The 67,421-nt window shown below is 42.8% G+C and overlaps 2 protein-coding genes across 2 annotated transcripts; both read left to right on the top strand.

The window, feature by feature from the left end:
* Positions 1-570: 570 nt before the first annotated feature.
* On the top strand, positions 571-30,302 carry CYTIP (cytohesin 1 interacting protein). Its single transcript, XM_069732966.1, has 8 exons — positions 571-800; positions 6,382-6,437; positions 8,563-8,617; positions 10,487-10,583; positions 18,904-18,997; positions 21,910-21,976; positions 24,263-24,329; positions 29,320-30,302. The coding sequence occupies exons 1-8, from the start codon at positions 627-629 to the stop codon at positions 29,796-29,798; spliced, it is 1,089 nt and encodes a 362-aa protein (XP_069589067.1). The 5' UTR covers positions 571-626; the 3' UTR covers positions 29,799-30,302.
* Positions 30,303-39,371: 9,069 nt separating this feature from the next.
* On the top strand, positions 39,372-63,967 carry ERMN (ermin). Its single transcript, XM_069732965.1, has 3 exons — positions 39,372-39,838; positions 61,534-61,641; positions 62,909-63,967. Exons 1-3 carry the CDS (start codon positions 39,634-39,636, stop codon positions 63,307-63,309), a joined length of 714 nt encoding a protein of 237 aa, XP_069589066.1. The 5' UTR covers positions 39,372-39,633; the 3' UTR covers positions 63,310-63,967.
* Positions 63,968-67,421: the final 3,454 nt, after the last annotated feature.

The raw sequence follows: 67,421 nt of genomic DNA, 5'->3' as shown, positions 1-67,421 counted from the left end.
AGGAAGCAAAGAACACTGAAATTTGGTTAAAAACCAATGAGGATTGCAAACCCAAGGACTAATGGAAAAGACATAGGTTCAAGATGAGGGTTGAATTTGAAAAGCCAAAAAATTCTGTCACATATCCCTCTCCAAAAATATCATTCTGGGACTCTTAGACTGAAACGGACTCTTGACTTGGGTCATTGTACCTCCTTTTAACTTGAATTCTTTAGCTTAGAAACTAACTTTAACGAAAACTTGGGCATGGCTATGCCCACCAATCGAGGGATCCTTAGGAGCCAATTAAGCCCATCAGAATGTGTTTTAAGAGTGGGAAGAAATCAGATTTTTTTCATTTTCTGTTTTCATAATGTTTCGTAATGAGTTTTAAGAAACTGTTTTGAGGTCTTCCTGTGCACACATTTTTGTCAATGTTCTTCAGTTGTCAGGTGTAAGAAAAATTTGTTAAGCAAGAGTTAATGTAGACACAAATGCTCCTCTCGTATCAAAAAAGATTTACGAGTTTTACATAGGAAAACCACAAGCACAATATTTCCGTTCTCATTCGCAACAGGCAATGTATTTTCTCTTTTCTAAGCAGACATGAAATTTCTGTGAAGGGAATCGGCTGATAGACCATCATCATGTCTGCGATGAGGCCCCGGACACGGGACAAGTGTGGATCTCAGCTGGAAAATCTTGTTCTTAGCGGTTTCGGAGCTTCTTCCAAAACATTATGGAATAACAGCTTGGATGGTCGTAGAGGAAGTCATTGTTTGGTAGGGGCCTTAGCAACATTACCAAGGAGCCACAAGCAGGTAAGTGTCACTTCTAAATAATTCTTTTTGAACATGAACTTCAAATAAATTGGGGAAACTATAGAACTGTGAACATAAATGAGAATAGCTTATAGTGCAAAAAAAAAAAGATCCAAGTTTTCAGATAATATAGAATCATTGAATGTTAGAGTTGGAAGGGACTTCAAGGGTCAGCGTGTCCAACCCCCTGCTCAATGCAGGATTCACTAAACCATCTCAGACAGATGTCTGTCCAGTCTCTGTTTGAAGACTTCCATTGAAGGAAGACTCACTAATATAGAACATGTTGGAAAAATTGAAAAGACATTAGATTGGAGACAACCAATATGACAGCAATAAGATACAAAAGCCCACCACTGTCACAAGTAAGAACAACATATTTTTTGAAAACCTTATTTTTGGGGGCTTAGTGGTTATAGCGAAAAATGGGGAAAAAATAATTTTTGGTGGTTTGCAATTACAGATTATAATTTAGCTAGCAATTTTTGGTGCAACTTCTCCATCCTCTTTAGGTTAAAGGCTGGCTTATGAATTGTCACTTTTAAGGTACCGTCACACTAGACGATATCGCTAGCGATCCGTGACGTTGCAGCGTCCTCGCTAGCGATATCGTCCAGTGTGACAGGCAGCAGCGATCAGGCCCCTGCTGTGCTGTCGCTGGTCGGGGAAGAAAGTCCAGAACTTTATTTGGTCGCTGGACTCCCCATAGACATCGCTGAATCGGCGTGTGTGACACCGATTCAGCGATGTCTTCACTGGTAACCAGGGTAAACATCGGGTAACTAAGCGCAGGGCCGCGCTTAGTAACCCGATGTTTACCCTGGTTACCATCCTAAAAGTAAAAAAAACAAACAGTACATTCTTACCTACAGCCGTCTGTCCTCCAGCGCTGTGCTCTGCACTCCTCCTGTACTGGCTGTGAGCGTCGGTCAGCCGGAAAGCAGAGCGGTGACGTCACCGCTCTGCTTTCCGGCCGCTGTGCTCACACAGACAGTACAGGAGGAGAGCAGAGCACAGCGCTGGACGACAGACGGCTGTAGGTAAGTATGTAGTGTTTTTTTTTTTTTTACTTTTAGGATGGTAACCAGGGTAAACATCGGGTTACTAAGCGCGGCCCTGCGCTTAGTTACCCGATGTTTACCCTGGTTACCGGCATCGTTGGTCGCTGGAGAGCGGTCTGTGTGACAGCTCTCCAGCGACCAAACAGCGACGCTGCAGCGATCCGGATCGTTGTCGGTATCGCTGCAGCGTCGCTAAGTGTGACGGTACCTTTAGGTTAGTCTTCCACCCCTTTGGGTTTAGCTCTGTGAAATGCTTTTGGGAGTTTAGATTGTGTGAATGTATTCTCAAAAGAAATAAGGAATAAAGCTGCTGCCAGGCATTCCCTTGAGAACAAGGGAGTGGGCATATTGAAATTCAACATTAATTAGTTGGCCAGAACCACGGAAGTTAATGGGTTTTGCTGACCATAGTTTAATGTTTATGGCTCCATAAATCTGTCTTTTTTTGGCCATCACGTAAGGTAGACTATCTTTTGTAGCGTAATACTTTCCACAGCTCTTGCAGTAAAGAATCCTTGCCTTTTTACCTTCCTCTGGATCAACATGTTAGGTTATAGGTTGAACTTGATGGACTTGAAGTGAACCTGATAGGTCCCCCGTGCCCCCAGAACCACCAGCAGTTACGACTACCTATCGTAATACCCTGCTTACCAGCCCCTCTATTATATTGGACACATAAACAGATCTTTAGAAAAAGTAGCTCTAAAATCCGTTTATGAACCCTTTGACTACTCGATGGGGTGTTAGTTTCCCCAGACTGGTTGACCCACTTAGCATGGTATTATGCATCTGTGGGTGTGACAACATGATTTACTAGTGCTGGCATCATCGCCAGTGCTATACAAATCTGGCGCATGTGCGTGACTTTGTTCCCTCACATCATTGAGCCTCTGAAGCCTGGTGTACACGTCCCGACTTCAGGACTGGAGGTGCAGAAGACTTCCGATCATGCGCAAGTGCAGCTTTCTGAAGCCCTGAAGCCGGGATACATACATCCGACTTCAGAAATTTGCATAGCGCTGGCAATGACGCCAGCTCTTGTAAGTCATGTTGTGAGGCCCACAGGGGCATGATAATATGCTAAATGGACCGACTAGTCTGGGGAAAGTAACGCCCCCTTGACTAGTCAAAGGGTTTATTTGCATGTCATAAACGGACTTTAGAAATACTTTTTCTACAGATCTGTTTAACACCAATGCTGGCGTCCCTGCGTGGTTTCTCTCCCCCCTTCAGGCAGGGACGCTGACATACTCACTACTTCGGCTGCACGGCGGTGTCCCCGTGTTCTGCTGTAGCTTCCTGGCTCCCTGGGCCTGCGCACACTGTGTCATGGTGGTGCATTTAATGCGTGTGCCCACTCCCCAAATCTTAAAGGGGCAGCGAGCATGCTTTGTAAATACCCCCAGCCAATAGCTGGTAGAAATCAGGTATATAACGCACGCTCCTCTGTTGGGAGGTGCCTGGTTAGTTTGTATTGTACAACTATTCAGTTGACAGGTCCCCTGTGTTTTCTGAATTAGTACTTGTTTCTATATTCCTTGTAATCTGAACTTGAAGCCGCTTCGGCGGTAACTGAACCCGAAGCAGCTCTGGCGGTATCTGAGCCTGAATCCAATCTGAACATACCTGAACCTGAAGCCATCTAACTGTACCTGAATCTGAAGCCGCTCTGAAGTACCTGAGCCTGAAGCCGCTCTGAAGTACCTGAGCCTGAAGCCGCTCTGAAGTACCTGAACCTGAAGCCACTCTGAAGTACCTGAGCCTGAAGCCGCTCTGAAGTACCTGAACCTGAAGCCGCTCTGAAGTACCTGAGCCTGAAGCCGCTCTGAAGTACCTGAACCTGAAGCCACTCTGAAGTACCTGAGCCTGAAGCCGCTCTGAAGTACCTGAGCCTGAAGCCGCTCTGAAGTACCTGAGCCTGAAGCCGCTCTGAAGTACCTGAACCAGAAGCCGCTCTGAAGTACCTGAGCCTGAAGCCGCTCTGAAGTACCTGAACCTGAAGCCGCTCTGAAGTACCTGAGCCTGAAGCCGCTCTGAAGTACCTGAACCTGAAGCCGCTCTGAAGTATCTGAACCTGAAGCCGCTCTGAAGTACCTGAACCTGAAGCCGCTCTGAAGTACCTGAACCTGAAGCCGCTCTGAAGTACCTGAACCTGAAGCTGCTCTGAAGTATCTGAACCTGAAGCCGCTCTGAAGTACCTGAACCTGAAGCCACTCTGAAGTACCTGAACCTGAAGCCGCTCTGAAGTACCTGAGCCTGAAGCCGCTCTGAAGTACCTGAACCTGAAGCCGCTCTGAAGTATCTGAACCTGAAGCCGCTCTGAAGTACCTGAACCTGAAGCCACTCTGAAGTACCTGAACCTGAAGCCGCTCTGAAGTACCTGAACCTGAAGCTGCTCTGAAGTATCTGAACCTGAAGCCGCTCTGAAGTACCTGAACCTGAAGCCACTCTGAAGTACCTGAACCTGAAGCCGCTCTGAAGTACCTGAGCCTGAAGCCGCTCTGAAGTACCTGAACCTGAAGCCGCTCTGAAGTATCTGAACCTGAAGCCGCTCTGAAGTACCTGAACCTGAAGCCACTCTGAAGTACCTGAACCTGAAGCCGCTCTGAAGTACCTGAACCTGAAGCTGCTCTGAAGTATCTGAACCTGAAGCCGCTCTGAAGTACCTGAACCTGAAGCCACTCTGAAGTACCTGAACCTGAAGCCGCTCTGAAGTACCTGAGCCTGAAGCCGCTCTGAAGTACCTGAGCCTGAAGCCGCTCTGAAGTACCTGAACCTGAAGCCGCTCTGAAGTACCTGAACCTGAAGCTGCTCTGAAGTATCTGAACCTGAAGCCGCTCTGAAGTACCTGAACCTGAAGCCGCTCTGAAGTATCTGAACCTGAAGCCGCTCTGAAGTACCTGAGCCTGAAGCCGCTCTGAAGTACCTGAGCCTGAAGCCGCTCTGAAGTACCTGAACCTGAAGCCGCTCTGAAGTACCTGAGCCTGAAGGTGCTCTGAAGTATCTGAACCTGAAGCTGCTCTGAAGTATCTAAACCTGAAGCCACTCTAAAGTACCTGAGCCTGAAGCTGCTCTGAAGTACCTGAGCCTTAAGCCGCTCTGAAGTATCTGAACCTGAAGCCATTCTGAAGTACCTGAACCTGATCCCACTCTGAAGTACTTGACCCTGAAGCCGCTCCAGTGGTACCTGAACCAACTCAGGCTAGGTCAGACCATGATGCCACCTTGGTGGTACCAAATCCTGAAGCCGCACCGGCGGTACCTAAACTTGAAGCCATTCCAGTGGTACCTGAATCTGTAGCCAGTTCTGTCCGTCCTGTCTAAACCCGTTCCTATACCTATCCTTCCAGTACTTACTTCCTGTCCTGGTCGCACTATCCGAACCACTTCCAGTGGACATTCTGTCCTGTATCCAGTGGCCGCACTATCCGAACCAGTCCCAGTGGCCACTCTGTCCTGTATCCAGGGGCCATATTATCTGAACTAGAGTCCCTGACCCTTGGAGTTAGCTGCTACTATACAGGACACTGCCCTAGAGTAGTACCTGGTGGCTACCTGCAGCACAAGCCTGACCTCACCATCAGAGGCTCCAGTGAATACCAGGTTGCCACTCAAAGATGCCCCTCCAGGGTAAGCCTGGCCCGTGGCACAGTGGGTCCACGATCCACATATGTGACATCTATTTGTGTTCAAATGTAATAAAGGGGCTGTTCGGCAGGGAATTTAGATAGGTAGACATAACTGCTGGTTGTTCTGGGTGCAAAGGGGACCTGTCAGGTCCGCTTTAAGTCTACCTTCAATCTTAAAACTATGAAACTAAGATATGACTTACACGACTAAAAAATCTTAACAACAATCTGAACAAACATCATGCTTCTAGCAGGGTGAGAAAAATTGTGCAGGATTCTTCACTGTAAGAGCTGTAAAGATGTGTATCTGTCACCCCAGGAGCTAGTTTTAGTAGGAACAGTTGATAATTCTCTGATTTTTTGTAGAATTAGATTTTTATGGAATGTAGAAGGCTCCATACGTTAAGATGTGTGTCTAAAGGTACCTTCACACTCAGCAACTTTGCAACGAGAACGACAACGATCCGTGACGTTGCAGCGTCCTGGATAGCGATCTTGTTGTGTTTGAAACGCAGCAGCGATCTGGATCCTGCTGTGCCATCGCTGGTTGGAGCTAGAAGTCCAGAACTTTATTTCGTCGTCAGGTCGGCGTGTACCGTCATGTTTGACATCAAAAGCAACGATGCCAGCAATGTTTTACATGGAGCTAACAACCAGCGAGAACGATAAGTGAGTCGCCGTTACGTCACTGGATCGCTCCTGCATCGTTCTGGAGCTGCTGTGTTTGACGTCTCTACAGCGACCTAAACAGCGACGCTGCAGCGATCGGCTCGTTGTCTATATCGCTGCAGCGTCGCTGAGTGTGACGGTACCTTAAAGTGCTCTTCTTGAGAACCCCAGAAATGTCAACATTAACAGATGTGTAAATGACAGAATTTCCATTCTTTACAGCTTATCAAGTCAAGATCAAATTCACTGATTGACTCAACGGGATCAGAACCAAACAGGTTTGAGTATAGAACATGCTCTTGAAAATAGGCTGTTACTACAAGTTGATAATGAATTCTTGGTTGCTCTGGTGAAGGGGTCTCTGATAGCGAAACGTCGACATTAAAGTCATGTTTATAAGATGAATTCTCAGCTCTTTTTTTACAGATATTTTTGATTATTGAGAAAGATGATTTAAAAAATATCTACTATTTATATTCTTTCACATTTTTAGTTGATTATTGGTAAATTATCTCACTATCAGGCTTTAAAAAAAGCTGCCAGGGAATTAGAGACAGTTTCATTTAAGAACAGATGGAAGTCCCCATGTTTCTAATCTCTAGCCTAAAATCAATGAACCTTTGACTAGAGCATAGTAAGAATAAAACTCATTCATGTCATTGCGGTAGCTAAACCTGTGAAGAAATATTCTACAATACTTCACATTATTTACAATTTCTGAAATTAGACCATGCTCCCACATGGGTGTCAATGGTTCAGGCTGGTGGTCGTTGTGGAGGATGGTTCATAGAAAGGGGTTTTAGCTAGCCTAAGCTATGAACATTGTGACTTATTTATCAGTACTGTATATATTGAAGGAATATTCCCATCTCTAAAATCCTGTCCCAATCCATAGTATGTGTAATAATAATAATATTAGCAAATACCTCCAATTATAGATGTAGTATAGTTCTCTTGGTTAGCTATGTCACTTAACTTATGCGTGGGGCATAGGTATCCATGGTTACGACCACTCATATAATGACAGTTAGTTGCTAGTGGTCGTAACCATGGATACCTAAACTACTGCAATGCCCTGTACATGAGGTAAGTGACATAGCTAATCAGGAGAACTATACTACATTTCTAATTGGAGGTATTTCCTAATATTATTATTACTACACCAACTACAGGCCTTTCAAGCTAGTAATACCCCTTTCAGCATAGCAAAGGTGAAAAACTGCGCCAGAATTCTGATGTTTATAGCTTGAAAAATCTGTTTTTAGCACTTTACTACCTTATAGTATTACAAAGAGATTGTATTTTCATCTTTACATACTAATATTTAAGAATCAGAGTGTTAGGGGTCGAGTTCATGCCTCTGGACAGGGGAATCTCGAGCCATCTCCGCCGCGGTCTCCCATTCTTCTCCTGCCGCAGTGGCGCCTGCTCAGCGGAGGCGTCGGTTCCAGCATCATGCTCAGTCTGACACTGTGCGAAGGGTTACTGCTGTCCTTCCAGCTTCTGCCATTGTAGCCAGTACTGGTCAGCAGCGAGCAGACGTCTTTGGGACTAAGTCCTACTTTTCCCCTTCTGAGCATGCCCAGGGTAAGATCTCTCATTGGAGATCAAGGGTCACATGCTCAGGTATTGCAGCTATTCCCTTTGGTACTCTAGGAAGGTCCTGAAGCTGCTCAAGTTATGTGGCAGTTTCCCATTGGTCCTTTTTTGGAAGGTCCTGTAGTTGCTGCAGCTATATAAGGTGCGCATGTCCGCACGGCCGTGCGCTAGTATCTTTCTGAGTTATATGCTTTGCGCCAGTGTGGTCATGTGAGATTGTATTTAGGGACCCAGCTGAAATAAGCCTCTAGAATACCGGCACCTCCGATGAGGAGATTGTGTGGTTGAGTGTATTCAGGGACCTGGCTGAAATAAGCCCTTAGAATACCGGCACCTCTGATGAGGAGATTGTGTGCATGCATGACCACTGACTGCTCTCTGTTGGGCAGTAAGCCTGTACTCCTGTGAAGCCTAACAGGGCGCAGTGCTTTCCTCTCACGGCTACTCTGTGAAGTAACAGAGCTAGTCTATACCGCCAAATACGGCCACCATTTACTAGCAGCAGGTTCTCCTGCACGGTGGACCCCAGGCTGCGAAGGCTTCAATAATAATAAACATCTATATTTACTCGGTGCGTTCCGCTAGCCCTAACACAGAGTATGCCAACATAATGGTTAAATATCTAATATCTATGTCAGCATGGATCTGTCAGCAAGATATTCTTCTTTATGGGGAATATTCTGCTGATGGATCCATTTTAATATATTTTTGGCAAAACGTAATTTCTCGGATGGATATTCTAACACATCAAATCTGGAGAGGGAATGTAATAACTGAATATTTATCATATGTTTTGTTTTTCAGGACAGTAGTGGTTATTACAAAACAGGATAATGAACAATTTGGCTTTGAAATTCAGGTAAATGCAAATATTTTACATAATCTATGCAAATAAGAGCAGAACATACGGATAGGAGCGGTTGAATGTTGTACATATACATTTTACATCCATATTATTGGTACGTGTTAAAGGGGTTATCCAGCCAGGACTGAATAATGATGGCTGAATAATTCAGCCATCATCTGCTGGGAAAGAAGGGGGCTTGGTTTGAGAGCCCGCATCAAAGTCAAGGACGCGACATATGACGTAGCTGTACATCATATGTCGTGAAGGGGTTAAACTTTTATACCCTACTAATCGATGTGAATACTTTTCTGCCCAATGATGACAGAAGTATTCTGGGAGTGATACCTTTATTGGCTAACCAGAAAATAATATGTTTTGCAAGCTTTCAGAGCATAGAGGCTCCTTCTTCAGGCAAGACTGTAATCTTGCCTGAAGAAGGAGCCTCTGTGCTCTGAAAGCTTGCAAACATATTATTTTCTGGTTAGCCAATAAAGGTATTCACATCGATTTTTCTGGCTAATACGGTACCACAATACAATTTGTTATTGTACATCATACCCTACTAATATAATTTTACTATTATTTTAGTCTCGGTGTCGCTTTCTTCCTATGTGTCGTTAAGTGAGTAGTAATGGCTTTGGATGTTAGGCAGTGTTCATTTGCTAAGCCAAACCCCTTCTCTCACAGCTGGTGCAGAGACAGAGCAATGCGATGAATTAGCGATTGAAATGAGACCCTCAGCCAGCACCCTTCACACACATGACTAATCAGGTGCCGACACGGAGGGGAAGTAGGGGGGATGGAGAGAACGAAGATCACTTTCTGTGTCAGAATAATGTCTGAAGTGCAGCAGAACCGGCAGTGAAATTGGGTCACCAATGCTAAAATAATAATGAAAGTATATTAGTAGGTTAAAAAATGAGCATATAGAACAATATTTTTTTTTTTGTTCTAGTTGTACAACTCTTTTAAGTAATAACACAAAAGTGCATCAGGATTAATATATGAGTAAAGGGGCTGAATCATAATAAAAATGCGCTCTATTAATGAGTTATATAAATTAGCATTTTACTTTTAATGATTTAAAGTAACATCAATTTTTTTTATTTTTCCTTAAAAAAATCAATCATACGCATGAAAATAAGCAACTTTGTAATATATCTTATCAGAAAAATCTACTTTTTCCTCCTGAACTGATCAATAATTCTCAAAATTTTCAATTCCTCAGTAAAATCTGTATTCAGTGAAGACAAATTGTTGCATTACTGAGAGGTGGGAGATGACAGTCACCTCTGATAACATTCTATGAAGGCTCGGACTGCACCTCCTGATCACCTCCTCCCATCTACAAAGGAGATGACAGCTGATAAGAATCTATCTCAGCAATGGAACAATATCTGTCTTCACTGAATACTGACTTTACCCGGGATCTGAGAATTTTGAGAATAAATGATCAGATCAGGAGGAGAAAGAGGTAAATTTATCTGATAAGTTGTATTACAAAGTTTCTTTTTGAGATCTAAGGGGAGAGTGACATACCGACTCTGGCATGCCAAGGTAAGGAGGCTTATTCGCCATGCAATGCTCATCTTTGAAATTTAATATGCTGTGTACTCTCCTATTATTAGGGTCACTATATGAGAGTATTCGTTAGGTTCCGAAGCTCCCTCTAGTGGTGACTGCAGGACACTAGAATTTTCACATTAAAATCTTATGTACTGTATGTGGAGGGGATTTGGGAGTTTTGTATCAGAAAATGGAGCTGATCTTTTAGTTTTCTGAATAAAGTATAAAATAATCTTACACGGTGACTAAATTAAACATTCAGCCTCAATGCTTTATCCAGACATTCTCTATGTTTATTCATGCCTTGAATTACAGACATACAAGCTGCAGCATCTGCGTGGGATAGACATGAGGACATACGTGTACAAAGTGCATGAGGACAGCCCATCGAGCCATGCTGGACTGAGAGCCGGTCAGTGTCCACATCTTTGTCCCTTAGTAATCCTATAAAGGGGACCGTATTCTGGAACAAAATATGGAGGAAGGACCAGAGATGGATTTGTGGTTCTCAAGTAACACTCCTAGCATGTATTACCAGCTTCCAGTAGGTGCATGCTAGGAGTTGTACTTCTCAAGTATGGCGCTGTAGACAGGTAAACAAGCAAGTTCCATGGCCCGTTCATGCATTTACCTGGCAGCGGTGCCATAAGTCAGAATCACACCCATTTTGTTTCTTGTCCTAGGGCCAACAATATTATAGCCCCTGAAAACTCTTAGGTGTTCAGTGCCATTTTTTTTTTTTTTAAAAAAGAGCACGCAAATGTAAAAAAAAAACAAAAGGAGTAAAACTCATGCATGACCCGTAGTTCCCACGCTGATGGTTCCCTGTTCCTCCGGTTTATGTTCACTCAGCTCTAGTAATGTTGTTTTGCAATGACGTGATCGCTGCAGCCACAGCAATGACCTCAGTGGTGTGAACATGGTGACTGGCTGCAGCGTTCATGTGTCAGCATGCCTTACTCCTTTTGTTATTTCATTCCATTAATTGTAAACAATGTAACAGGACTAGAAAACCTCTATACTGTATTTGGTAAATGTGGGAACATATAAGAAAAAAAAGAGTATTACACCTGAGCCAAGCGATTGATTCCCCCAGAAGAAGGCACGCCCACCAAAACGTGCGTCGCGGAAGTGGCACCATCGCTTAGCACAGGTAATATACTCTTGGCTCTTACAGCATGCTTCTTATTGACTGAACCATGATCGATTTGCTGCCTATTCTCTGTCTCCAATATGAATTTCATTCCACACAGGACATTTTAGCATATATGTATGGTCAGTAATGGTTTGCAGCACATCTACATTATTTGTCAACAACTTAACTGTATTAATTCATGTTGTATTTATTGTGTATCTTTCCAATCTGTGGTGCCACATGTCATTGGCTACTCACCACATAGCATCTGCCAATTTTTTTTTTTTAACATTTTGTAAAAATTGTTGTTTTTACTTAGTTCTGAATGTACTTTTTATCTTATATGTTCCCATGTTCTTAATTGCACTTTACTTTTTACAGTATTGGTCCTATATATGGGTAGCTAATAATGTCTATTTGATAGTCTTACTTCATATTTATTAACTTAGTACCCTAACCAGTGACTATATTTTGATTTATCCATCTATGTAATTGGTAAACGTATATCTATGTCCAAAGTTTCGGTTGCATGTCTCCTGCTACACTTGAAGTTTTCAAGCAATATTAAAAAATAGAGAAAATATCATTATAAATAATTTCCAAAATTCCTTTAATTAGAAAATCATGTTCATTTTGCAAGCAGCCTCTTCTTACATCAGCGCCCCTGGTATCTCCAGTATTAGATCAGATAGACAGGGTGGACAGCAGTGTGAGCAGCCTCTTCTTACCTCACCACTCTTGTTATCTCCAGTATTAGATCAGATAGACAGGGTGGACAGCAGTGTGAGCTGCCTCTTCTTACCTCAGCACTACTGGTATCTTCATTATTAGATCAGATTGACAGGGTGGATAGCAGTGTGAGCAGCCTCTTCTTACCTCAACACCCCTGGTATCTCCAGTATTAGATCAGATAGATAGGGTGGACAGCAGTGTGAGCAGCCTCTTCTCTCCTCATCACCCCTGGTATCTCCAGTATTAGATCAGATAGACAGGGTGGACAGCAGTGTGAGCAGCCTCTTCTTACCTCAGCACCACTGGTATCTCCAGTATTAGATCATATAGACAGGGTGGACAGCAGTGTGAGCAGCCTCTTCCTACCTCAGCACCACTGGTATCTCCAGTATTAGATCAGATAGACAGGGTGGACAGCAGTGTGAGCAGCCTCTTCTTACCTCAGCACCACTGGTATCTCCAGTATTAGATCAGATGGACAGGGTGGACAGCAGTGTGAGCAGCCTCTTCTTACCTCAGTACCATTGGTATCTCCAGTATTAGATCAGATAGACAGGGTGGACAGCAGTGTGAGCAGCCTCTTCTTACCTCAGCACCACTGGTATCTCCAGTATTAGATCAGATAGACAGGATGGACAGCAGTGAGAGCAGCCTCTTCTTACCTCAGCACCACTGGTTTCTCCAGTATTAGGTCAAATGGACAGGGTGGACAGCAGTGTGAGCAGCCTCTTCTTACCTCAACACCCCTGGTATCTCCAGTATTAGATCAGATAAACAAGGTGGACAGCAGTGTGAGCAGCCTCTTCTTACCTCAGCACCTTGGTATCTCCTGTATTAGATCAGATAGGATGGACAGCAGTGTGAGCAGCCTCTTCTTACCTCAGCACCATTGGTATCTCCAGTATTAGATCAGATAGACAGGGTGGACAGCAGTGTGAGCAGCCTCTTCTTACCTCAGCACCACTGGTATCTCCAGTATTAGATCAAATAGACAGGGTGGACAGCAGTGTGAGCAGCCTCTTCTTACCTCAGCACCACTGGTATCTCCAGTATTAGATCAGATAAACAAGGTGGACAGCAGTGTGAGCAGCCTCTTCTTACCTCAGCACCTTGGTATCTCCTGTATTATATCAGATAGGATGGACAGCAGTGTGAGCAGCCTCTTCTTACCTCAACACCCCTGGTATCTCCAGTATTAGATCAGATAAACAAGGTGGACAGCAGTGTGAGCAGCCTCTTCTTACCTCAGCACCACTGGTATCTCCAGTATTAGATCAGATAGACAGGGTGGACAGCAGTGTGAGCAGCCTCTTCTTACCATAGCACCATTGGTATCTCCAGTATTAGATCAAATAGACAGGGTGGACAGCAGTGTGAGCAGCCTCTTCTTATCTCAGCACCACTGGTATCTCCAGTATTAGATCAGATGGACAGGGTGGACAGCAGTGTGAGCAGCCTCTTCTTACCTCAGCACCATTGGTATCTCCAGTATTAGATCAGATAGACAGGGTGGACAGCAGTGTGAGCAGCCTCTTCTTACCTCAGCACCACTGGTATCTCCAGTATTAGATCAGATAGACAGGATGGACAGCAGTGTGAGCAGCCTCTTCTTACCTCAGCACCACTGGTATCTCCAGTATTAGAAAAAAAGTCACAGCAAAAAGCAGAGATGTTTTACCTGCTGAAGCCTCCAACTGAATGCACCAGCAGGGCGCAGCGGACCTGATGAATGATGGCAAACACGCAGGTGCAAAAAATACCGATGAAACAACCACTTTCAATCCAGTGTTGGCTGTTTGGCATTAGTGCACAAAAAGATAAGAGATACTAGTCTGTATATGGCATAATTCACACACGCAATGCAAGGCATCTGGTTTGCAACCTATTAGTAACGCACATACAGGCGGGCTGCCCAGTGCTACAAAATGCATGCTGTGTGAACAGAGGCCAATAGTTTACAGAGCCATCATGGTCCGACTGCGCCCTGCAAGATAAAGTGCAAAAAGAAAACCACATATCGATGTATGTAAGGTATTAGTTTATATTGGGGCCTCAATACGTAAGCTGGCAACCCACGTCACGGGTCCTTACAATTTGCCAGTCCTAACGCTAAACATTGAATAAAAGCTCACCGACACAAAAAGAGGACTTACAAATCCTCCAAAAAATTCAAAAAAGTCACAGCAAAAAGCAGAGATGTTTTACCTGCTGAAGCCTCCAACTGAATGCACCAGCAGGGCGCAGCGGACCTGATGAATGATGGCAAACACGCAGGTGCAAAAAATACCGATGAAACAACCACTTTCAATCCAGTGTTGGCTGTTTGGCATTAGTGCACAAAAAGATAAGAGATACTAGTCTGTATATGGCATAATTCACACACGCAATGCAAGGCATCTGGTTTGCAACCTATTAGTAACGCACATACAGGCGGGCTGCCCAGTGCTACAAAATGCATGCTGTGTGAACAGAGGCCAATAGTTTACAGAGCCATCATGGTCCGACTGCGCCCTGCAAGATAAAGTGCAAAAAGAAAACCACATATCGATGTATGTAAGGTATTAGTTTATATTGGGGCCTCAATACGTAAGCTGGCAACCCACGTCACGGGTCCTTACAATTTGCCAGTCCTAACGCTAAACATTGAATAAAAGCTCACCGACACAAAAAGAGGACTTACAAATCCTCCAAAAAATTCAAAAAAGTCACAGCAAAAAGCAGAGATGTTTTACCTGCTGAAGCCTCCAACTGAATGCACCAGCAGGGCGCAGCGGACCTGATGAATGATGGCAAACACGCAGGTGCAAAAAATACCGATGAAACAACCACTTTCAATCCAGTGTTGGCTGTTTGGCATTAGTGCACAAAAAGATAAGAGATACTAGTCTGTATATGGCATAATTCACACACGCAATGCAAGGCATCTGGTTTGCAACCTATTAGTAACGCACATACAGGCGGGCTGCCCAGTGCTACAAAATGCATGCTGTGTGAACAGAGGCCAATAGTTTACAGAGCCATCATGGTCCGACTGCGCCCTGCAAGATAAAGTGCAAAAAGAAAACCACATATCGATGTATGTAAGGTATTAGTTTATATTGGGGCCTCAATACGTAAGCTGGCAACCCACGTCACGGGTCCTTACAATTTGCCAGTCCTAACGCTAAACATTGAATAAAAGCTCACCGACACAAAAAGAGGACTTACAAATCCTCCAAAAAATTCAAAAAAGTCACAGCAAAAAGCAGAGATGTTTTACCTGCTGAAGCCTCCAACTGAATGCACCAGCAGAGCGCAGCGGACCTGATGAATGATGGCAAACACGCAGGTGCAAAAAATACCGATGAAACAACCACTTTCAATCCAGTGTTGGCTGTTTGGCATTAGTGCACAAAAAGATAAGAGATACTAGTCTGTATATGGCATAATTCACACACGCAATGCAAGGCATCTGGTTTGCAACCTATTAGTAACGCACATACAGGCGGGCTGCCCAGTGCTACAAAATGCATGCTGTGTGAACAGAGGCCAATAGTTTACAGAGCCATCATGGTCCGACTGCGCCCTGCAAGATAAAGTGCAAAAAGAAAACCACATATCGATGTATGTAAGGTATTAGTTTATATTGGGGCCTCAATACGTAAGCTGGCAACCCACGTCACGGGTCCTTACAATTTGCCAGTCCTAACGCTATTAGATCAGATGGACAGGGTGGACAGCAGTGTGAGCAGCCTCTTCTTACCTCAGCACCATTGGTATCTCCAGTATTAGATCAGATAGACAGGGTGGACAGCAGTGTGAGCAGCCTCTTCTTACCTCAGCACCACTGGTATCTCCAGTATTAGATCAGATGGACGGGGTGGACAGCAGTGTGAGCAGCCTCTTCTCTCCTCATCACCCCTGGTATCTCCAGTATTAGATCAGATAGACAGGGTGGACAGCAGTGTGAGCAGCCTCTTCTTACCTCAGCACCACTGGTATCTCCAGTATTAGATCTGATAGACAGGGTGGACAGCAGTGTGAGCAGCCTCTTCTTACCTCAGCACCACTGGTATCTCCAGTATTAGATCAAATAGACAGGGTGGACAGCAGTGTGAGCAGCCTCTTCTTACCTCAGCACCACTGGTATCTCCAGTATTAGATCAGATAAACAAGGTGGACAGCAGTGTGAGCAGCCTCTTCTTACCTCAGCACCTTGGTATCTCCTGTATTATATCAGATAGGATGGACAGCAGTGTAAGCAGCCTCTTCTTACCTCAACACCCCTGGTATCTCCAGTATTAGATCAGATAAACAAGGTGGACAGCAGTGTGAGCAGCCTCTTCTTACCTCAGCACCACTGGTATCTCCAGTATTAGATCAGATAGACAGGGTGGACAGCAGTGTGAGCAGCCTCTTCTTACCTCAGCACCATTGGTATCTCCAGTATTAGATCAAATAGACAGGGTGGACAGCAGTGTGAGCAGCCTCTTCTTATCTCAGCACCACTGGTATCTCCAGTATTAGATCAGATGGACAGGGTGGACAGCAGTGTGAGCAGCCTCTTCTTACCTCAGCACCATTGGTATCTCCAGTATTAGATCAGATGGACAGGGTGGACAGCAGTGTGAGCAGCCTCTTCTTACCTCAGCACCACTGGTATCTCCAGTATTAGATCAGATGGACAGGGTGGACAGCAGTGTGAGCAGCCTCTTCTTACCTCAGCACCGTTGGTATCTCCAGTATTAGATCAGATAGACAGGGTGGACAGCAGTGTGAGCAGCCTCTTCTTACCTCAGTACCATTGGTATCTCCAGTATTAGATCAGATAGACAGGGTGGACAGCAGTGTGAGCAGCCTCTTCTTACCTCAGCACCACTGGTATCTCCAGTATTAGGTCAAATGGACAGGGTGGACAGCAGTGTGAGCAGCCTCTTCTTACCTCAACACCCCTGGTATCTCCAGTATTAGATCAGATAAACAAGGTGGACAGCAGTGTGAGCAGCCTCTTCTTACCTCAGCACCTTGGTATCTCCTGTATTAGATCAGATAGGATGGACAGCAGTGTGAGCAGCCTCTTCTTACCTCAGCACCTTGGTATCTCCTGTATTAGATCAGATAGGATGGACAGCAGTGTGAGCAGCCTCTTCTTACCTCAACACCCCTGGTATCTCCAGTATTAGATCAGATAAACAAGGTGGACAGCAGTGTGAGCAGCCTCTTCTTACCTCATCACCCCTGGTATCTCCAGTATTAGATCAGATAGACAGGGTGGACAGCAGTGTGAGCAGCCTCTTCTTACCTCAGCACCACTGGTATCTCCAGTATTAGATCAGATAGACAGGGTGGACAGCAGTGTGAGCAGCCTCTTCTTACCTCAGTACCATTGGTATCTCCAGTACTAGATCAGATAGACAGGGTGGACAGCAGTGTGAGCAGCCTCTTCTTACCTCAGCACCACTGGTATCTCCAGTATTAGGTCAAATGGACAGGGTGGACAGCAGTGTGAGCAGCCTCTTCTTACCTCAACACCCCTGGTATCTCCAGTATTAGATCAGATAAACAAGGTGGACAGCAGTGTGAGCAGCCTCTTCTTACCTCAGCACCTTGGTATCTCCTGTATTAGATCAGATAGGATGGACAGCAGTGTGAGCAGCCTCTTCTTACCTCAACACCCCTGGTATCTCCAGTATTAGATCAGATAAACAAGGTGGACAGCAGTGTGAGCAGCCTCTTCTTACCTCAGCACCTTGGTATCTCCTGTATTAGATCAGATAGGATGGACAGCAGTGTGAGCAGCCTCTTCTTACCTCAGCACCTTGGTATCTCCTGTATTAGATCAGATAGGATGGACAGCAGTGTGAGCAGCCTCTTCTTACCTCAACACCCCTGGTATCTCCAGTATTAGATCAGATAAACAAGGTGGACAGCAGTGTGAGCAGCCTCTTCTTACCTCAGCACCACTGGTATCTCCAGTATTAGATCAGATAGACAGGATGGACAGCAGTGTGAGCAGCCTCTTCTTACCTCAGCACCACTGGTATCTCCAGTATTAGATCAGATGGACAGGGTGGACAGCAGTGTGAGCAGCCTCTTCTTACCTCAGCACCATTGGTATCTCCAGTATTAGATCAGATAGACAGGGTGGACAGCAGTGTGAGCAGCCTCTTCTTACCTCAGCACCACTGGTATCTCCAGTATTAGATCAGATAGACAGGGTGGACAGCAGTATGAGCAGCCTCTTCTTACCTCAGCACCACTGGTATCTCCAGTATTAGATCAGATAGACAGGGTGGACAGCAGTATGAGCAGCCTCTTCTTACCTCAGCACCACTGGTATCTCCAGTATTAGATCAGATGGACAGGGTGGACAGCAGTGTGAGCAGCCTCTTCTTACCTCAGCACCATTGGTATCTCCAATATTAGATCACATGGACAAGGTGGACAGTAGTGTAAGTAGCCTCTTCCACATGAATACTGTGGCGGATCTTCCTACTTCACATGCTTAAAGGCTTCTGTACTATTACTATGCTAGAACATAAGCGTGATTTGCTAATTACAGGCATTTATTTAGAATTAAACATTTTTTTTTCTATTTCTAGAGAATCTCTTTAATTTCCCCCCCAAAAAATTGCCTCCTAACACTATCTAAATACCTTATTCTAGCATTTGACCTTAAGATAGAAACTTACACATTAGGAAACCAATCTTACAACCAGATTTCATAGATCCATTCATTCATTTTTGAGTTACAAATTTGAAATGGGACTTTAATATCTTACCGCTACCAGATATAAATTTTCAGCATTCATCTTTGCAAACGATATATATCTGTTCATGAAGAACTTAATTATTATATATTATTATTATATTTTGAATATTTCAGGTGATATGATCACTAATATTAATGGAGTAGACGTGGAAGGATTCAGTCATCAGCAGACAGTAGAACTTATCCGATCATCTGAAAACTTTCTCAGGTAAGCATTTGTGTACAACGCTCATTCCAATAGAAACCATGGGCAACATATGGGCAGCTTTATGCCATACCTATGAGTATGGGACACCATTTTGGAAACCTAGTGCAAAAATGCAACATGTAGCACATGCAAATGTACCATTTCATAACCTGAAGCACATACCATGAAGTAGAAAGATACCTGCAAAAACTTACATAGCTTTACAAGTTCAATAGATTGTATTTAGATTCATTTTTTGTAACTTTTACCCCATGAAGGATCCCGGTTCCCACCAGTTCCCACTGGATCCCGTTTCCCACCAGTTCACCTGCTGCTGTGGCAAGATAAAAACTCACCTTCTACACAAATGTGTAAAGGGAAGTGTGATTATAGGGGGAAGTGTAAAGCTGTTTCTGACGTAGAATCTCTGTAGAGGATACATGGGCTAATCTGCCATGACAGAGGGGGTAAGGTTCAAGATTTTTGTGCTCTGGTACAGACAGTACAGAAGGGGGGACTCATGCTTCAGCCGGTTGTCTTACAGCCAGACACAAGACAATAAAGAGGAAATGGAAGGCAGTGTGAGCTCCGGGAACATGCAGAGAAGATTTATTTGTCAGTTTCTAATACACAATAAAATAGGATCAAAGGGAAGAAGAGGGTTAAAGGGATTGTCCACTTTGGGAACTTTTTTTTAATGCCTGAGATTGATAATAAAAATAATTTTTGCTATTTTTTTTAATAAATATTTTTCACTGTTTGCCTTCTATAGCATCTTTCTATTATTGACTGCAGAACAAGTTAACTGAGGATTTGTCCGTCAGCCCAATATAGTCTCATAGTTTTTAAGGTTGAAGGTAGACAAAAGTCCATCGAGTTCAACCTATAAGAAATGTCTGTCTCAAAAGGCTGCCTCACACAGACTTGGCACAGGGAAATACCAATATCCTTTAACCCCTGTACAGGGATCTGGTTTTACAATAGGACCCAGTGGAATGCTACCATGGAAGGGCTGCCGTCTGTCTGGAGGTAGGGATGGTCGCCAAGCAGGGTCAAACCCAAGAGGTCATGTCAAGGACAAAATAAGAATCCGTAAGAATATTCAAAAACAAGTCAGGGTCAAAACCGGAATACACTAAACCAAACAGGAGCAGAAGATGCACACCTAAGCAGGGAAACACTAAGCTATATCTGGCAGCTTCCAGCAGTAAGCTGGAAGCAGCTTTAATAGGGTGTGGTGCTCTCCAATTGGCTGGAGCAGAGAGCTGATGACTTCAGCTGGACAGCACACACCCTCATATTGCCAGACTGCATAGCACTACAGGTCCCAGACACTCTAATATTAGAGCTTCTGGTTCCGACATTTCCTCTATCACCATTTCCCCCATAGAGTAAATATGGCAGTGCCTGGTGACAGAAGCAGAAGTCACAGGAGCAAGTTTTGGTGAAGACGTGACACTATTGCCGAACATGTTGATCCAAATGAAGGCAAAACCTCCATGAAGAAGATGCAAATAGGCCCATAACAGGGGAAAAAATCCTTCCCAACTTCACATACGGCAATCAAACTGGTTTCCTGATCAACACTCCATCACAGACTCTAATATCCATAACTTGCAATATTATAATTTTCAAGAGAGGCATCCAGACCCTCCTTGAATTTTACTAGTGAATTGACCATTACAACATCATGTGGCATAGGTTCCATAGTCTTACTGCTCTTACAGTAAAGAATCCAAAGTCTCACTGCTCTTACAGCAAAGAATCCAAAGTCTCACTGCTCTTACAGTAAAGAATCCAAAGTCTCACTGCTCTTACAGTAAAGAATCCATAGTCTCACTGCTCTTACAGTAATGAATCCATAGTCTCACTGCTCTTACAGTAAAGAATCCAAAGTCTCACTGCTCTTACCGTAAAGAATCCATAGTCTCACCGCTCTTACAGTAATGAATCCATAGTCTCACTGCTCTTACAGTAAAGAATCCAAAGTCTCACTGCTCTTACAGTAAAGAATCCATAGTTTCACTGCTCTTACAGTATAGAATCCATCGTCTAACTGCTCTTACAGTAAATAATCCATAGTCTCACTGCTCTTACAGTAAAGAATACATAGTCTCACTGCTCTTACAGTAAATAATCCATTGTCTCACTGCTCTTACAGTAAAGAATCCACAGTCTCACTGCTCTTACAGTAAAGAATACATAGTCTCACTGCTCATACAGTAAAGAATCCATAGTCTCACTGCTCTTACAGTAAAGAATACATAGTCTCACTGCTCATACAGTAAAGAATACATAGTCTCACTGCTCTTACAGTAAATAATCCATTGTCTCACTGCTCTTACAGTAAAGAATCCACAGTCTCACTGCTCTTGCAGTAAAGAATACATAGTCTCACTGCTCTTACAATAAAGAATCCATCGTCTCACTGCTCTTACAGTAAAGAATCCACAGTCTCTCTGCTCTTACAGTAAAGAATTTGCATCTATGATTAAACCTGGATATAGAGGAAGAACCTTGTCATCGTCACAGGCCTAGGCCAGTTTTTCACCGTATCTTTCTGAGCTCCTCTCAGCTGATTTATGACCAAAGACCACATCAAAGTTGAATATGCAAGGAAACAAATAGCCTGTATAAGCCAAAAGGTGCTACATTTTTAATTAAACCCAATTGCAAAACTGATTTATACCCCTAAATACATGCATTTAAGTAATTGAAAATAGGTTATCCCCAAAAAAAGGAAAACCCCTTTAATATTTACTTTATTGTGTCTTAATGGATCTAATTGACAATAGATCTCCTACAATGCCATAGCTCCTGCTAGTGACAGAAATTACGATGCTAGTATGAACAGAGCCATATTGGTAAGTGGTGTAAATGGCAATCATGGTTCTGATCATGGCACTCACATATAACATTTCTTCCTATTGCAGAATTGAAACCGAATATAGTACAAAGATTAGACAAGCAGAATTACAAGCTAAATTGCTCATTTTAAAGGTATGTTACAGTATTTATTGTATATGATGCACATGAAAAAGTAGGAACCGAGGTTTCTGTTCAAATGTAACCCCTGAAAAGTGTAAAAGAAGATCGATGACATGTTTTATAGAAGACACAAGACTCCAAATTGACTTTTAGATTTCAAGACTCCTCTCATGAAAGTCCTTCCCGAAAATATCTGCAGTTGAATACATACAATATATCTCCTGTAGTGGAAAGGTAGTATCACAAGGTGCTGAATACAATGCAATAAGTGGTTGTCAGAAAGTTTTACATATGGAAGTAGTAGTGTATGGCTGTAGAGGCGCTTGTCCTCCTATAAAAATGATACCTTTTTTGTAGAGATCAATTGTGTCAGTCATGACAAATCTAGTGTAGAAATCAAACAGGTAGGAGGCACACCCAGACCCAGTGAATTAGAGTTAGCTTGAGAGCCAACAACTGAGGTCCTCTAGACCGATAGTAGACAGAGTAAAGGAACTGCAGACCAAAAGGCACTTGGTCATCAAATAGGATTTATTGACAGCTTTGTATATCCATTAGTTTCATCACAGTAAGTACAGCATTATGTAATGTTTCGGTTGAAAAACCCTTCATCAGCCATAAAGGCTCTGTACACTGCATATAGGTCAAGAGGATCCAGGGTTCAGGGTGGGTTTCCCCCAAACAGGGACAACCTGGACATCAAACAAGGGAATAGACTATCTATCTGTCTCTAGAGAAAACTTTATGGAAGGAAGGCAAGAATTCAGTTGGGATTGGAAATCCAATAGGTCCTTAGCAAATAGCTAACAAGGCTATGTTCACTGCATATATGGGTCAGGAGGATCCAGGGTGCATGGTGAGCCTTTCCCAAACTGGGACAACCTGGACATCTACGAAAGGGATAGACATCAAACAAGGGGATCAACCTGGACATCAAACAAGGGGATAGACTATCTGTCTGTTCCTAGAGAAAACTTTATGGAAGGAAAGGGTGAATTCAGTTGGAATTTCTAATTCCAACTGATTTCTTGCCTTCCTTCCAAACAGTTTTCTCTAGAGACAGATAGATAGTCTATCCCCTTGTTTGATGTTGAGGTTCATTCCCTTGATTGATGTCTATCCCTTTCACAGATGCCCAGGTCGTTCCAGTTTGGGGAATGCTTACCATGCATCCTGGATCCTCTTGATCCATATGCAGTGAACATAGCCTATACGGGCTTTGCTAAGGACCTTTGTTCACTGCATATGGGTCAAGAGGGTCCAGGGTGCGGGGTGAGCGTTCCCCAAACTGGGACAACCCGGACATCTACAAAAGGGATAGACAATCTGTCTATAAAGAAAACTTCATGGAAGAAGGACAAAAATTGACTTAGAAGTGGAAATTTGATAGGTCCTTAGAAAAGCAAATATAGGCTAGGTTTACTGCATATAAGTCAAGAGAATCCAGGGAGCGGAGAGAGCTTTCTGAGCCTTCCCCAAACAGGGACAGCCAGGATAAAATTATGTCAAGGCACAGGGGGTTTTCTGTTGATAAAAATGAATCGTCTATCCCCTTCCTTGATGTCCACGTTGCCCCCTTTTGGGAGACGCCCATCCCGCACCCTGGATCTCCTTGACCTATATGATCTATATGGCGTGAACACAGCCTATATGGGCTCTACTAAGGAATCAGGATCTGTCAGATTTCCACTTCTAATTCAATTCTTGCCATCCTTCCATAAAGTTTTCACTTGAGACAGGTAGATTGTCTATCCTCTTCCTTGACGTCCAGATTGTCCCTGGATTGGACTCTATGACTTCTGTACAATTCCTGAACTATAAAATGTTCTCTTATAGAAATTGTATCTACTGTGTACAATAATGGTAATTCACCATTAAAATAACATAAACAGACCGGAAACAAACAGACAAATGATGGCTGATAAATTATTTACAATGTATCCAGGTTGCGTGCAAAAAAAGTAAGCTGTCTAGACATATATCTGTACTGCGGCTTGTGGATCATTTCCTTACATTTAGCTGAAAACTCAACAACCTGCACACAAGCCGGCACGTGCCTCCGGTGGTGCACAGGTTGTGGTGAAGCCTGTCATTTGTGTCTAATTGTATTTTGCAAAAAAAAAGTTTCCATGTTTGTCTAATGAGGTACTTTCCACACACTGACTGCAGAGATCTGGTTTCCTGTGCTGCCCGTTCAGTCGTTATACAGTAACTGCATTTCTCTGCCCTATAAAGTTCTGACTGTATATTTGTCTAAATCCTTAAGTTAAAAAAATATATATTTTCCAATATTTACAGGATGATTTACGATCAAAATGGAAGGAATTGCAAAGTATGTTACAAAAAGAACATCAGATGCTTCATGGTAAATATGATCCTAAATTATAATGAGACATTATTGTAAAGTTACATCAGCAACAGATGAGCGCGGGCGCGCCGCATAAACCACGACATAAATCAGAACCAATACGACATTTACCGTATTTTTCGGACTACAAGACGCACTTTTTCCCCCCAAAAAAAGGGGGAAAATGGGGGGTGCGTCTAATAGTCGCAATGCAGGCTTACGGTGGAGGCAGAGGTGCGGTGGCAGAGGTGTGGCGGCAGAGGAGGCGCAGTAAGTGGGGTCCCTTTCTCCGGTGAGGTGATGCAGCAGAGCCGGGTGAATCCTGTTGTTATCGGTGGTGGCGGCCATTTTCCTGAGGCCGCGCGTGCGCAGATGGAGCGCTCTGCTTCCCGGGGCTTCAGGAAAATGGCCGCCGCGATCTCCATCTGCGCACGCGCCCGCGGCCATTTTCCTGAAGCCCCGGGAAGCAGAGCGCTTCATCTGCACGCGCGGCCTCAGGAAGATGGCCGCCCCCACCGATAACAACAGGATTCACCCGACTCTGCATCACCATACCGGGGAAAGGGACCCCGCTTACTGCGCCTCCTCTGCCGCTGCACCTCTGCCGCTGCACCTCTGCCACCGCACCTCTGCCACCGCACCTCTGCCGCCACGGTAAGCCTGCACGGTAAGCCTGGGACCCCTCTCATGCCATACCTCTCACTGCACCTCCTGATCCCAGCACCTCCTGATCCCAGCACCTTCTCATCCCAGCACCTCCTGATCCCAGCATCGCCCCACCTCTGCCGACACCTTGCCTCCTGTGACCCTGCTCTGCCACCGCCAGCCCTCAGGTAAGATACTGTAAATTCGGACAATAAGACGGACCCCCATCTTATAAAAAATCTTTTTTTCTGCAATTTTCACCCCAAATTTGGGGTGCGCCTTATGGTCCGGTGCGTCTTATAGTCCGAAAAATACGGTACTCATTTTCATTGTGGGTTGACTCAGGGATGTTTTCAGCTTTAAACAAATTTAATGACCAAAGAAAATGTAACTTTCTTTAAAAGTCCATTGGGAGGAGGTGAGCTGTGACATCACCTATTGTGAATGGTGGATCCTGTGTGATCTACTGTATATAGAGGTTTTATCAGTCATTGGACAGGAGGAGGAGGTGAGATGTGACATTGCTCATTGTGAATGGTGGATGCTGTGTTATCTACTGTATATAGAGGTGTTATCAGTCATTGTACAGGAGGAGGAGGTGAGCTGTGACATCACCTATAATAAATGGTGGATCCTGTGTTATCTACTGTATATAGAGATATCAGTCATTGTACAGGAGGAGGAGGTGAGCTGTGACATCACCTATTGTGAATGGTGGATCCTGTGTTATCTACTGTATATAGAGGTGTTATCAGTCATTGTACAGGAGGAGGAGGTGAGCTGTGATATCATCTATTGTGAATAGTGGATCCTGTGTTATCTACTGTATATAGAGGTGTTATCAGTCATTGTACAGGAGGAGGAGGTGAGCTGTGATATCAGCTATTGTGAATGGTGGATCCTGTGTGATCTACTGTATATAGAGGTGTTATCAGTAATTGTACAGGAGGAGGAGGTGAGCTGTGACATCACCTGTTGTGAATGGTGGATCCTGTGTGATCTACTGTATATAGAGGTGTTATCAGTCATTGTACAGGAGGAGGAGGTGAGCTGTGATATCATCTATTGTGAATAGTGGATCCTGTGTTATCTACTGTATATAGAGGTGTTATCAGTCATTGTACAGGAGGAGGAGGTGAGCTGTGATATCAGCTATTGTGAATGGTGGATCCTGTGTGATCTACTGTATATAGAGGTGTTATCAGTAATTGTACAGGAGGAGGAGGTGAGCTGTGACATCACCTGTTGTGAATGGTGGATCCTGTGTGATCTACTGTATATAGAGGTGTTATCAGTCATTGTACAGGAGGAGGAGGTGAGCTGTGATATCAACTATTGTGAATAGTGGATCCTGTGTCATCTACTGTATATAGAGGTGTCATCTCATCAGTCATTGTACAGGAGGAGGAGGAGGTGAGCTGTGACATCACCTATTGTGAATGGTGGATCCTGTGTCATCTACTGTATATAGAGGTGTTATCAGTCATTGTACAGGAGGAGGAGGTGAGCTGTGACATCATCTATTGTGAATGGTGGATCCTGTGTTATCTACTGTATATAGAGGTGTTATCAGTCATTGTACAGGAGGAGGAGGTGAGCTGTGATATCAACTATTGTGAATGGTGGATCCTGTGTCATCTACTGTATATAGAGGTGTCATCTCATTAGTCATTGTACAGGAGGAGGTGAGCTGTGACATCACCTATTGTGAATGGTGGATCCTGTGTCATCTACTGTATATAGAGGTGTTATCAGTCATTGTACAGGAGGAGGAGGTGAGCTGTGACATCACCATTGTGAATGGTGGATCCTGTGTTATCTACTGTATATAGAGGTGTTATCAGTCATTGTACAGGAAGAGGAGGTGAGCTGTGACATCACCTATTGTGAATGGTGGATCCTGTGTTATCTACTGTATATAGAGATGTTATCAGTCATTGTACAGGAGGAGGAGGTGAACTGTGACATCACCTATTGTGAATGGTGGATCCTGTTTTGTCTGTTTTATATAGTTTTGTTATTAGTGATACGAAGGGGAGGAGGTGATTGGGACATTACCTTTTGTGAATTCTTGTTTCCTGTTTTATCTGCTACACATGGATGTGTTATCAGTCATTGCACAGCAGTGGTAGAAGGAGGTGAGCTGTGACCATCAGCTAATGTGAATTGTAGATCATGTGTTACCGTTCATATTCAGAGGTGTTACCTTTCGCTCCACTCTGTGGGAATAATGAGACTGAAGAAATGTCCTCTGTGCAGAACAAAAAGCATAATAGTGTAACTGTAGGCCCAGTGGCCAGTGGGGAAATTGTAACAGTTCAATTTTTTTTTAATACATACTGTGTTAATTTGAAAACAAACAAAAAAAACCAGTATTTTTTTCATGGATCCCTGATTTAAAGGGAACCTGTCACCCCGAAAATCCGGGGTGAGGTAAGCCCACCGGCATCAGGGGCTTATCTACAGCATTCTGTAATGCTGTAGATAAGCCCCCGATGTAACCTGAAAAGGGAGAAAAAGACGTTATATTATACTCACCCAGGGGCAGTCCCGCTGCTGGTCAGGTCGGATGGGCGTCTCCGGTCCGCTGCGGCGCCTCCCATCTTCTTTCCATGACGTCCTCTTCTGATTTTCAGCCACGGCTCCGGCGCAGGTGTACTTTGCTCTGCCCTCTTGAGGGCAGAGGATAGTACTGCAGTGCGCAGGCGCCGGAAAGGTCAGAGGCCCGGCGCCTGCGCACTGCAGTACTTTGTCTGCCCTCAAGAGGGCAGAGCAAAGTACGCCTGCGCCGGAGCCGTGGCTGAAGATCAGAAGAGGACGTCATGGAAAGAAGATGGGAGGCGCCGCAGCGGACCGGAGACGCCCATCCGACCTGACCAGCAGCGGGACCGCCCCTGGGTAAGTATAATATAACGTCTTTTTCTCCCTTTTCAGGTAACATCGGGGGCTTATCTACAGCATTACAGAATGCTGTAGATAAGCCCCTGATGCCGGTGGGCTTACCTCACCCCGGATTTTCGGGGTGACAGGTTCCCTTTAAACAATAGGTTTTCTGATGACGCATTCCCTTCAACTAATTGAGACATCTGCAAACTTATCACCAAAGGGAGGGAAGGCGGGAGAACATCACAATGCAAAACTGTGCTTGAAAACCTGGGAAAACATTAAAGGTTCTTCTACCCTAATTGAACCCTTGCCACCTAAGGTTCATTTTTTAAGCTGTTTGTAGGCTACAGAATAAAATTATTTCAGCTACAATTTATGGCTTACATTATAGAAGCTTTTTTGTGTGGTGGTTGGTCATCCATGCTTTTCGAAATGACGCACAAAAGAGCAAAAAGTCATATTTTGTGCAAATACTCCTTACGTCAATTTTTTTTTTTGCTTTCGGTGCTCCCAAAAAAGAGTAGGAATGATAAATTTCCCTGCTCGGGTTTCAATGCCTAAATAGGGAAAAGATTGATGTCAGGAACAGCAAGGGAGGTTAATCGTAAAGTCCTTTAGGGTTCAGGAAGGTGGCGATTTCTAATTTAAGGTTGCTGGGTATTAAGTCTTTGGAAACAAAATGTTTATCCTCTTAATATATTGCAATCATCATATTATATAGCACTGTGTACTCACTCATTTTTCCTTTCTACCCAGTTAATTCTTCTGTTTTCCATTAGGTCTATGGCATCATGTGATTAAAACTGACTAGCTGAATCCTTCTAAGCTCTATGTAGAAACAGGAGGTCAATTTTCCCTGCATGAGTCATCACTGCAAAAGTCCCTGGCAGGAGAGGAGGAGGGGGTAGCTGGGTCAAAAATTGAAGAAGGGAATAGAAAATTCAGGGAAAAGAGACTTCCTGTTTCTACACAGAGCAGAGAAAAGAGAATAATTAGCTGGGTAGAAAGGCAAAATGAGCAATTGTAAGTACACAGTGCTATATAATATGATGATTGCAATATATAAAGAGGATAAAAATGTGATGGGAGGAGGAGGAACGCTTCTTTAACCTTTAAGCAATGCATTGCAGCTGCCATATGGCACAAATAATGGGTCTAAACAGACCCGTAGGATGCCAACCACTCGTAATTGATCAGTATCCATCTGTCGCTGCACAGTAACTATGTAGTTCAGCGGAGTTGACTATTTGCCTATATAGAGCCCAGATATTAGTGATGGTGGTGCTGGAAGTAGCATACACAAAGTTGTGAAGTCCTGAAAAGAATTATTATCTCTGTGTAGTTTGGCATTCAGTGCTTTGACTTGATGGCCTCCATTATATTTACACAAAATACCCTAAGTCTAAGAAAAATTATCTAAACCAATTAATTTTGTAAGGAAATATGTACAATCATTTTTTTCTGTCTCTAATTTCAGCAGGGGCTATAAATGACAGCAAAGTACAGGAAGAACTGGACTCCATTTATTCCAAGATCTTTGGAAACCCTACACCCGGTTCCTTCTTAAATAAGCACAGATTGTCAAGCTCGAGTAGTGGGAAAAGCCATTTGAGCTCTATTTTACTAACCAGTGAAGATGGACTTGGCTCAATGTCCGAGCTCGGTGAAGACTCTGGAACAGAGGCCTGTTTTAGTCGTCAGTCTAGTACAGAAGAAGACTTTATGTATAAGTGTAACGGACTTTCTTCGATGAGGTCCTCACTATCGCGTCACAGAAGCATCAGTGTGACAAGTAGCGAAAGTGAACCTATGTCACCAAACTGGGACTCTATAAGTCTATCAAATATTTTTGGGACATTGCCACGTAAAAGTAGAAAAGGAAGCGTCCGAAAGAACTTCTTGAAATTTATTCCTGGTTTGCACAGACCGGTAGAAGAAGAAGAATCTCAACTGTAAAAGTAATTTCACTGATACATCACACCATCAGCATTAACATGAGACCTTGTGGAATGTTCCTGTACACGTACAGTTTACTGGGAGACGTAATGGGGGAATATAATGTAGAAATAGAAGGAACTCTGAGAAAGCACCCGGCAAACTCACCGATGACAGGATGACTAGTGGTTTGACCTTTAAAGCTTTTGGAACACTTTTAATCTGAAATGATCTCGGAATGATCTTAGTGATCTCCCAGAATCACAATTTGACACAATGTAACTGACTTAACACTGACTCCTCCTAGATTTTGCATCAAAGTCTCCTTACCTCTTCTTCACCTTCAGCTCAGTTTGTCTTTGAGATGAAGATCTGAATCTTTTAAGACCAAGTGGGTGCTTGGGATTTAATTCCTTACAACCCCATTTAAAAAACTATACCATTGTATCACCAGTAACTAGCCCATCTTAGTTGGGCTAAGAAAGTTTTGCCAACATCTCTTCTCACAGTTAGTTTGAGAATTATATATATATATATATATATATATATATATATATATATATATATATATATATATATATAAACATATTTAGGCAAATAAACTCTTTTAAAGCTATGGACACTTTTGCACTGATTTTTCTTTAATTGTTCATTTGCGCTAACTTTCATTATCCAACTTTATAAATAATCTTCATTGAAAATATGCAATCATTTTGTTGTTGTAGAGTCTGTGCAACTCCTTCACATAGCTGCCTGCTCTGTTTCTAACTTCAATCTGATAGCACACTTATCATGACTGTTTTCTTTCTCTATGCTATCCCACTATCTTTTCACGAGTTGTGCAAAACAGATCAGATCAAATCAGATCGTAGAGAGGGCGAAAATCACCAAAGTTATCAGGAAGATTAGCTTTCACTGGATGTGCGGTATCAGAGAGTAGATAGGGAAGAAGGAAGTGGGGAAGAGAATGAATGGCTGACTTTGGAGAAGAGGAAAGCATAACGGAAAAAAAGAAACAGTACAGGAATGAAATTGTGCTGATACCTGAGAGCTAGTGAAGAGAGCAAAACTCACGTCCATCATGTATTACTGGGAGGGAGATGGAAGCAAATCTGAAATTAAGGGGGTCTGAAAATAAAGCAAAGGAGATTGCAGCTTGCAATTTTTTTAATTCCAAGTCAACCTTTCCTTTTTCCAACTCAAAGATGACCATAGGCTTTAAGCTCCGAATCACCAATTTTTTGTCATGTCACTGTGTCTATGAATGTCTTGAATATAATATTAAATCTATATAATACCCACTGTATTTACTTAGAAAATGGCACCAATTAGAAACTGACATCAATACATGACTTCATATCAATACCTGCTTGCCCTACTGTAACACCTACCTGTAAATCTGCTTTCTTAGGGGGCTGGTCAGTACCAAATCTGACCTAGTGCAAATGCAGAAGTGGACTATATATTTGATCCAACTACATACTGTGCCGCTACATTTAATGTATACTGACAGTGACGTACATAACGTATAAATTTGTGCTATTTTCATTTTACAATTCTGTATTGTTCTAGGTATAAATTAAATTATGTATATTGCACGTTACACATTGTAAATTATGCTTAAAGAGAAACTATCAGAAAACCATCTATTGTTAAAATCTGTTTTTTTGTTATATGTATTTTTTTTTACATTTTTGCATTTTTTTTCATATCATAATTTTTATTAAAAAAAAGGAAAAAATTAGTAATCTTGTGATTTTTACAGTAGTCATTAGAATATTTTTAGTCTCATATTTCCTGTCTTCTCATGGAGAGTTTACAGCAGTTTTCTTATCATCAGAGGCATGTTTACAGTGATAGATAACACCTCTATATACAGCTGATTACAGGATCTACCAATCACAGCAGGTGAAGTAACAGCTCTCCTACTCCCCCTCTCTTCGCAATGACTTTTGCATGTGCTCATTAGATGCTCCAATACAAAAGATAGGGACAGAGTCTGTTTATTGTGCTTAATGTACATGCGTTGTTTCCTGAAACAACCAGTGTGAAAATGGCAAGACTTCTAGTTATTTTTAATATAGACTGTAATATGCAAAAAAATGTATAAAAAAAAATTAGCACAACATCCTGATTTAAACTATAGTTTATTTTCTGATTTTGGCATCCCTTAAACTTGTAAGATAACTGTTGTGAATTCTGTGGCAGAGCTCCCTCCTGTGGTCACAAGTGGTACTTCGGCTGATTCTCTCTGGGAGCTTCCGTTTGTGGAGGAAACTGGTACTGCTGCTTCTGAGTTTCCTCCCTCAGGTGATCTGGTGAGGTCGTTAGGTGCTTCTCTACTTAACGCCACCTAATGCTTTGATCCATGCTTCCTGTCAATGTTCCAGTGTTGGACTTGTGTTTCTCTGGATCATTCCTGTGGCCTGCTGCTCTGCATAGCTAAGTGCTTCTTTGCTATTTGTTTGCTATTTTTTCTGTCCAGCTTGTCTATTTGTTTTGCTGGAAGCTCTGGGACGCAAAGGGAGTACCTCCGTGCCGTTAGTTCGGTACGGAGGGTCTTTTTGCCCCCTTTGCGTGGTTTTCTTTAGGGTTTTGTGTAGACCGCAAAGTTATCTTTCCTATCCTCGTTCTGTCTAGAATATCGGGCCTCACTTTGCTGAATCTATTTCATCCCTACGTTTGTCTTTTCATCTTACTCACAGTCATTATATGTGGGGGGCTGCCTTTTCCTTTGCGGTATTTCTCTGAGGCAAGGTAGGCTTATTTTTCTATCTTCAGGCTAGTTAGTTTCTCAGGCTGTGCCGAGTTGCATAGGGAGCGTTAGGCGCAATCCACGGCTGCCTCTAGTTGTGTTTGGAGAGGATCAGGGATTGCGGTCTGCAGAGTTCCCACGTCTCAGAGCTCGTTCTGTTATTTTGGATTATTGTCAGATCACTGTGTGTGCTCTGACCGCTATGTCCATTGTGATACTGAATTGCCTTTCATAACAGATAACATCCTTTATAAACATACGCCTATTTTTTTTTAGCCATCTAACACCTTAGATGCCACATATAATAGATATCATGGAATTTAAACAGTTGGACATAAGAATATATCTACCACCCATACTAAGTGGGGTGGCTATACACAGTCAGGTGCCTAATGAAGACCCTTGTGTTTGCCATCCTAAGGCCGGTTTCACACGTCCAGATAATTCCAGTACCGGAAAAAATCGGTACCGGAACTATCCATGTCCATGTGCCCCTACGTTTCTGTGGCACATCAGTGTGGCAGCGTTTGCTGCAGAGAAGATATGAATAATTGTGTTTAAAATAAAGATCTATGTGCCCGCCGCCCTACCACCCCCTGTGCGCCCCCCCGCTGTTCTGAAAATACTCACCCCCTCCCTCGTTGGCTGTCGCTGCTTCCTGTTCTGGCTGCATCTTCTCCTGTATGCGGTCACGTGGGGCCGCCGATTACAGTAATGAATATGCGGCTCCACCCCTATGGGAGGTGGAGCCGCATATTCATTACTGTAAATGAGCGGCCCCATGTGACCGCATACAGGAGAAGATTCAGCCAGAACAGGAAGCAGCGACAGCCAACGAGGGAGGGGTGAGTATTTTGAGAACAGCGGGGGGGGGGGGGGGTTTGCACAGGGGGTGGGAGGGCGGGGGGCACATAGATCTTTATTTTAAACACTATTATTCATATATTCTCTGCAGCAAACGCTGCTGCAGGGAAGATATGAATCGCGGCTTCAGCACCAGTGGGGGGGACAGCGCTTAATGTAGCGCTGTCTCCTGCACAGCACACGGACTGCACACGGACAACGTCCGTGTGCGGTACGTGTTTTACACGGACCCATTGACTTTAATGGGTCCTTGTAATACGTGTGCTCCCACGAACACTGACATGTCTACGTGTTTGGCACACGGAGACACGGTCCGCAAAAAATCAATGACATCTGCACAGATGCATTGATTTTTATGTGTCTACGTGTCAGTGGCTCCGGTACGTGAGGAAACTGTCACCTCACGTACCGGAGACACTGACGTGTGAAACAGGCCTAAGGCAGGGCATAAAATGAGAAACCTGACATGCACAATACACTGAACTACTACTAGTAAAATAGTATTGCAGTGTATTATGCAATAGGTTGTAAAATACACAATGTAAAAGAAAAAGTTTATACAATTTTTCAAAAATGTATTTATGAACCCCCCCCCCAATTGTTAAAAGCACCAAACAACCCATTTTCTGTTTAATATGTAAAAAAATCAGTAACCATTTTAACTATTAAAATATTATACTTTCTGCATGGCGAAAGTCTTAAAAAATTAAGTTTTTTGTCTCGGGATGAGAGGACACTTGCACGTTCGGGTTCGATCAAACTTTAGTAAAAAGTTCATTTCAGGCAATAGAACTGTACCCGAATTTGAACCCCATAGAAGTCAATGGGTACTCAAACTTTGGTGCTGGTCTAGGGGGCTGCAAAAGTCTCTTTTTTTTTTAAGGAATTTTCATTTTGTAAAGTAATTAAAAATATAGACATTCGGTATCAAATTAATCATACTAATCTGCTGAATAAAGTTAAAGATCACTGCACCCCTAGATCAATTAATTGAGAGGTGTAGTTTATAAAATACATATTTTTTTTGCACACAATAAATATCATAAAACCAAAACACAAACAGTTGCAAAAATTATCAGATTTGTTTTTTCTTTTTAATATCCCAGTATAAGTTTTTCAGTAGATCATATAGGGCATTTAGAAAACAATGTTCTGGCAAATAAAACTCATACAATAAAAACAAAAAAAGATGATAAAACTATTTTAACGTAAAAAAAAAATAATACAAAAATATTTAATTTTTTTTTTCTATTTTTCATATCATTGACTATATTTAAAAAATTCAGCTATTGCATTTTTCACTCCGATCAGTGTGCACTCTTTGTGCTGTGAGCAGTCAGGATTGAAAAAGCCATCAGGTCTAGAAGAAAGCCAAAGTACCAGCGCAAAATCCAGGCAAACACTGGGAGAACATACAAACATCACAGTAGAAATCACCGAATTGATTCCCAGGACCTTGGTCCCGTGGCCACGCTAGTGGTCCATAGCTGCGGAATGGGAGCCATTTAAATTGCCTCTTACCCAATGGAATGCCTGGCTCCTTCTTAATAAGCTAGGGGTAATGTTATTGTTGCGTCCCATCAGGTCTACTAATCAGAAGAAGGATTCTGGAAAAAGGAGTTAGTTCGCAGAGTTCCGGTCTGGTGATCATGAACCAATGATGCGGCCATTGGAAGGAAGGTCTTACAAATCGATTTGCTCATTTCTACTCCACACAGACATTGCCCCTGTTCCAATGTTGGAGTACATTAACCTTTTCAATAACATCAAACAAGTGACCATAATGAATAATTAGGATACACGCACGTCATAAAGGGGGTCTCCTACCCAGGACCTCCCACTAATAATTTCAATGGACACCGTGTAATACTACATTTCACCTGTAGTGGCTGCTGTAGTGAAAATGTGTGACTTGGTTGGCAAAGCTGGACCTGCAGCGATCGGCTGATTGCAGCCTGACTTCACTGTAAGAAGTTGGTGTCTCCTCAAGTGTATTATTCGGTGGGTAGCATTCTAATGTGGAGTGATTTTATACATAGAATCTCTCTCCATACAACATTAATTAAAAATCTCCTGGTAGACGATGAATAAACGCTTCCCAATCTCTTTCACCATCTGCAAAGTAATCAAGTTTTACATGTGATTAATATTAATTACGAGCCTTCCATGAGTCATAATTTGGCGCTCATTAGTATCTGTAATTAAGAACATGTTTTGGATGAAGATCAAATTAACTTTTTGTTAAAATGTATTAAAAATAGAATGATGGGGGTGACATTTTCTAATAAAAGCAATTCAACGCAAGTAGATGGTTCATTAATTATGTATAACAGAGATGCGATGAGTGAATTATTACAATCCACCTTACTAGGAGGAATAGTTAGTATTTTATGATGATGTGAGATGTACCATATGTAGCATGAGTTGTCTGCTTTGGACAGTTATTACGTGCTAGAGAAGGGTCCCTTGATAATAAAAATATCCCAAACTGTCCAGCTTCTGGGAACAGTAGATATCGACTGCAATCCTTGGCAAAACTTGTCATTAAGTATGTACCGTAATTTCCCTGTAGCACCTCCGCTGGGGAAGTGAAGCATTGCACATATTCCATTCAATGTAATGAATCTATGATGTAGGACAGGACGGGTCCTCCAGAATGAAAGAAGCTCTTTGTAGCCGCTCTCCACTTGGGGAAAAGCGATGAGTATCTCTTCAGTATTAATATATGACACTCCCAACCCCAAACTTTGCATTTGAGGAGCTGAAACTTGTTATATGATTCATTCTTCTACACCACTTAGGAAAGAAGGAAAACTTTTAATGCGATCAAGATGAAACCTTGTGATGGATGACACCGACATGAGAAAAAGAGTCAACATCCAATAAGTCATGTCTCCCTGAGTCTCAATTCATCATTATAATATGTATGTCTGAAAAGGGGAAATTACTACAAATAAACTAGTACATTGAAAATCCATGCCTTGGTAGCTACTACAATATGGTGACGGCACCATTTCATTTATGAATCGTGGGTCTTGGCTTCCCAGCACCTTGATGTCTTCTATGTCCCACAGGAGCTTCGTCTGGTCTTGTCTCCGGCTTTTTGGACCATTTCACTTGAACACTGTTTTGCAGAGTTTCCCGATCCTACTTTCTAGGCTCCACAGTGTTTACTAGTGACCTTTTGTCCTTTGGATGCAAGCCCAGTTTTGGCCCCACTCTGTTCTTGGCTTGTTGTCTGATACTTTTTACGACCGTCTTTGTTACTTCGGACTTTATTTAACAATTCTTAGCCTGTCTTGTCCAGTATTCCTGTTTTCCTGATCCAGTATACCTGTTCCTTAAATTATTTCTTTTCTTGGATTTCTGGTCTTGTGTTCCAAATCCAAATCTTCTCTTTGTTTTCTTTTTCGGTTGTCTATCTCTTACCACCATTGTTACCTGATCCTGTATGTTTGTACCAAGATACTTATGAAGGTGGCTCAGGGTCGGTTTGCTGTAGGCCGGAACTGAGTTGTCTTTGCCCTGAAACCACTCTTCTAAACAGGAATCAGGCAGGTGCAGGGTGTATTGCTGTGAAGTTCGTGCTTTGCTCACTTTTCGTTCGGGAATACTTGTTACCTCGATGTCCAGGGAACCGGATCCGGCTACAGACTTGACAGGAGACCTAGAGGACGGTTTAACAGGTTTACCTTTACAGTGCAGTTTGGTTACACATGGATGTAGCATACAGATTGAGACAGAGTCCCTTTTTGGTGATGTTTCCTTTGTCCTGTGTACTATCAGTTGTTGCCTCCATTCTGCCCAACCTGCCCCTGCCTCATCCTTCCCTGTTGGTTCCAGGGACTTCTGATCTGCCAGTAGAGTTTTCCTGAGACCTACCATCCTTCCTTTTCGCTGAGACTCGGCGGACATCTTCACAGAGGAGACAGAGATATGGCACTCAATACCTCTTGTGGACCCTAGGCCCAAGACTGCAACGACGTCCTCACAAACCTTCAGAAATGTCCTGTTGGCGCTGTAGTGTCTAGCCTTTCCTCTGAACTCCACTTCCACACCTGACTCTGAACTTGACTAGATTCCAAACATTCCTCTCTACTCCCTAGAAGCAGGAAGAGCTTCTCCTAGTAACTGATCTAACCACTCCCAACTAGTGTGTTAACTGCATACTACCCTGTGTGATAGAAACTATATACCTATACTGGTAATGATTCCTCTAGTGGACAGACCTCCACCCATTCTCAGTGATGGCCTTGAGGCAGAACCCCCAAGAGAACCGAGACACAAACTGGCCATAAGGATAGAATATAACACTCTTTATCAAACACATAACATATCACACTTCACATTAACCCTTTTTGTTGCCATGACGTCTTCAGTCACTTACCACACTTACACCAACTATTGATGTTGATAAAACATTAGACATATTTTCTAATATTGCTTTTGAATCCCTTTCATCTACGCTGGATAGGTTTTAATGGGTATGTGTGACATCTGTTAGAACACGTACTGCAAACCTGTGAATGTGGCCATAGAGCAGAGTGCTGCCAACGAAAGAGCAGCTGTCACTCTCGTGGACCTTGCCCATCTCTGCTTATCTGAATGACTGGTATTTAACATTATATATCCCATTGGTAGCCATTTTAAAGAGAACCTGTCATTAGGGTCAAGCATTATAAACTAAAGGTATGTGCATAATGGCGCTGTGCTGCTGACTTACCTTGCCGGTACCAGCCTGGTTATTTTTTAATCATCGCTAGAAGTTTGGGTGGAATATGTTGATAGAGCATTGGTGGAGACCTCTGGTGTGGGACTGTGAGTAGCGTCTTCATCTGTGCCATGGCCCCTCAGCTACCTCTGGTGTAAGTATCTTCATACTGTTTAAAATTCTGTGCCGGCGCCTGCCTAGCCACAGGCGGCCCTTCAGTAAAATGGCACTGGTTTCTTATTTCATGCGTGCTATTAATTTATGGAAAAAAGCAAATAAATTTAAAGAATGTTACTCTTTAAAGTTTGGCTATTGTACTGATTTGTTCATCTGGGGGTGTCACCAGTAGCATAACTAGAGTCCAGTGGGCCCCGGTGCAAAATCTGGACCAGCCCCCCTGCATGTTGGTTAGATGTATGGGCCATTATAGCCTTCTAAATCCTATAAAGACATATGTGTTTCCCCCCCTTCATTATGTAGTAATATCTCCCATTCCACGTATGTGTCCCATCCTGGGATTCTTCCCACCTTCCTCCGATCCCACAACATGCAGAGTCCTCTTCTGTTGCCGGTGCAAAGACTGGCAGCTGATATCAGCATGCCTGCTATGGTGACGCATGGCATCACTGCCATGCACCGCCAATGCCTGGCTCATTGACGTCAGTTGCCGGCCTCTGACTAGCCAATGGCATGTATTGTGGAGGGTCTCTGAGTTGCAATACAGTTGAGCTGGATGACATGTGCGCCGGCGGGTCCCCCCTCTTGCAACAGCAGGGTGCGTAAAAAACCCATCACATATATGAGCAATGTTATTCTTGTATCTCCTGAAAGAGTCATTACTCAGCTAAACTTTAAACTACAAATCTACCTAGTTTTAAGATAATACATACCCCCCTCCATTATCACCGCGTAACTAGACATAATGAACTATTGATATTCATTAGTGATTTTTTTTTGAGGTTGAGTAAGATAAATTATATCTTTTATCAAACGTTTACTGGTACCACTGGAATGATTAGCTTTACAAACATGAATCCCTTGTCGACTGACGTTGCTGGACGGATTAATAAAACAACGTGACCAGTGTGAATTATAAGCCTGGTGGCCCACCACTTAATGTGACCAGCAGTGGTCACTTGCTACGGATTAAAGATTAAGAACAATCGGTGCCGCTGTTTACAAGGAAAGAACAAACGAGCCTTTCTTGTAAGAATAGAAAATCTCTCATGGTCAGAAGGCTGTAGAATAATTACGGGCTGCTTAGACAAAAGCTCGATTGGGCTACGTGTTCCCCCTCTATAAGAAAGGCAAATGTGTCCACTAGAATTCATAGGCGACCCTACGGGTGGAGGACATCTCCGCCAGACAAATATCACCCAACGTCTGAGGACCCTCAGAATGTCATTGAGCTGTTGTTTTTCCAACCTTACGCTCTCGATACAAGAGTATTAACCCCGACACCCGGAACCATTTATTGTGATTTCCTTTTATTACTTGGATTTACAATTATCTTGAAGGCTTTGATAATGGCAGAAGAAGCTCAGGCGCCTGAATATAACGGGACTGAAAATCCTGAAATAATACCGGTGCAGATAACCGATGTGGTCGATCAGATGGATTTAGCCATCGTCTGTGATACAAACCAACGCGATTCAGTCTTTACAAGTGGAAGTCCCGAGGACAAACTTACTGCTACACCATCTTTGGACCTAAAAGACAGAAATGACGAAGGTAGAGTATCTGGGTCTATAGAGAATGTCTTCAATAGAATGCTTCATATATTATACTTCAACCATGTCCATGTCTTATGGAGCGTCAATACAGTGTCCTTCTAGCATAGGTTTAATTAGTATGTGAGGGGTTGTCGGGGACATTTTTTATTTTACTTCAATGTACGGTATGTATTCTGGACTAAAAATCATTTTTGCAATTGGGTTCAAAATTTTGCACCATTTGGCTTTTACAGGTTATTATATTTCAGTGCTCATTCAACTTGGGTGTGGTCTGTGGTCATTCATCAGCTGAAAGGAGCTCAGAAAAAGGCAGATAAAAGAGTAAAAATACCCTCCCAGGCTCACTGACTGATCCTCAGTTAACTCATTCTACAGCCAGAAATAGACAGTACAACATGGAGGTTATAGAAGGCAAACGGTGCAACATTTTTGCTGAAACCCAAATGCAAAAATTATTTTTTTGCTCCCAGTTACATGCATTTAAATAAGAAAAAAATGTCCCCAATGTTGGACAACCCTCAGTTGATTTTATTGAATGGTTATATATTAAGCAATATTTTTTATTCTATATATTAATCAAGCTACGGTAAGTATGCACCACAAATCCTAGTGCAAACCGAGACTCTTAAGACTGAAGCCATGTCACTATTAATTGAATGACTTGTAAAGTACAACTTTTGTATTCTTGCATTTTTTAAAAAAAAGTTTTTATCCCCACTATTTTTTTGTGGCAGAGTTTATCTCTGAAAATAATGAAAATATTTTTTTTTTTTGCCACTTTACTAAATTTAGACAGCATAAAAGTAGATGAGAAAAGCAGATATTGTATTCCTAACTAAGAGCATACTCCATTAATTAGTCTGGCGCTGTTTGCAACTTCTTTGAGACGTCCATTGCTTTCTAGTCACTTCCCAACTGTTAATTAGGTGTAAAAAGTGTGTAAAACACACAGTAATAAGGCACATGGATGGGTCATATTCAGGCACATGGATGGGTCATATTAAGGCACATGGATGGGTCATATTCAGGCACATGGATGGGTCATATTAAGGCACATGGATGGGTCATATTCAGGAAAATTCTTCTAATTCAATACCCCCCACCCCATAGTGTTAAAGGGGTATTTTGGTTAGAACAAGTAATCATTTATCCATAGGACAAGCTGTTTTGTTGCCCAAGTTATGGGTTTTATGGACAACCCATTCCATATATCTTAAAGATGTTGTCCGGTCTTAAGCTACAAGTCTGCAGTCACTCTATGTGACTGCAGATTTGCGAGTCCTCACATTGTGCACCCTGCGCGCTGGGAGGATCCTCCGGTGCCGGCGCTGAGAGCGGGTGGTCATAATACTGCAAGTATTCGATTTCAATACTTCTAGTTGTATTCAGACTAGACTATTTCCGGACTCACTCAATACACTTGCATTGAGAGGCCGTGCCCATCTAGTTGGCATGTGACCATAGGCATGAAAATCACATACGTGCGGCCATGCAACCACCGCCAGCACTGGAGAATCCCGATAGTGCGCACAATGTGAGAATTCACAAGTCTGCAGTCTTATTGACTGATTGCAGACTTGTAGCTTAGATCAGACAACCCCTGGACTTGGGATACTTCTGCAACATGTGTCTGGATTGTCACAAGTCCCATTCAGATTTATAGGACATACTGAGAATTTGCCTTTCAGGCATTGATAAACATTATCAGGCTTGGTAGTATTTTTTCAGTCCATGCCTTATCAATTGTATAGTTACTACCATGTGACAGAACGGCCGGTGGTGCGGAGCTCACTGATACCGGCACGGTCCTGTAATTGGAACCACCTTTTCCCGTAGATCCGTTGACAATTCTTTTGCTTTCCCCATGATTCACTATCCAAAAACGTCAGTGGCTGGATGAAAGATGCAAGAGTCTGTCTGGGTCCCAGAAATTCACTCAGCTTTTATGCACACACACTGATTACAAGCAAACAGGTCACAGGTGAGGATTAGTGATGAGCGAGTGTGCTTGTTACTCGAGATTTCTGAGCATGATCGGGTGGTCTCCGAGTATCTTGGGCGTGCTTGTAGATTATGCTTGTGTCCCCGCAGCTGCATGATTTCCAGCTGTTAGACAACCTGAACACATGAGGGATTGCCTTGCCTGTTTTTTAAGGAATCCCCACATGTATTCAGGCTGACTAGCAGCCACATATCATGCAGCCGCAGCAACTCAAACATAATCTACAAGCATGCCCAAGATACTCGGAGAACACCCGAGCATGCTCAGAAATCTCAAGTAACGAGCACACTCGCCCATCACTAGTGAGCATGTTACCTTTAGTAGCCATTCAAACCCATATGTGTCAACCTCTGTGCATGTAATCAGGCCAAAAGCCAAAATCACCTGGGTATGTGAACTTTTGGTCAGGGTCATTTGGATGTTTTGAGTTGTCATTAGGATTTAAAAAGATAAAACACAGTAGTTTGACCATAAATGGCTTCACCCAACCACTAACCATGAGTGGAGAAAAAGTTTTGGTGTTATCATTCATATTCTCTGAAAAAAAAGGCCAAAAAAGCAAAAATTCTGCCGGGGGTATGTAAACTTTTGAGCACAACTGTATGTCAGTATTTCTAAAAAGGTTCTTTTTTTTCTTAAAAATATCAGTCAATAAGCCATGCCTGTTATTACACAGACCCATCACAACAACCCCTATCATTAATTGTAAATTTGTGTATGTCATGTTTTTTCACTATTATTATAAAATTTCTAATCCAAATATATGGAAACCGATGCGACCTTTTTTCCTATACACAGCCGTATAATGGAAGAGGGCCTGTCAGATCTCTTCAATATTTGTTTCAGTAAATACCTGTATAATAGTAACAATGATATTTCAATTCCAGAGTATTTCTTTTATACCGCTGTGTTGCGTTCCTCTGTTATTCCTTTTAGAAGGTTATAAATAAATTGACAACTGGGCGTTACCAGATAGGTGTGTGCCCCTACAAGGACACTGTCCTATTAGTGCTCACTGTGAAAGGCCACACCCCTTTGCAAGGAGAATGTTAACACCGAGTTGTCATAGGTCCTATTTAATACTTTGGATACTTGAGCCACCAGGGGATCCTCTTCAATTTTTATTTTTGCATTTTATATGTACATGCGAAAGAACATTAGAAATCCTGTGCCTGGCCTCCATGGAGTTTTAATGAGAGCCACAGAGCAGATGAAAGAGCCTCACATACAATCCTCCTTCAACAATTTTTCACCATTGTTTCTTACAAAACAACAGAACAAAGACCCGTTTTAGACTTCTTGACCACTGCTTTGTTTCCAATGAAAATAAAATCAGTGTTCGAAAACAACTCCCAATATCTCAGTTTCCGGCATTCTGCAGGGTAAAATCACAGCTAATTTTGAGAGAATATATATATGCAATAGGTGAAATAAGTATTGAATACGCCACCAATTTTCTAAGTAAATATATTTCTAAAAACGCTATTGACATGAAATTCCCAGATGTCGGTAACAACACGTCCAATCCACACAAGAAAAAAAATCAAACCGCAGAAACTCATAAAGTAAGTTATGTGTAATAATGAGAAATGTACAGGGAAAACGTATTGGACACATGAAAAAAGAGAGGTGCAAAAAGTCATGGAAGGTTATCATGACACCAGATGAAATCTATCAGTAGTTAGAAAGCAATCCTGCCATTTAATGAAAAAAATATATACTGGATCAACTGATGGACTATAAAAAGGTATCTCATTACCATCATTACCAAGGTGCCTCACAAGAAACATCTCATAATGGGTAAAGCCAGTGATGTCTCAAGACCTTTGTATCCTTATTGTTGCAAAACATACTGATAGCGTTGACAAAAGAGTCAAAAGAGTCTAAACTACTGAAGATTTTAGTGAACAATGTTGGGTCCATAATCCAGTAGTTGAAAGAACATAATTTTGCTATAAACCAGCCACGAACAGTTGCTTCCCACAAGATTTCAGAGGAGTGAAAAGAATTATCAGAAGAGTTGTCCCTGTCCAAGAACCAAGGACAACCTTTGAGCAAAGAAAAAAAATCGGAAAGACAAATAGCGCAATAGGGTCTTATCTGGAAAATAGCTGCTTTAGATCCATAATGCAGAGAAAGAAGGAAATAAGTGGGTTAAAATTCGATCTGCCAGTGGCCCAGAGATGAGCAGGAGACAGGAGAAGAAATGCGGTTTATTAATCAACACACTACATCACACTTCGTCATCAGTGCAAACCACAATGATCAAGGACCACCTGTGGAGAGCTACCCAAAGACCTGGAATTAGCAGGTACAATTGTTTAATAGAAAACGGTAAGTAATGCATTCAACCTCCATAATCTGTATACACGCTCACCACACAACCTCCATAGCCTGTATACACGCTCACCACACAACCTCCATAGCCTGTATACACGCTCACCACACAACCTCCATAGCCTGTATACATGCTCACCACACAACCTCCATAGCCTGTATACACGCTCATCACACAACCTCCATAGCCTGTATACACGCTCACCACACAACCTCCATAATCTGTATACACACTCACCACACAACCTCCATAGCCTGTATACACACTCACCACACAACCTCCATAGCCTGTATACACGCTCACCACACAACCTCCATAGCCTGTATACACGCTCACCACACAACCTCCATAACCTGTATACACGCTCACCACACAACCTCCATAGCCTGTATACACGCTCACCACACAACCTCCATAGCCTGTATACACGCTCACCACACAACCTCCATAGCCTGTATACACGCTCACCACACAACCTCCATAGCCTGTATACACGCTCACCACAAACTCAAAAAACGCAAGAGAAGAGCTGGGAGAAAGCACAAGAAATCAACAGGGAGTTACCACTCGATACAGAAGGAAATACAAGCAATAAACAATGATAATGTGATAAATTTATCTTCTCAGTCTCTTACCAAAGACCAACTGGATGTATTAGCTTTGGGCTTGAATTTTGCACCGGATTCTGATTTTGATCTTTTTTTGACAATTCTAGACATTAATAAATTCATAAGAAACCTCACCTTAAAAAGACATTTTTTCTTGGAAAAGGATGTATCAAAACGAACAAATACAACTCCTATAGAAGTGAACGAGTTTGAAGGTTTGGAATTCAGAGAACAAGTAGCATTAAATTGTTTATTAAAATTATCCAAAGATCAACAAGAAGAAACTACTACTGATAGATGCAACTCCTCTGAAAATTTTACAACGAAAAATCCTTACTTCTATCCTCTACAATCTCGAGTAGAATGTATGGATAAATTCCAGGAACTAATTGAAAAGGATCTAAAGAACCTCAAAGATGGCTGGAATAAGACTAATTGTAACAATCTATCCCGAAGACAACGTAGAGCTCTTAATGAACTTAAAAATATGAAAAATATCATCATAAAAAAAAGTGATAAAGGAGGTCTCATAGTTATTCTTAATGAACAAGATTATAAAGATAAAATGTTTGATCTCTTATCTGATACTTCAACTTATGAGAAACTTCCAAATAATCCAACTAATAATATTAATGCTAAAATTGCTAAAATTATAGAAGAGGGTATTAGTCTATCAGTCATTGACAAGAAACAGGCTGACTATATATATGTACAATTTCCTAAATTACCCATTATGTATGGGCTACCCAAAGTACATAAAAGTGACGGCATACCAGCTATGCGTCCTATAGTGTCGGGTATTGGATCCATGACAGAACATTTATGTGAATGGGTGGATTCATTACTGAAGCCTTTAGTCAGCAAATTACCAGGTTATATAAAGGATTCAAAAGAGGTTCTAAAAACACTGAGTAGTTGGAGATGGAAACAAAATTACACTTGGCTTAGTTGCGACGTTGTGTCTTTATACACAAGTATTCCACACAATGTGGCCATGGAAGCACTTCAATTCCATCTTACTGAGTCCGGGCAATTTTCCCAAGATCTCGTAAATTTTACGTTGCAGGTTTCTTTTTTTTTAATGAAGAATAATATATTTTTTCTTTTGATAGACAAATTTATGTACAAAAGTCGGGAGTTCCGATGGGTGCCAAATACTCCCCCTCCTTAGCGAATTTGACTATGGCATATTGGGAACAAAAATTTATTTACTCAGTTAATAACCCTTTTTTGGACCACATCTCCTGGTATGGCAGATACATCGATGACACCCTCATTATTTGGGGGGGCGATGTGTCTGCCATACCGGGATTTGTGGACTATATTAATGCCAATGATTTTGGGATTGGATTCACGTTTGTTTCTGATCCACATAAAATTTCCTTTTTGGACCTTGAGCTATCTGGGCATGTGAATGAAAATATTGTTAGCAAGACACATGTAAAACCAATTAGTGGTAATGCAATTCTCCACGCTACTAGCAGCCACCCAGCACATACAATCAAAGCGATACCAACTGGGGAATATACAAGATTAAAACGTAACTGTAGCAGAGAAGATCGTTGGGTACAGCCGGGACCAGCTGCTTCGAAAGCATCACCAAACCAGGGATTCAAGCTTCAGGAGGCTAATTTGCATATTCCAGGTGCCTTCTGGGAGAAGCGAAGTCTCCCTAAGCTAGAAGATCGTTGGGTACAGCCGGGACCAGCTGCTTCGAAAGCATCACCAAACCAGGGATTCAAGCTTCAGGAGGCTAATTTGCATATTCCAGGTGCCTTCTGGGAGAAGCGAAGTCTCCCTAAGCTAGAAGATCGTTGGGTACAGCCGGGACCAGCTGCTTCGAAAGCATCACCAAACCAGGGATTCAAGCTTCAGGAGGCTAATTTGCATATTCCAGGTGCCTTCTGGGAGAAGCGAAGTCTCCCTAAGCTAGAAGATCGTTGGGTACAGCCGGGACCAGCTGCTTCGAAAGCATCACCAAACCAGGGATTCAAGCTTCAGGAGGCTAATTTGCATATTCCAGGTGCCTTCTGGGAGAAGCGAAGTCTCCCTAAGCTAGAAGATCGTTGGGTACAGCCGGGACCAGCTGCTTCGAAAGCATCACCAAACCAGGGATTCAAGCTTCAGGAGGCTAATTTGCATATTCCAGGTGCCTTCTGGGAGAAGCGAAGTCTCCCTAAGCTAGAAGATCGTTGGGTACAGCCGGGACCAGCTGCTTCGAAAGCATCACCAAACCAGGGATTCAAGCTTCAGGAGGCTAATTTGCATATTCCAGGTGCCTTCTGGGAGAAGCGAAGTCTCCCTAAGCTAGAAGATCGTTGGGTACAGCCGGGACCAGCTGCTTCGAAAGCATCACCAAACCGCGCGCCTTACGGCGCGCGAATTTTTGCCTGTAGGACATTATTGCAAGAGAGCTTGGCTGAGTAGATTACACAAGAAGGAAAACACACAGCAAGTCAGCAGGATCTAGGAGCAACATGGCAGATGTGACAACCTACATGGTGAGCTGCAGCATGTGCTACATGTTCACAGATTGACCAGAAGAAGAATCCAATTTCACCTGTCAGAAGTGTAGACTAGTGGCCCTTTTAGAAGAAAAGGTGCGGGGTCTGGAAGAAAGAATAGCAACTTTGAAACTCATCAAAGAGAATGAAGACTTTCTAGACAGAACAGAAGCATCTCTACTGGTCACAGAAGGTGCAAAAAGTGTCAGAGAACCTCCAAAAGCAGATGAGTGGAAGCATGTGACCAAAAGAAGCAAGAAGACCATGGAGAAATCACCAACCACACAACTGAAGAACCGATATCAAATCTTTGTAGAGGATGAAGATGGCACACCTAAGAATGAAGCAATACCAGCAAGCAAAAAAGAAAAGGGCACACAGCAACAAGTGACAGCAAAAAGTACAGCCAAGAAGCAACGAAGAGTGGTGGTGGTGGGAGACTCACTACTGAGAGGCACAGAAGCAGCCATCTGCAGACCGGACATAACTGCAAGAGAAGTATGCTGCCTTCCAGGTGCGATGATCAAGGATGTGACCGATAGGATACCAAAGCTCTTCAGCTCCAAGGACGTCCACCCATTTCTTCTGATACATGTTGGCACCAATGACACGGCAAGGAAGGACCTACCGACAATCTGCAAGGACTTTGAAGAGTTGGGGAAGAAAGTAAAGGAACTGGATGCACAGGTAGTTTTTTCTTCTATCCTTCCAGTAGACGGGCATGGCACCAGGAGATGGAACAGGATCCTTGATGCAAACAACTGGCTAAGACGATGGTGCAGACAACAAGGATTTGGATTCCTGGACCACGGTGTGAATTACTGGTATGATGGACTCCTCGCCAGAGACGGACTACACCTCAACAAACCTGGGAAACACACATTCGCCAGAAGACTCGCTACACTCATCAGGAGGGCGTTAAACTAGAAGAAGAGGGGACGGGAAGAAAAACATTAGACTCGAACAAAGACAACCCAGGAAAACATACTCAGAAGGGAGGTAAGAACATTTCTAAAACAATCCACAGTGAGGAGATTGGAACAAAACAAAATCCTCTAAACTGCATGCTCGCAAACGCCAGAAGCCTGACAAACAAGATGGAAGAACTAGAAGCAGAAATATCTACAGGTAACTTTGACATAGTGGGAATAACCGAGACATGGTTAGATGAAAGCTATGACTGGGCAGTTAACTTACAGGGTTACAGTCTGTTTAGAAAGGATCGTAAAAATCGGAGAGGAGGAGGGGTTTGTCTCTATGTAAAGTCTTGTCTAAAGTCCACTTTAAGGGAGGATATTAGCGAAGGGAATGAGGATGTCGAGTCCATATGGGTTGAAATTCATGGAGGGAAAAATGGTAACAAAATTCTCATTGGGGTCTGTTACAAACCCCCAAATATAACAGAAACCATGGAAAGTCTACTTCTAAAGCAGATAGATGAAGCTGCAACCCATAATGAGGTCCTGGTTATGGGGGACTTTAACTACCCGGATATTAACTGGGAAACAGAAACCTGTGAAACCCATAAAGGCAACAGGTTTCTGCTAATAACCAAGAAAAATTATCTTTCACAATTGGTGCAGAATCCAACCAGAGGAGCAGCACTTTTAGACCTAATACTATCTAATAGACCTGACAGAATAACAAATCTGCAGGTGGTTGGGCATTTAGGAAATAGCGACCACAATATTGTGCAGTTTCACCTGTCTTTCACTAGGGGGACTTGTCAGGGAGTCACAAAAACATTGAACTTTAGGAAGGCAAAGTTTGAACAGCTTAGAGATGCCCTTAATCTGGTAGACTGGGACAATATCCTCAGAAATGAGAATACAGATAATAAATGGGAAATGTTTAAGAACATCCTAAATAGGCAGTGTAAGCGGTTTATACCTTGTGGGAATAAAAGGACTAGAAATAGGAAAAACCCAATGTGGCTAAACAAAGAAGTAAGACAGGCAATTAACAGTAAAAAGAAAGCATTTGCACTACTAAAGCAGGATGGCACCATTGAAGCTCTAAAAAACTATAGGGAGAAAAATACTTTATCTAAAAAACTAATTAAAGCTGCCAAAAAGGAAACAGAGAAGCACATTGCTAAGGAGAGTAAAACTAATCCCAAACTGTTCTTCAACTATATCAATAGTAAAAGAATAAAAACTGAAAATGTAGGCCCCTTAAAAAATAGTGAGGAAAGAATGGTTGTAGATGACGAGGAAAAAGCTAACATATTAAACACCTTCTTCTCCACGGTATTCACGGTGGAAAATGAAATGCTAGGTGAAATCCCAAGAAACAATGAAAACCCTATATTAAGGGTCACCAATCTAACCCAAGAAGAGGTGCGAAACCGGCTAAATAAGATTAAAATAGATAAATCTCCGGGTCCGGATGGCATACACCCACGAGTACTAAGAGAACTAAGTAATGTAATAGATAAACCATTATTTCTTATTTTTAGTGACTCTATAGCGACAGGGTCTGTTCCGCAGGACTGGCGCATAGCAAATGTGGTGCCAATATTCAAAAAGGGCTCTAAAAGTGAACCTGGAAATTATAGGCCAGTAAGTCTAACCTCTATTGTTGGTAAAATATTTGAAGGGTTTCTGAGGGATGTTATTCTGGATTATCTCAATGAGAATAACTGTTTAACTCCATATCAGCATGGGTTTATGAGAAATCGCTCCTGTCAAACCAATCTAATCAGTTTTTATGAAGAGGTAAGCTATAGGCTGGACCACGGTGAGTCATTGGACGTGGTATATCTCGATTTTTCCAAAGCGTTTGATACCGTGCCGCACAAGAGGTTGGTACACAAAATGAGAATGCTTGGTCTGGGGGAAAATGTGTGTAAATGGGTTAGTAACTGGCTTAGTGATAGAAAGCAGAGAGTGGTTATAAATGGTATAGTCTCTAACTGGGTCGCTGTGACCAGTGGGGTACCGCAGGGGTCAGTATTGGGACCTGTTCTCTTCAACATATTCATTAATGATCTGGTAGAAGGTTTACACAGTAAAATATCGATATTTGCAGATGATACAAAACTATGTAAAGCAGTTAATACAAGAGAAGATAGTATTCTGCTACAGATGGATCTGGATAAGTTGGAAACTTGGGCTGAAAGGTGGCAGATGAGGTTTAACAATGATAAATGTAAGGTTATACACATGGGAAGAGGGAATCAATATCACCATTACACACTGAACGGGAAACCACTGGGTAAATCTGACAGGGAGAAGGACTTGGGGATCCTAGTTAATGATAAACTTACCTGGAGCAGCCAGTGCCAGGCAGCAGCTGCCAAGGCAAACAGGATCATGGGGTGCATTAAAAGAGGTCTGGATACACATGATGAGAGCATTATACTGCCTCTGTACAAATCCCTAGTTAGACCGCACATGGAGTACTGTGTCCAGTTTTGGGCACCGGTGCTCAGGAAGGATATAATGGAACTAGAGAGAGTACAAAGGAGGGCAACAAAATTAATAAAGGGGATGGGAGAACTACAATACCCAGATAGATTAGCGAAATTAGGATTATTTAGTCTAGAAAAAAGACGACTGAGGGGCGATCTAATAACCATGTATAAGTATATAAGGGGACAATACAAATATCTCGCTGAGGATCTGTTTATACCAAGGAAGGTGACGGGCACAAGGGGGCATTCTTTGCGTCTGGAGGAGAGAAGGTTTTTCCACCAACATAGAAGAGGATTCTTTACTGTTAGGGCAGTGAGAATCTGGAATTGCTTGCCTGAGGAGGTGGTGATGGCGAACTCAGTCGAGGGGTTCAAGAGAGGCCTGGATGTCTTCCTGGAGCAGAACAATATTGTATCATACAATTATTAGGTTCTGTAGAAGGACGTAGATCTGGGTATTTATTATAATGGAATATAGGCTGAACTGGATGGACAAATGTCTTTTTTCGGCCTTACTAACTATGTTACTATGTTACTATGTTACTAATTGATAGGGATAGTGAATTTGAGAGCTTAAGAAACAGATTGAGAGCTCGAAAATATCCACAGTGGTCACTAGATAGAGCTAATGCTATAGTTAATAAGAAAACGAGGGAAAACTTGTTGGTCTCTGACAGGGTTAATAACACGCATGTCACCAAGTATGAAAATAAGCCATATGTTTCTTTAAAATTTAGTCCTCAATTTGACTCTATTAGAGACATTATCAATAAAAGATTACCTATCTTACATGAGGATTCCACGCTGATGCATATTCTTAAGGATGGCGTTAGCGTGGTGTCCAGAAGAGCCCAAACTATAGGGGATTCTATCGCTCCTAGTGCTCCTTCGGCGAGCTGTAAATCCAGAACCTGGCTCGACTACAAGGGATTTTTCAGATGCGGTACCGCTGCGTGTAGCACTTGTGCACACGCACATTTGGGAAATACGTTTCAGAACTCCGAAAATACAAATAAATACAATATCAAAAGTTTCATAAATTGCCATTCTAGGAATGTGGTTTATAAGATAGATTGTATAACCTGTGGAATCTCCTATGTAGGTTGTACCTCGAGAAAATTAAAAACACGGGTCACCGAACATTTGAGGGATGTGAACAAATTGAATATACCTAATAGAAACATCTCTATGGTGTCAAAGCATTTTGGTATAGTGCACGGTGGTGATGTATCCAATCTTAGAGTACATGGCATTGAAGTAGTATATCCACATAATCGTGGTGGAGATATAAAAAGACGCCTTTTAACTAGAGAGGCATTTTGGATATATAATTTAAACACCCGTTTTCCCGCAGGTTTAAACAAAAGAAATGAAATATTATATCATTATTGCTGATGTTTTAATTGTTTTGCATTTAACTTGTGTTTTATTTAGTTACTTGTTATATGTCTCTGTTATATATGTTTAGGACCTTTCCGGATTCATCACGTGTTCATTTGGAATTGTGTAATTGGTTAATGCTAGGTATATTTAGACCTTGTTATCCGGTTTATCCTAAGGCATGAGTAAGATCCTTTTGGATCGAAACGCGTAGCCGAGACTATCGCTTTCATCCACCTGTCCACTATGTGCGTTGGATTACCATTTTTAATTTGGATTAATAAAGACTTTCACCTTTTTATTGGAGCTGGAGTTCCCATTCATCTCTTCTATTTGCATTCGCTTGGCGTCTTTGGTCAGGACGGACTTTCGTGCTCTATATCTGGTGGTCTGGTCGGTGAGCTGGCTGCGGCTTCTAGCCGTTTTTCCTTCTTGTGTTATATTTCACCACACAACCTCTATAGCCTCTATACACGCTCACCACACAACCTCCATAGCCTGTATACACGCTCACCACACAACCTCCATAGCCTGTATACACGCTCACCACACAACCTCCATAGCCTATATACATGCTCACCACACAACCTCCATAGCCTGTATACACGCTCACCACACAACCTCCATAGCCTGTATACACGCTCACCACACAACCTCCATAGCCTGTATACACGCTCACCACACAACCTCCATAGCCTGTATACACGCTCACCACACAACCTCCATAGCCTGTATACACGCTCACCACACAACCTCCATAGCCTGTATACACGCTCACCACACAACCTCCATAGCCTCTATACACGCTCACCACACAACCTCCATAGCCTGTATACACGCTCACCACACAACCTCCATAGCCTGTATACACGCTCACCACACAACCTCCATAGCCTGTATACACGCTGACCACACAACCTCCATAGTCTGTATACACGCTCACCACACAACCTCCATAGCCTCTATACACGCTCACCACACAACCTCCATAGTCTGTATACACGCTCACCACACAACCTCCATAGCCTGTATACACACTCACCACACAACCTCCATAGCCTCTATACACGCTCACCACACAACCTCCATAGCCTGTATACACGCTCACCACACAACCTCCATAGCCTGTATACACGCTCACCACACAACCTCCATAGCCTGTATACACGCTCACCACACAACCTCCATAGCCTCTATACACGCTCACCACACAACCTCCATAGCCTCTATACACGCTCACCACACAACCTCCATAGCCTCTATACACGCTCACCACACAACCTCCATAGCCTGTATACACGCTCACCACACAACCTCAATAGCCTGTATACACACTCACCACACAACCTCCATAGCCTCTATACACGCTCACCACACAACCTCCATAGCCTGTATACACGCTCACCACACAACCTCCATAGCCTGTATACACGCTCACCACACAACCTCCATAGCCTGTATACACGCTCACCACACAACCTCCATAGCCTGTATACACGCTCACCACACAACCTCCATAGCCTCTATACACGCTCACCACACAACCTCCATAGCCTCTATACACGCTCACCACACAACCTCCATAGCCTGTATACACGCTCACCACACAACCTCCATAGCCTGTATACACGCTCACCACACAACCTCAATAGCCTGTATACACGCTCACCACACAACCTCCATAGCCTCTATACACGCTCACCACACAACCTCCATAGCCTGTATACACGCTCACCACACAACCTCCATAGCCTGTATACACGCTCACCACATAACCTCCATAGCCTGTATACACGCTCACCACACAACCTCCATAGCCTGTATACACGCTCACCACACAACCTCCATAGCCTGTATACACGCTCACCACACAACCTCAATAGCCTGTATACACGCTCACCACAAAACCTCCATAGCCTGTATACACGCTCACCACACAACCTCCATAGCCTGTATACACGCTCACCACACAACCTCCATAGCCTGTATACACGCTCACCACACAACCTCCATAGCCTGTATACACGCTCACCACACAACCTCCATAGCCTATATACATGCTCACCACACAACCTCCATAGCCTGTATACACGCTCACCACACAACCTCCATAGCCTGTATACACGCTCACCACACAACCTCCATAGCCTGTATACACGCTCACCACACAACCTCCATAGCCTGTATACACGCTCACCACACAACCGCCATAGCCTCTATACACGCTCACCACACAACCTCCATAGCTTGTATGCACGCTCACCACACAACCTCCATAGTCTGTATACACGCTCACCACACAACCTCCATAGCCTATATACACGCTCACCACACAACCTCCATAGCCTGTATACACGCTCACCACACAACCTTCATAGCCTGTATACACGCTCACCACACAACCTCCATAGCCTATATACATGCTCACCACACAACCTCCATAGCCTGTATACACGCTCACCACACAACCTTCATAGCCTGTATACACGCTCACCACACAACCTCCATAGCCTGTATACACGCTCACCACACAACCTCCATAGCCTGTATACACGCTCACCACATAACCTCCATAGCCTGTATACACGCTCACCACACAACCTCCATAGCCTGTATACACGCTCACCACACAACCTCCATAGCCTGTATACACGCTCACCACACAACCTCAATAGCCTGTATACACGCTCACCACACAACCTCCATAGCCTGTATACACGCTCACCACACAACCTCCATAGCCTGTATACACGCTCACCACACAACCTCCATAGCCTGTATACACGCTCACCACACAACCTCCATAGCCTGTATACACGCTCACCACACAACCTCCATAGCCTATATACACGCTCACCACACAACCTCCATAGCCTGTATACACGCTCACCACACAACCTCCATAGCCTATATACATGCTCACCACACAACCTCCATAGCCTGTATACACACTCACCACACAACCTCCATAGCCTGTATACACGCTCACCACACAACCTCCATAGCCTGTATACACGCTCACCACACAACCTCCATAGCCTGTATACACGCTCACCACACAACCGCCATAGCCTCTATACACGCTCACCACACAACCTCCATAGCTTGTATGCACGCTCACCACACAACCTCCATAGTCTGTATACACGCTCACCACACAACCTCCATAGCCTATATACACGCTCACCACACAACCTCCATAGCCTGTATACACGCTCACCACACAACCTTCATAGCCTGTATACACGCTCACCACACAACCTCCATAGCCTATATACACGCTCACCACACAACCTCCATAGCCTCTATACACGCTCACCACACAACCTTCATAGCCTGTATACACGCTCACCACACAATCTCCATAGCCTGTATACACGCTCACCACACAACCTCCATAGCCTGTATACATGCTCACCACACAATCTCCATAGCCTGTATACACGCTCACCACACAATCTCCATAGCCTGTATACACGCTCACCACACAACCTCCGTAGTCTATAACAACATAGTAGACAACTGGAGCAGAAACGAATGGCTGGCACACGATTAGGATATGTGGTGCTAGTGAATGGGACTGGAGATCCCATAAGCATAGAAAGTCAAAAATCACTGCACTCTTTGACCAGAAAGGGTTTGCTTCAAGTGACAACAGTTTATTCATAGGTGAAGAGCGACAGGTAATAACGACGTTTCGGCCACAACGTGGCCTTGATCACAGTGTCGCCCTAAATTGATATATCAATGGTCGTACTTGTAAGTTCCCGTCAGGGAGAAAGGTAAATTGAGGGATATGTTCAGATGGAACATCACAGGGAAATTTACAGAAGCTGATAAGGAATAGGCTTACCACCTGAAATGTGATCAGTATTAGAGGAAGTGGAGTAGCCTGAATTCATTAGACGCTTTAAAATGAGGATCAAGGTAACCATGTGTGGCAAACCACTCAATTTATAAGGCACGGTCCGGCGGGAGTCGCGATGTGTAGAGAAGTGTGGCTACAGGAGACGACGTCGGTGGTATAGTGGGAATGCTAGAGGACTTGCGTCTGGGAGAGAAGTGATGTTCCAAGAGTGCAGTGATTTTTGACTTTCAACAGAGTAGACAAGGCAGCCCATGACCAGACAGGCCCTTCTGGCATTTGCCAGAATTTGTAGATGGCCAGTCAGGCCCTGGCCTATATGCACGCTCACCATGCAAAACTCCATTGATGGACAAAAAACATGATCAAGTGTGTTTAAAGTTTGCTGAACAACATTTAGACAAGCATTTAAAATACTGGGAGAATATAGTCTAGTCAGATGAGACCAAAATTGAACTCTTTGAATGCCATAACAAACACCATGTTTGGAGGCTAAAAGGTACTGCATATCACCCCTAAAACCACGGCACCAACAGAGAAGTTTGGAGGTAGGAACATCATGGTGTGGGGCTGCTTTTCAGCATATAGCACTGTCAAACCTTAAGTGATTAAAGATTACAGATGTACAGAGACATTCTTGATAAGACATCAACCAGGATTATAAAGGTTAAATGAGGGTGGTCATTTTGACAAGATAATGATCCCAAACACACAGCCACGGAAACTGGCAATTGGTTTCTGAGAGAAAAAATAAAGGTCTTAGAATGGCCCAGCAATCACCGGACCTGTACCCGAAAGAGAATTTATGGAAGGAACTAAAGCTTAGAGTTCATAGAAGGAGTCCATGGAAGCTTCAGGATGGTTAAAGTGTGTGTGTAAGAATGGGCCAAAATAACACCTGAGCGATGCCTGCGACTAGTTTCTCAACACAGGAGGCTTCTTGAAGCTTCATCACCAATAAAGGCTTTTGTACGACATATTATATACATTTCAGTCAGCGTTTTCAATACTTTTACCCTGTGTTATTTCTCATTTTTATGCAGAAAATGAGGAATACGACAGTTCAGAGTTCATACTGCCCAAGGTTCAAAGGGGCAGTCACACACAAAGTTACAGAATGAATACGGTTTATTGTGTAAATGCGTCCAAAACTCTTCATCACGACCAAAGCCACAATGAGTGGCTGCCCCTTTTTTGAGATAGAAATGTAATTTATATAACTTTTCATGGCTGGGTGTCTGACCAGCTGGGCCGCAGTCATGTTCAGCCATATTTACATTGAGGTCGTCAGACACTAGGTGAAGTTTTATCATTAGAGACTAGGACCGTCCTGATTTGGCACACCTTGTCACGGTTGGATGGCTTTTATGTTTTTTTGATCAAAAACAGTGTTTACTAAGTACCCTATGTTATTTATATGTACTATTACTATTTGCTTGCTTACAGCAGGGTATAGGCTCATTTTGTTTCTATCTTAGCTTTTGTCTGTTAAATGGCCACAGTGTGAATGTGCTTGTATACATTGCATGTACAGTGGGTAAAATAAGTATTTGATTCACTTCCAATTTGGCAAGTTTTCCCACCTACACAGAATGGAGGGATCTCTAATTTTAATCATAGGTAACATAGTAACATAGTAACATAGTAACATAGTTAGTAAGGCCGAAAAAAGACATTTGTCCATCCAGTTCAGCCTATATTCCATCATAATAAATACCCAGATCTACGTCCTTCTACAGAACCTAATAATTGTATGATACAATATTGTTCTGCTCCAGGAAGACATCCAGGCCTCTCTTGAACCCCTCGACTGAGTTCGCCATCACCACCTCCTCAGGCAAGCAATTCCAGATTCTCACTGCCCTAACAGTAAAGAATCCTCTTCTATGTTGGTGGAAAAACCTTCTCTCCTCCAGACGCAAAGAATGCCCCCTTGTGCCCGTCACCTTCCTTGGTATAAACAGATCCTCAGCGAGATATTTGTATTGTCCCCTTATATACTTATACATGGTTATTAGATCGCCCCTCAGTCGTCTTTTTTCTAGACTAAATAATCCTAATTTCGCTAATCTATCTGGGTATTGTAGTTCTCCCATCCCCTTTATTAATTTTGTTGCCCTCCTTTGTACTCTCTCTAGTTCCATTATATCCTTCCTGAGCACCGGTGCCCAAAACTGGACACAGTACTCCATGTGCGGTCTAACTAGGGATTTGTACAGAGGCAGTATAATGCTCTCATCATGTGTATCCAGACCTCTTTTAATGCACCCCATGATCCTGTTTGCCTTGGCAGCTGCTGCCTGGCACTGGCTGCTCCAGGTAAGTTTATCATTAACTAGGATCCCCAAGTCCTTCTCCCTGTCAGATTTACCCAGTGGTTTCCCGTTCAGTGTGTAATGGTGATATTGATTCCCTCTTCCCATGTGTATAACCTTACATTTATCATTGTTAAACCTCATCTGCCACCTTTCAGCCCAAGTTTCCAACTTATCCAGATCCATCTGTAGCAGAATACTATCTTCTCTTGTATTAACTGCTTTACATAGTTTTGTATCATCTGCAAATATCGATATTTTACTGTGTAAACCTTCTACCAGATCATTAATGAATATGTTGAAGAGAACAGGTCCCAATACTGACCCCTGTGGTACCCCACTGGTCACAGCGACCCAGTTAGAGACTATACCATTTATAACCACCCTCTGCTTTCTATCACTAAGCCAGTTACTAACCCATTTACACACATTTTCCCCCAGACCAAGCATTCTCATTTTGTGTACCAACCTCTTGTGCGGCACGGTATCAAACGCTTTGGAAAAATCGAGATATACCACGTCCAATGACTCACCGTGGTCCAGCCTATAGCTTACCTCTTCATAAAAACTGATTAGATTGGCTTGACAGGAGCGATTTCTCATAAACCCATGCTGATATGGAGTTAAACAGTTATTCTCATTGAGATAATCCAGAATAACATCCCTCAGAAGCCCTTCAAATATTTTACCAACAATAGAGGTTAGACTTACTGGCCTATAATTTCCAGGTTCACTTTTAGAGCCCTTTTTGAATATTGGCACCACATTTGCTATGCGCCAATCCTGCGGAACAGCCCCTGTCGCTATAGAGTCCCTAAAAATAAGAAATAATGGTTTATCTATTACATTACTTAGTTCTCTTAGTACTCGTGGGTGTATGCCATCCGGACTCGGAGATTTATCTATTTTAATCTTATTTAGCCGGTTTCGCACCTCTTCTTGGGTTAGATTGGTGACCCTTAATATAGGGTTTTCATTGTTTCTTGGGATTTCACCTAGCATTTCATTTTCCACCGTGAATACCGTGGAGAAGAAGGTGTTTAATATGTTAGCTTTTTCCTCGTCATCTACAACCATTCTTTCCTCACTATTTTTTAAGGGGCCTACATTTTCAGTTTTTATTCTTTTACTATTGATATAGTTGAAGAACAGTTTGGGATTAGTTTTACTCTCCTTAGCAATGTGCTTCTCTGTTTCCTTTTTGGCAGCTTTAATTAGTTTTTTAGATAAAGTATTTTTCTCCCTATAGTTTTTTAGAGCTTCAATGGTGCCATCCTGCTTTAGTAGTGCAAATGCTTTCTTTTTACTGTTAATTGCCTGTCTTACTTCTTTGTTTAGCCACATTGGGTTTTTCCTATTTCTAGTCCTTTTATTCCCACAAGGTATAAACCGCTTACACTGCCTATTTAGGATGTTCTTAAACATTTCCCATTTATTATCTGTATTCTTATTTCTGAGGATATTGTCCCAGTCTACCAGATTAAGGGCATCTCTAAGCTGTTCAAACTTTGCCTTCCTAAAGTTCAATGTTTTTGTGACTCCCTGACAAGTCCCCCTAGTGAAAGACAGGTGAAACTGCACAATATTGTGGTCGCTATTTCCTAAATGCCCAACCACCTGCAGATTTGTCTCTCTCAGTTGAAGGTACACTTCAACTGAGAGAGACAAAGTCTAAAAAGAAAAAATAGAAAATCACATAGTATGATTTTCAAACAATTAAATTGAATTCATTGCTTGAAATAAGTATTTGATCACCTACCCACCAGCAAGAATTCTGTCTCTCACAGACCTGTTCGTTTTTCTTTAAAGCGAACCTGGAAGCAAGATTTTGCTAAGTAAACTACAGGCATTCTCAGGTTGGTGCTGTTATACTGATTAAAATGATACCTGAGGTGAAGAAATCCGTCTTGTTGTTCTTGTGTAATCAGTGTAAGAGTTTTTCAGCTAATGATATGCTTGTTCTCTGGGGCTGCCTATAAGCAGAGTCTTATCTTCCTGCTCTAAGCCAGAGAAACCCAGGAACGCCCTGCCCACAGGCCGCCCCAAAGCACAGACATGTTCCTCATCATAGAGAGAGAGAGACAGACTGTGTGTGCTTTGGGGTGGCCTGTGGGCAGGACTTTCCTTGATTTCTCTGGCCTAGAGCTGGAAGATAAGACTCTGCCCACAGGCCACCCGGAGCACGGGCATCTCATTAACTGAAAACGTCTAACACTGATTACACAAGAACCACAAGATGGATTTCTTCACCCCAGGTATCATTTTAATCAGTATAACAGCAGTGACATCACAATGTCTGTAGTTTACTTAGCAAAATCCTGCTGACAGGTTCGCTTTAAGAGGCCTCCTACTCTGCACTCATTATCTGTATTAATTGCACCTGTTTGAACGTGTTACCTGTATAAAAGACACTTGTCCACACACTCAATCACACTCCAACCCCTTCACCATGGCCAAGACCAAAGAGCTGTCTAAGGACACCAGGGACAAAACTGTAGACACGCACAAGGCTGGGATGCGCTACAGGGCAATAGGCAAGCAGCTTGGTGAGAAGGCAACAACTGTTGGCACAATTATTAGAAAATAGAAGAAACACAAGATGAATGTGAATCTTCTTCCATCTGGCGCTCCATGCAAGATCTCGCCCCATGGGGTAAGGGCGATTCTGACAAAGTTCAGGAATCCGCCGAGAACTACAGGAGAGGACCTGGTCAACGACCTGTAGAGAGCTGGAACCACAGTCTCAAACATTACCGTTAGTAACACACTACGCTTCAACGGTAAAAATCCTGGAGAAATTGATGAAAATCGGACCAAATTCAAATGAAACTCTGAACAAAATATCTGATGAAACTGGGACCATTTTTGTCGTACGTGAAAAAACTGACATCTGAATGAGCCCTAATGCCGCAGAAAGATGGCTCCAGTTGTGCTAAGAAAAAATAATACCCGCATGTGCCATGTTCAAAAATTGAGGAGGATTTACATTGTCTAAATGAGAGTTGGGATTGGTAAAATATTTTGCTTAATAACCGTGGAGGAATATCACTTTTATCAGCCCATAGCTTCCACTTCCTACACAGTACGACACTGTCATTGACAAGAGTAATGGTTATAAGAAGAGCAGAGAATTTTAATAAATGATGATCCAGAATTTTTTCATGACGAATACAAACATTGCCCATAAAATACCCAATTCCTTTTTACCATGTAAGTCGGGAATCGTCAGAGACGCCTCAGATCTCCATTGTATTTTTTTTTTGCAGATCGAAAAGATGAGAATAATACTATTTTGGAAAGAGTACCAGATGTGCTGGACAACCATGAGAAAGAATTCGGAGACATCAAGGAAGACGGATATGAATCAAGAATAGGTATGGGTCTTATCTTAGGGGGAAGAATTTCCAACTGATAGTTTCCTAAATAACTTTTAAGAAAGGCATCCAACCTTCTCCTGGCCTCCTTTACAGGAGTAACAATTTCACCATCTGGTCATATACCGTAGATTCCCATGGATTGCTTTTGCAGTACAGAAATGCTATCTATATTAATGTAGATATTTTCTTTTCTTTTGACAATGTTCCTTAGACAGAACTGCACTGTCCAGTCATATATTCGGACATAGTTATCAGATTGTGATTTTTGTCCTCAATAAATAATTTTGTCACTGTAATTCACCCATTCCCATAATTGTTCGGTCACCCTACAGGGTCCATGCACGGTCTGACTATTGACTTGTATAACGAGAAAGCTATGGTCATGCTTTGCACATCTATCATTCTTCTTCTACGTTCCATGGTCATGGCTGCCTTTGCAGCAGCTGCCTGACTCTGATACTAAAGGGTTGTATTTTATAGATGGGCGGACATGCTCATCCATGGACCCTGGCCTCTACTCCGCACCACTGGACATGTCTCCCGATGGTCTCCTTGATTCCTCTTCTGGCAGGGGATGTCACATTGTCACTGCTATCAATCAGTGGCAACTTATCGGCTGGCGACTTGGCGTTAGGAGCCGGAAGAAACAAACAATCTCCTTGAATACTTTTCTAAGAGAACATCAAGACTGTGGCCAATCATTGGCTGCAACATGACATCCCCCACTGGAAGAGGAAGCAAGGAGACCAACGGAGAACACGACCTCTATAGAAGGGCGGCAGTGATTTGATAGGCGAGTATACTTCTGTCTTATAATTTTAGACCATCTTGAGCCCAGTTATAAATTAGAATTTTGTAGTGGACAATTCGTTTAAGTCTACAATCCACAAATATAACTTAGTTTGTCACCTTAAAGTCGTTCTCCAGTGATAACTGATTGACCGGTAGGGGCCCATTTGTCGAGACCTGCACCGGTCAGCAGAACCATTAATCTGTTAGAATCGATCGGCAGTGCGCATGCTCAACCGCTGTTTTATTGACTTCCTATGGGGCTGCCAAGCACTGCGCTTCTTCTGGTGGCCCCATACAGAATGAATGGAAAGGCGGTTGGTACATAGACATGACGTAGCATCCCATTCCATTGCATACTTTCGCTACACTAACTGTAAAGAATCCTTCCCCAATGTACATTGATGTTTACATGTTCATCTAAATTAGGAAACAAACACGTTCTCTTCTTTAATGATTTTCCATTTTTACACAGAAGTAGATAGTGACAAGATTCCATCTTCAAGTCCAGAAGACACAAGTAAGCAAGACAAAGATCAAGACGGGAATAAATCTGAAACACCAGATATATTGTTGTATCAGCAAAGCCACCATCCAAATGCTACTGGCACAGACAACATCCTGATTGAACCAGAGGAAGAGAATACATCCATAGAGACCGACATCGACTATGGGGATGGGTCATATGAGGAGCATGAAAATGGAAGAATGGTTAGTCCGAGTGGCAGACATCTTGACCCCGATGAAATGGCTGGAAACAGACCAGATATCTCCAGACACAGCTACTCCAGATATGACACAGTATCATACCGCAAAATCCGGAAAGGTAACACAAAGCAGAGGATTGATGAGTTTGAGTCGATGGTTAATCTGTGATATCAAGGCTGAATGCTCCACACGTTTATATACGCACCACCATATCGGCCAATAATCCTAAGTACCTTCACCCCGACGTGCCCAAATTTTACCCCAATACATCGACTGTATTCAAAGCAGGAAATAAATCAACTGTTGAACTTTTCAAAACGGTAAAAATGCACAAAAACAAAAAACAAATAGCGACGGTAACAACAAGCACCATATTGATTACCCAACGCACCATTGTCTCGAAATCTATCGACAGCTTCAACCATAACGGGATTATGAGACTCAAGGAAGTTCAGCCGCTATTCATACAGTAAACATTTCGCTTTGTAGTTTTCTAACATGAACTTCCCGTTTTGATATCTAAGGAGAACAAAGTCTATTAACCTCATTTATATAACCAGAAATTGGATGCAATATTTGTAACCCAGGTTTTGTGGTCTATGATATTATTTCCTGTTTGATTAAGTTATAAGAAGGTAGAGAAGCTTTTACGTCTGGGCTTTTACATTACATCCTTATACGTGGGCGTATAAGCTGCTTACATTTACTGTCCCTTATTAAAAAGGAGAATGCAGAATAAAATAATTAAACTATATAAATATACGTTATGTATGAATGTAATACTGATGTGCAAACGGATTAAATAAACTCCCCTGCAGCACCTGCATACAGGTTGTATAATTTCATTATCTGTGTATGTTTCTGTTTTTATGTCTTTCTCTTAAAGTCTATGGACACCATAGAAAAATGATTTTTTACATGTTAGGGGTTACTTTTAGTTTATAACCTTCATTCCTGCATTTTCTGTCCCCTGATAGGCAGTTTGCAGTTTGATCCAAGTTTCAGATAATTCTCTAGTGGGATTGTCTCTCCCAGTAATATAGGCTGGATCTGAGTTCTCGTATATTAGTTTAGATCCAATATTGTACTTTTTTCCTCTTGAAATGAACCTGTTCTCTGATTCCTGCTTCCTAAAGCATAGGCAACATGAATCAGAGCATGGTTGTACAATTGCAGACACGTTTTTCTCAGAAGAAACATACTGTAGTTTGAAGAGCCAACCGGTGACTATAGGAAGAGACATGACTAGTCCACTGCAGCCACCAGCTGGCTTCTCCCTGCACCTGCTTCAGGTCTCTTTCTATGTACACACACAATAAATAAGTCAACAAATAGGGTGGTGCAACGAGAACCCGATCAGTGGCAGTGCTGGACTAATTTCATCCTAGGGTCCACGGACGACTCTTTGAAATACATACCGGCCTGCAATCATGCAGCCGGGCTTTGATTCATGCTGCACATGGTTTAGGCAGCATGAATCAAATGACAGATTCCCTTCAATGTGCCTTTCTATTTGTCTACAGTCTATTTTCTCCGCCCTCCCCGAGTTACTTTCTCCCCTCTCCACTGCAGAGCTGTGTTTCTCAGTCTCCCTCCTGCTTTCACTAACACTAACAGGAGGAATGAAGACCAGAGGGAGACATCAGCTGCAGGAACAGGAGCTTTGATGGATTTGTATCTTTTTGCAGATCATTCAGCTACATAAAGAACCTACAGACACTGCACAGCAGGAAATTGATTAAAAAAAGTTCTAATGAAGACTATTTAAAATGCTACAAAACTTTGCGTTTAGTATGCAAATTAACAAAAAAAAAACGACGGGGTCTAGCTTTCTCTCTTCTCATTGTTAAAATTAGATGGTCGATAGAACCAGCTGTCAATCAAACTAACGTTTCGTCAACAACTTCTAATTCTTCATCTCTCGGGGAAGACCAATATAGCAGCCAATGCTGTAACCGCAGGAATTAGAGAAGCTGAGCGTGTCTCATTTCATTCTTAAAAAAATGTCTAAATGGCAGGAAATGTCTTAAGATGTTGGTCAACCAAAACCCTCCAGTGTAAATTTTCATGCGTAACGTAATCCTAGATGTTATGTCTAACCAGCATTTAAAGATGAAAATCTGAGAATTTACAGCAGCAAATTATTTGCCTTATATTCTTCATAAAGTCGTCTTTCTTTGCTCTTAGTGCTGTAAACAATCAGAGTTTTTGTGTTTTTTTTTTCTGTTTTCTATCGAGCACTAACAGAGCTGCATTGATTGTAGGCTCCTGAATAAATGTATCTTCTGCCAGTGGAACAGCAGCCTCTTTGTACATATGTGGAGCCATAAGCTGCGTACTTACAGTATTATGTTAATGTTGACGTGATTTCGTAGGCCGATACATTTTCCAGTCTTGGCCTCAAGCAGGAAATTAATTCCTCCCCAAAGCTTAAAACCTAACTATGTGTCCTCCTAAGGATAAATGGTAAATCTACAGTATGATCGCTAGGGATCCCAACTGATCACCAAGTCCAGTTTTCCAATTTAAAGAGAATCTGTCAGCAGGTTTTTGCTCTGTAACCGGACAGGAGCATGATGTAGAGACAGAAAGCCTGTTTCCAGTGATGTATCACTTAGTTTACTAAGTGAAGCAGTTGTGATAAAATCACAGTTTTGTCTGCTGCAGATCTAGGAATGCTGAGCTGTGTATAACCCCGCCCACACCACTGATTGGCTGTTTTCTGTGTATACTCTATATTGACAAAAAGCTGCCAATCAATGGTGGGGGCGGGGTTGGACTATGAGGCATGAGACACTTAGTCCTGGAATGATAATCTCCTGCTGATAAAACACAGATTTGATTGAAACCGCAAAAAAACACAGTCTAGTAAGTGACACATAGCTGGAATCAGGATCTCTGTCCCTATATCATGCTGCTGTAAGGGGTTACAAGAACAGTGTCATATTGCACCCATTAACCCTTTAATATGTCTTCATTTGTAATATATATATATATTTTATAAGGACAGTGCAGTCCACAGTCCAGACACAAGATGGGGGCACAGAGTTCTTTAGTGTTAGCTCCCTGTAGATAGTTTACATAGGAGGGGCTAGCTAGGGAGTAAGGCTAGGGTCACATTGCGTTAGGGCAGTCCGTTTAGCGCATAGCGCTACGGACCGTGCTAACGCAATGTCCCAAAGGGGATCGCGTTAGCCGATCCCGCTAGCGCAGATCCCTAGCAAGCAGCGATCGCGGTCTGTCACTCAAATGACAGCACATCGCTAGCTCACGCCCCAATGTGGGCGTGCACTAGCGATGCATTCGCCATTACAGGCTATGGCGGCGTTAACGGACTACGTTACACAGCATTATGCCGCGGTGTAACGTAGTCAGTTAAACGCGGTCACATAACCCAATGTGACCCTAGCCTAAGATAGCAGGACTTCCTGAGTTTTAGTCAGTCAGGGCGGGTAGCCCGTAGTGCTCGGGTGGGCTATATGCCTGAGCCACGAAGCACCCAGTAACGTTTGAGGCAAGAGCCCAGTCATCCAGAGACAGTGGGTCACACAGCAAAGTGACAGAATACGATAGAGATTGGGGGAACAAAGGATGAAGGTCCCCAGGAAGAATACTGCAGCACGGAATGCGGCAGGACAGACGGGCGGGTCACTCAGTATGTGGAGATTACTAGCATGGGTTGATCCACTAATTGCCAGTGTGAAACGGCTGAGGGATCCCCTGTATACAGTGAGCACACATGATGAGGATGCGGGGAAAACGGACAGCGAGGTACGACCCGATCTCGAGCCGTGTGACAGGGAGAGAAGAGAAGAGAGAGAAGCAGTATCGTGTACCATGGAAACTAATGTTGTTGATGGAATGTATCTGGATGGGCTGTGAAGATTTGAAAGTAAAGTTTTGCATTTCGAGTTATACTTGGCCTGTGCAGAGAATGTAAGAGCAGGTGAGCTGTTAAAAGGACATAATGTCTATGTAGAGGGAGGCCAGGGCCTGCAAAGCCTGAGTAACTCAGCCATGACTACAGGCCTGGCACCCCTTTACACTGCTCTCAAATTACATAGCAAAAAAACCCGGTGACAGATTCCCTTTAAGTAGAGCGGTAGTAACCAATGTGCGCTGCTGCTCCAGTCACTGTTTCGGGGACTAAGCAAGAAGTGGTCAGCTCTCTGTGTTCCGGGCTGGTGCTCGTGGAGGAAGTATAAATGGAAAGGTAAAGAATCCCGGCACTCACGTATTGAGTAGTAGCTGCTTTATTGCACTCAAAGCAAATCCATATG

Source organism: Ranitomeya imitator, chromosome 7 (genome assembly GCF_032444005.1).
Source record: "Ranitomeya imitator isolate aRanImi1 chromosome 7, aRanImi1.pri, whole genome shotgun sequence".
In the NCBI taxonomy this organism is placed as follows: Eukaryota; Metazoa; Chordata; class Amphibia; order Anura; family Dendrobatidae; genus Ranitomeya; species Ranitomeya imitator.
The sequence above is the reverse complement of the archived record's forward strand: the minus strand, read 5'-3'. Positions and strand labels throughout refer to the sequence as shown.

Excerpts from the sequence above, each read along its gene's own strand:
- ERMN (XM_069732965.1), top strand. The coding sequence starts at position 39,634 with ATGGCAGAAGAAGCTCAGGCGCCTGAATATAACGGGACTGAAAATCCT. Across the intron at positions 39,839-61,533 it reads AAAAGACAGAAATGACGAAG|ATCGAAAAGATGAGAATAAT; the intron begins GTAGAGTATCTG and ends TTTTTTTTGCAG. Across the intron at positions 61,642-62,908 it reads CGGATATGAATCAAGAATAG|AAGTAGATAGTGACAAGATT; the intron begins GTATGGGTCTTA and ends ATTTTTACACAG.
- CYTIP (XM_069732966.1), top strand. The coding sequence starts at position 627 with ATGTCTGCGATGAGGCCCCGGACACGGGACAAGTGTGGATCTCAGCTG. Across the intron at positions 6,438-8,562 it reads ACGGGATCAGAACCAAACAG|GACAGTAGTGGTTATTACAA; the intron begins GTTTGAGTATAG and ends TTTGTTTTTCAG. Across the intron at positions 21,977-24,262 it reads CTAAATTGCTCATTTTAAAG|GATGATTTACGATCAAAATG; the intron begins GTATGTTACAGT and ends CAATATTTACAG.